The 72,089-nt window shown below is 32.0% G+C and overlaps 1 protein-coding gene and 1 pseudogene across 1 annotated transcript; both read right to left on the bottom strand.

Moving 5' to 3' along the window:
- Positions 1-14,204: 14,204 nt before the first annotated feature.
- On the bottom strand, positions 14,205-45,955 carry LOC139526834 (uncharacterized). Its single transcript, XM_071321983.1, has 6 exons — positions 45,895-45,955; positions 42,714-43,025; positions 24,332-24,447; positions 22,790-22,979; positions 15,673-15,777; positions 14,205-15,232 (listed from the first exon to the last, which is right to left on the bottom strand). The coding sequence occupies exons 1-6, from the start codon at positions 45,935-45,937 to the stop codon at positions 15,138-15,140; spliced, it is 861 nt and encodes a 286-aa protein (XP_071178084.1). The 5' UTR covers positions 45,938-45,955; the 3' UTR covers positions 14,205-15,137.
- Positions 45,956-49,316: 3,361 nt separating this feature from the next.
- On the bottom strand, positions 49,317-51,456 carry LOC139526833 (uncharacterized; annotated as a pseudogene).
- Positions 51,457-72,089: the final 20,633 nt, after the last annotated feature.

The following is a 72,089-nucleotide window of genomic DNA, read 5'->3' as shown; positions in this document are numbered from 1 at the left end:
CAACAAATGAAAAAACTTTGTTGATGACGTTAGTATTTATGATATTTTCAATTTGAAATATAAAAACTCTTATTCATTTGTCATCAAATATATAGCTATTCAAACATGTAACAAAAACGCTTCTCAAAATGTCATATTGTATTCTTAAAATTACTACGTTTTTCCTTGATTTTAAGAAAAATCTAAAAGACCTCTTTTTTTATATTTTTTTGCAGTTAAAGATTGATACGGCGGAGTTTAAGTGCACTTTTTTTTTTTAGGATTTACTACGTTATTTTATTTTTGATCTAATATTGCGTAGACCTACATCAGAATGCGCAAGGCTTTGTCATATTACTATAAACGAAATGTCAACTTAAAAAAATGGACTAAAATTGAGGCCTACCGCTCAATGTAATTAATGTATACTTGATGCAACTGGCTTAATAATTTCAAATTGAAACACCCCACATTATTCTGAGATATCAAGAGAAAGAATCATTTTAATTCGGCGAGATCAAGAAGTTTTTTTTAATTTTTCAATATGAAGATATTACAAACGCCATAGCATATACGGTGATTATTAAAAGTCAAACTTCACCAGTATTCCTCACAGACATTCCTTATAACATGTACAAATGTATAATGTGTAAAGGACAAACGTCTTTGAAGACTCATGGGTGGCTGTTATCTGCTCTTTGGTTTGGTTGTTGTCTCTTTGACATATTCCCCATTTCCATTCTCTATTTTTTTTTTAATTCATCGTATTATGAAAACGAACATTTGTAGTGTACTATAGGTTAGGCTCTCAAACATGAACTAAAACTACCGGTTAACCGGTTAATCGGTCGAACGACTATCCGAGTAACCGGTTAGGCAAAAGTGTACCGTATTTGACACTCATATTGAGCCCATTATAAATATATTAGAAAAGTAGTGTGTTTTTTTTATCTCGTTCCGTTTCGGTTTGAGCCATAGATACTGAGATACAAGAAGATGTCATATGTGACAATGAGACATTTCTGCATCCGAGTCACAATTTATAAAAGAAGAACCATTATATGTCAAAATACAGTCTTCAACATGGAGTCGTGGCTCACATCGAACAGCAAGTTATAAAGGGCCCTAGTGTAAAACCTTTCAAACGGGAAAACCAACGGTTTAATCTATATCAAGATGTACGTAATCAGTGATGAAGTGTCATGGAAATAGATAAATAAAACCAAGGATAAAGATCCCTACATTTTATAAGAAATTGAATGGAATACATTCTACGTTATACAACTTTAATAATTGTGTTGAAATGAATATTTTTCTGCAACAATATCTTACCTGCTAGTTTTAAATCACCTGCACGATCTGTTCGTGAAATGTCCTAAATATTCAACTATTTCGGTATATATTTCACAGCTGGATGGCTTTAGGCGCGATAAAACCCCGTTCGCATATCTTACATTGTCTTACTAGTATTATTTATTTCTAAACATATACATTTTCTTCAAAAATAAAAAAAAATAAAAATCGTCTGTTTATTTATCATTCTACATCAGAAATTTATGGCATATACAGTGAAAATGATATTTTAGGATCCGCACTTTACATACACTGTTCAAGCAGGTCAAATTTTGATGTGAGGCATTCATACAATAAAACTTTGAAGATGCACCTTTTGTCATCAATTTTCATTAACAGCTGGATACTACTAGGTATCCTCAGTTTACAAAAAACAAAAATAACGAAAATTGGACAAAGTTTATTAAAAAAATTACAGTTAGAATTTCTCAACGTAACCCCGAGCACCAGTTGCAACGCATGTTAATGTACATGTTTAAACGTACATTCAACCTTCCCTCGACGAAATAGCATTTATTTATTAATAAACTTAGATCAAGGAAATTAGTTAGAAAACAAAATCTTTCATTACTTTTGAAAAATATTGCAAAACATAAAAAGTTTGAGAAACTCTTATTCATTTGTGCACAAATATTGCCTTACAATTCATTATTTATTTGTGACACTATAATATTAGTGAGAGATATTAGCAAGCAAAATCGAGGGAATTGTGCAAATGATGATACAAGCATGAAAATTACCACAAAGCATCATTATTATATACTATTTAAGAATTAACTGCTGGCCATTAAAAAATTTCACGATGGCCACGGCCTTTATCTAAAATGGCTGTTTTCTTTAGTTCGAAAATACTGATTTTTCTGGAAAACTCTTCTTTGAATTTCTTTTTAGTAAAAACCAATTACCAGGTTTGGTGGATACATTCCTTACAGCACATATTTATTAAAAATGAATATTTGACATATCCAGTATTTGCGCATGCGCTAAAATGTAACAAAATTCTTTCAAAAACATTTGAACTATATATATATTTAGTGTTTTTGGATTTCTAATAATATTATGAATTTGTTTTTATATCATTTTTCAAATGTATGTTCAAATGTATCTAGAACTAGGCAGGCCCATCAGACAACCGCATGTAGTTTGCTTAAATTGTTAATTTCAGATTATGAAAACTAAACTTAGAATATATAATTATGTCATGACTCTGTGGCGTTCAGTGATTTAAAAGACTGGTGTAAGGAAATAGAGTCATCTCGACCACAGTTTAATTCCTGGCGTTCAATTATAAATTAGGAACTTGTGGTTTTGGTAGTATGCTCATTTCATGAATGAGATTTCGTACTTTTCAAACAGTACATATAAAGTATGATAGCATATTGTTTTAGGTCTTGATCGTGTGAATTATGCACGATCGTTACCGACCCGTCTCCGAGATATGACTTCCCTTCTCGAACATCACCCACAGGTGGCGATGGAATTTGAAAATGATAATTTCACTGTACGTAAGACCAGCAAATTTCTTTCTTATTACACAATTGATCAGGCACAAAAACAGAATAATACAATTGTGATGGGCGATGTTGGTGTCATAGGATTAACCAAAGATCACTTCTAGACAAATGGATGGTAGCTGGACCAGGAGTCAGTAAACTAGAATATGAATTTGAAAGATCTAGTGGTTTTGGTCATTCTACAACAGACGAACGACATAATGAAGACTCTACGAAAACACAAAAAGATTTCTTTAAACAGCTTTGAAGGATTTGTAAAGTGATGAACGAGTCTGGAAATTCAATTCTAGAAGAGTCGTCAGATTTGTAAAAAAAAATTATTTCATTTAGGAAATTGTTGATTCGGAAACAGGTAAGATATGTAAATAAACTCCAAGATATTGGTCCAAACAATACGAAGATCTTTTGAAGTAAATGCAAAACGTCTTTGTCAAAAACAAAGCTAGAGAACCTTTAAGTTGATTGCGATATCTTTTCTAGACTTTTCATTTCTTGTCACAGTAGACAGTTTTACTTGGAATATTTCTTTATCCATAAAAACTAAACTGCTCCTCCGTCTTTATCTCATGATGTCACTTGAAATAGTGGCATTAAATAGCTGCAAATGGGTTTACTTGAAACATTCTGCGATTTGCTGATCCAAGTTCGGACGCATTTATCTTTGGTGGGGTAGCAATGGTTAATTCCAGGTCACAAAGTTTGGCAAAAATTTTTGATGATTATACTAATGATGTCAAACAGCCTTTACGTTATATAAAATCTTGCATCGATAAATATTATTCAAAAGTAGACATTGTATTTGATGTTTACTAAAGGTTCTTGTGGCAGATGGAAAGGTGTTGGTTCTGGTAGAACACCAAAGGTTTGTAGTAGTTTTCTCTGTGAAGATGACAACGAAACGAAATTATTCAAGTTTCTTGCTGACAAAATTGCTTCTTGAGAGACTAATACAAATGTATATGTTACACATGGTGAAAATATTCTTTGCAATTTCAATAAAGATACTTCCTATCTATCCCCTTGTAATCATGAAGAAGCAGATACACGAATGTTTGTCCATGTTCGGCATGATTATGAAAAGTGTTGTAAAATGTAATTTTAGGTAGTACTGACACAGATGTAATAGTATCAATAATTTGCAGCAATCGGAAAATTAGGTAGAACAAATTGTGGATAGATTATGGAAGGAATAACGATTTTTGATGTCTTCCTGTACGTGACATATTAAAAGCGTTTGGTCCTTGTGTGGCTGCTCTTACTTTCGTCCATGCATTCAGTGGATGTGGCACTTTGTCGAATTGTCGTGAGAAAGGAAGAGGTCAGCTTGGCTAACAATGGAAGTTTTTCCAGATGTAAAGGACGTTTTTTTTTGGCTTAAGTATGAAGCGAGACACGATGTGAATTGTTTGCCAGGAGGCAGCGGCATTGTGATGCAATTCCGCCTACAAGAGGTTATTTTCCAGAGCAAATCAAAAGAGAAGTATATCAAGGAGGAGTTGTTTTGGCTCAGCTTGATTCATGTATTCGACAGGTACATGTACCAAGTCATAAACATTAGGATTGGATGAAAGAAAGACTCAATGACATTTTGAAACCAAAATGGACTTCTTTGACTGCCGTTGCATCCTCGTATTATGAAATTTTGAAATGCGGCGACGAAAATCCAGCTGTGTTGGTAACTGTAGATGCTACCCGTTCTGGCCTTCCTTGTACGGGTTGTTGTATAGGCAACTACAGTCCATGTAACGTAAAAGTAAACATTTTTTTCGTTCGGGAATCGTACGTACAGCGTTCGTTAATCGTTCGCATAGAGATCGGTCATCGTCCGTATAGCGTCCGTACAACGTTCGGTCAGCGTTCGTTCATCGTATGGTAAATGTCACCGTTGAGGGTTTTGTATAACATATGCTTCATGGTATCGTTAATAGTTTTATTTGTCGTATTGTTTATGGTATCGTTTAGCGTTTAGCGTTTCGTTTATCGTATGGTATGTAATATCGTTTAGCGTTTCATCAATCGTATGGTATATCGTTTTGTTAAGCGTCTGATATACAAGTATGTTAGGGTTTTATTTCAGAAAGTTATTTCAATTATTATAGTTTTGAGTTAAAATGATTTAATAGAAAAAGATGTGAGATAAAAAAAACAATTATTAGTTTGGATTGGAATAAATCTCTAACTAATATCATTATGGAATATATATAAAACGAAGAGGAAACGTTTCCTCCCATCACATTTTGACATGAACAACAAGAGACCAAATACCGCGATATAAGTCTATATGTCTCTCTCTCCTCCGCCAAATATTTCTTTGATCCAAATATTTCTTAGACACAATAAATTATATATAATGTTATATAAATGAGGCTGTATATGAAGTAAACGTTTTATATCTAAATGTATTAGAAAAAAAGACAACACATCCATGGTATTTGTTCTCCTCAATGTCAGAGTCTGATATATACCGAAAACTGCCAGGGATATATAAAAATTCGTTGAAGATATCTATGGAACCAGCGTCGCTTGTGATTCCTGCTGTCGGTGTTAAAACTGTTTTTTTTTTACTGTTAAAAGTGCTTAAGTCCATGTATGAGTAAAATACAGTATTAAAAAATAACTCTACCTTTTTTATATTTCTTTATCATAGAGGTAAGCTTCTTGCCAAGTTTCAATTATTCTGTCGCAAATCATTTACCTTAAATAACCAATCAATTGTATTCTAAAAGAAGTTGATTTGTTCTTTGTACGAATACATGACATATTTGTCACTGGGCGTTATGTTTGCAATCGATGATCAAATACAAATCTACAGTATTTACATGAAAGAGACTAAATAATATATGTTTTTATTATTATTTTACACATATTTGAAGGATCGAAATAATCATTTCTACAAATGGATGTTATTTAAAGACTTGAAATTTTACAATTATCACATGCATCTATGAAATTTTTCATCGACGCACCAAACTTTTCCCTTTCATCGTGCATAGCTCATTTTCCGATTCGCTAAAGGTTTCTAACGATCTTCTTACTTGTTCGTTACATTCTAAACTTGAAATCCTACACAAATTACAAAAATTTTATTCTCCGGCTAGATTGCGTAAAAGATGAATACTGTTTCGTTTGTGTACACACAATGTTTTGAAGGTCGATATCCAGTTTCGCTAAAAAAAGAATTAATTTGCGCCACAACTTAATTACGCCAATTCTTTTTTTGCATCACTTTATTGTAAAAACTGCAGCATTCATTTGCGCCAATAAAACAATAATTTAATTGCGCAAATATTATAGACTTGTTTTCAAATGTTTGTTCTTAGTGCACCGAGGAGGTCCTTTCCGGTTTTTTAAAGGTACAAGAAGAAATACCGCAAAGCGCCTCCTTAGTGCATGCACTTAGAACAAAATAGTGCATTAAGGACCTGATGGAATGATAACATTGACACAAAAACATGGCATACAGAAGGAGACTTTCTTAAAGTACATCATTTCAAATTTTAGTAATTTTAGTAATTATAAAGTTATTTAACAGTTGCAGTCAGTATTCTAATGTTACATCATTCGTTCAGCGTCCGTACAACGTTCGGTCAGCGTTTCGTAAATGCATTCGTACATCGTTCGGGAAACGTACGTACATCTGTAACCGGAGGGGTTTTTACGTTGTGTATTTTCTGTGTCAACTTTAACATATTTTACCCCAGACCGTGTAAAGAGTAGGTATAGGAATCCTGAGTCTCTGATCCTTCATGTTTGGCTTTGCAAAACTTAACACTAGCAAGTTTTCATAGTTTATTAGCAAACTACATAATTCAACAAATATCAACAATTTGTAAAGATAAAAACATGAAACATGAATATAAAAAGCAAGTTAAAATTCACATAAAAGTGACATAGCTTAATCTGTCATTTTAACCTTTGTCTAGATGCATTATAATTCTAGACACAATAGCGACATTGTGTCCAGATGCTGTGAAATGCATTACACCTTTCGTGTAGACAACTCCTTTCGTGTACACAGTGAGCAAGGTCTGTGCAAGACCAGTTAGTCAGCAAAGTCTGTGCTGGACCTTACGTGTAGACAGTGACTGAGGTCTGTGCAAGACCAGTTAGACAGCGAGGTGTGCAACACCAGTAAGCTCTTACTAAAAAGCTAAAATAAGCAGTCGTTTAATCAATCAAATGGCTTATGAAAACAAGCCCAGTACAATTATTTAAATCATCAGTTATTTAACAAATACTATTCAAATATAAACACTCTATAACTAAATTATGAGTTGCAAATTCAACAAAATATGAGAATAAATTCAATGAATTATAGCACCATAATGTAACTAAATATATAAACATGTTAAACAACAATTTTTATCAATAATTCATATTACCAATAGTAATTAAATGTTAATTTTACAACAGTCCATTTTAAAGGGAAATAATACTATTCTAAAACATAGGGTCGCCGTTACATTCCTCCCTCCTTAAAAAAACTGAAGCCATGAAGTTTAAAAACAAGGCTGGTATGAATCTCCATTATATACAAAACAGTATATTCATCCATATATATTGCACACGGAACACATTCCAATTCCTTTATCAATTGAACACTAGAAATGCTGGCCATATCATCTCCAATATCAGTTATAACACTCGTATATATTATCTCATATCATCACCATCACTGAAAACAAGTGCTGAAAAATTTAATAACAAAAATAAACAAATAGTTAAACTGAATCGTCACCCATTAAACTGTTGTGTCAAATGCTATGGAAATAATGTAACTGTCTGAAATGTACTAGATATTCTGTATGTGTTTAAGAGATATTTACTATAGAATAAAACAATCATGCAACAACCAGCACTTTATTATAAAAGGCCAAAAGCGATTACGTGAATCAGAGGCTCACATTAGCGATTAAAACACGTCAATCGGACAGAAACAATTATGTTGGCATCCAAGCTTATATCCACATAAACATGATAATTTTAAGCAAGTTAGCATAAAATAAAATGATGTAGGCGACAGCCCTTACCATGGGTCTAAAGGATACAACAATGAGGTACTTTACAATGCTGTTCCTGTCGATTCATACACATTCATCTTGAGCTATGTGTAATTACTGAATGTGTTAAGTAAGACAAATATGATCTAAATATACCATTCTATCTAAACAATCTAAGTTTAGCTTTCTTTAAACCATTTGAATTTTTTCATCTATGCAATTAATTGCTTATACATTCTATAACTATCAATACATACTTTATCTCTGTGCCAATCTAAAATCAGTCTTTGTAAAGTTAAACTGAAATGATTACTCATCATTATTACATACATATACATGGCAATATCTTTTAAAATCAAAATTAACATCAAGCAAGCATAATGACATTTATTTCACAATATTAAAATTTGACAATTTTTCTTAACATATTTAACTGTATCAATAGCATTGCCGCCTAATGAGAAGATCAGATGTTTCACCTCAGGATCCCACCGCTGCCACCAAAATGTAACCGGAGGGGTTTTTACGTTGTGTATTTTCTGTGTCAACTTTAACATATTTTACCCCAGACCGTGTAAAGAGTAGGTATAGGAATCCTGAGTCTCTGATCCTTCATGTTTAGCTTTGCAAAACTTAACACTAGCAAGTTTTCATAGTTTATTAGCAAACTACATAATTCAACAAATATCAACAATTTGTAAAGATAAAAACATGAAACATGAATATAAAAAGCAAGTTAAAATTCACATAAAAGTGACATAGCTTAATCTGTCATTTTAACCTTTGTCTAGATGCATTATAATTCTAGACACAATAGCGACATTGTGTCCAGATGCTGTGAAATGCATTACACCTTTCGTGTAGACAACTCCTTTCGTGTACACAGTGAGCAAGGTCTGTGCAAGACCAGTTAGTCAGCAAAGTCTGTGCTGGACCTTACGTGTAGACAGTGACTGAGGTATGTGCAAGACCAGTTAGACAGCGAGGTGTGCAACACCAGTAAGCTCTTACTAAAAAGCTAAAATAAGCAGTCGTGTAATCAACCAAATGGCTTATGAAAACAAGCCCAGTACAATTATTTAAATCATCAGTTATTTAACAAATACTATTCAAATATAAACACTCTATAACTAAATTATAAGTTGCAAATTCAACAAAATATGAGAATAAATTCAATGAATTATAGCACCATAATGTAACTAAATATATAAACATGTTAAACAACAATTTTTATCAATAATTCATATTACCAATAGTAATTAAATGTTAATTTTACAACAGTCCATTTTAAAGGGACATAATACTATTCTAAAACATAGGGTCGCCGTTACATTCCTCCCTCCTTAAAAAAACTGAAGCCATGAAGTTTAAAAACAAGGCTGGTATGAATCTCCATTATATACAAACAGTATATTCATCCATATATATTGCACACGGAACACATTCCAATTCCTTTATCAATTGAACACTAGAAATGCTGGCCATATCATCTCCAATATCAGTTATAACACTCGTATATATTATCTCATATCATCACCATCACTGAAAACAAGTGCTGAAAAATTTAATAACAAAATTAAACAAATAGTTAAACTGAATCGTCACCCATTAAACTGTTGTGTCAAATGCTATGGAAATAATGTAACTGTCTGAAATGTACTAGATATTCTGTATGTGTTTAAGAGATATTTACTATAGAATAAAACAATCATGCAACAACCAGCACTTTATTATAAAAGGCCAAAAGCGATTACGTGAATCAGAGGCTCACATTAGCGATTAAAACACGTCAATCGGACAGAAACAATTATGTTGGCATCCAAGCTTATATCCACATAAACATGATAATTTTAAGCAAGTTAGCATAAAATAAAATGATGTAGGCGACAGCCCCTTTCATGGGTCTAAAGGATACAACAATGAGGTACTTTACAATGCTGTTCCTGTCGATTCATACACATTCATCTTGAGCTATGTGTAATTACTGAATGTGTTAAGTAAGACAAATATGATCTAAATATACCATTCTATCTAAACAATCTAAGTTTAGCTTTCTTTAAACCATTTGAATTTTTTCATCTATGCAATTAATTGCTTATACATTCTATAACTATCAATACATACTTTATCTCTGTGCCAATCTAAAATCAGTCTTTGTAAAGTTAAACTGAAATGATTACTCATCATTATTACATACATATACATGGCAATATCTTTTAAAATCAAAATTAACATCAAGCAAGCATAAGTACATTTATTTCACAATATTAAAATTTGACAATTTTTCTTAACATATTTAACTGTATCAATAGCATTGCCGCCTAATGAGAAGATCAGATGTTTCACCTCAGGATCCCACCGCTGCCACCAAAATGTAACCGGAGGGGTTTTTACGTTGTGTATTTTCTGTGTCAACTTTAACATATTTTACCCCAGACCGTGTAAAGAGTAGGTATAGGAATCCTGAGTCTCTGATCCTTCATATTTGGCTTTGCAAAACTTAACACTAGCAAGTTTTCATAGTTTATTAGCAAACTACATAATTCAACAAATATCAACAATTTGTAAAGATAAAAACATGAAACATGAATATAAAAAGCAAGTTAAAATTCACATAAAAGTGACATAGCTTAATCTGTCATTTTAACCTTTGTCTAGATGCATTATAATTCTAGACACAATAGCGACATTGTGTCCAGATGCTGTGAAATGCATTACACCTTTCGTGTAGACAACTCCTTTCGTGTACACAGTGAGCAAGGTCTGTGCAAGACCAGTTAGTCAGCAAAGTCTGTGCTGGACCTTACGTGTAGACAGTGACTGAGGTCTGTGCAAGACCAGTTAGACAGCGAGGTGTGCAACACCAGTAAGCTCTTACTAAAAAGCTAAAATAAGCAGTCGTGTAATCAACCAAATGGCTTATGAAAACAAGCCCAGTACAATTATTTAAATCATCAGTTATTTAACAAATACTATTCAAATATAAACACTCTATAACTAAATTATAAGTTGCAAATTCAACAAAATATGAGAATAAATTCAATGAATTATAGCACCATAATGTAACTAAATATATAAACATGTTAAACAACAATTTTTATCAATAATTCATATTACCAATAGTAATTAAATGTTAATTTTACAACAGTCCATTTTAAAGGGACATAATACTGTTCTAAAACATAGGGTCGCCGTTACACATCGTTCGGGCATCGTCCGTACATGGTTCGGGCATCGTTCGTATTGTTAACTTTTACGTTACACGGACTGTATCAGATAATTATAAGATAAGCAACCTGTCTTTCTAACTAAACTAGGCATTAAAACTTAACAAAGGGTGTTATCACTTGTTAAGTTGATGGAAATTATAAAAATATTTTCTACGTATTTGTCGCCATTTTTTAACCGGAAGTCACTATTTTTTTTCATTTATGTGTTGTTTTGCCGTACTTAGGAACTGTTTTTAACGTTCTATCATAACTTACATTGGATTATACCTATAACACATCTTTCAGGGATTTACATCCCTTGTGAAGTTGCTTGGAAGTATAAAAATTGAATTTTTTTACTTTTTTGTCGGCATTTTGAAACCGGAAGTCACCTTTAGTTTCATTAATGTGTTGTCTAGTCGTAATTAAGGAACTGTCATTTACTTTTTTTTATCAAATCTAACATTGGATTTTACATATAACACAGCTTTCAATTGCCAATTGCCAATTTGTAATGACGCCATTTCCGAAATTTGTGGTGGCCATTTTGAAAAAATGATTTTTTTTCTGGCCAGCAGCGGATTTTTTTTTAAGTATCATTTAGTCAACCTTTATACCAAATTTCATGCTTGTATCACGATTTGCACAATTATGTCCATAATATCTCCCACTATATTAGGCCTTTTTCGTACTTGTAACGTAGTATGTTCTTTGACCTGTTCTTTTTCTTTACTGTTAAAATATAGACTTAGAGATAAATCACCAACATGCAAATGCGATAGAAACTTGCTGTTTTAATATAATTTGTAGATTTAATGCCTAGAAATGAAGAATTTTGATTTAGAAAAAGAAATCTTGAAATGTACATATAAATTCCATCACTGCAACAAGCGTGCTACGATATTTCTCCTGTCAAGACAGTTAAATATAAATATTTGAAGCCCGAGGCTTGCCGAGCTTTTTAAATAATGAAAATTTAACGGTTGAGAGGGAAGAAATATTGAATACACGAGTTATAGTGCGAATTAGTTTCTCTGAGAATTTTTGTCCTTCCATTTCAAACTTATGCAGAAAGTTTAACGGTTGAGAGGGAAGAAATATTGTAATACACGAGTTATAGTGTGAATTTGTTTCTCTGATGATATTTGTCCTTCCATTTCAAACTTATGCAGAAAGTTCTGTTCTTTATAAGTGGCGACATCAGGCATTTTCGCTTTTTCAGGACATTACAATAGGAAGAAATCAAGAAATTCCGACCAACTATTTGCTGAGAACAAATCTTTCACTCGGGTGAAAATATGTATTCTCAATGCATATTTTGAACTTAAACCTGAATATCCTTTTGTTAAACTTTTTTATGGAAAGAAAGTTACATACTCTGATTGTTGAGAAAGAATGAAAAAATACAATAACAATTGCATTCGATACAATTAAGATTCATTGTATACTTTTTTTAAAAGGAGCCTCTGTCTGTTTTACCATTCGCCTTTACTGTACATTATCTACAAAAATGACAGGAAGTATTTCTTTTTTCCTTGTAAACATTTTTTTCTTATTATACACCTTCTTTGTTTTAAATAGATTTTAACTGATAATTGTACTTTTTCCATGTTTTAGTATGTAACAGTATGTATGCAAATGGAATATCTATAAATTATTTTTTTCGTGTATTTGTACTTTTAAAACTGTTCATTCATGTATTTTGTGGGACAATGCAACTATTTCTATTTTATCATTAGAAAAAAGATATGATTTTCGAGCGGCCAATGTGGGTTTTTAAATAACATGAATCAGATACGATCAGAACCAAAACCTTGGATAGTCAAATATTGAACATTTGGGAGCATAATTTGAGGGCATATAAATAACAGCAAACATCGTATGATGTAGTGCCTTAAGTTATGCACAAATGCATAAAAGAAATGGAAGAGCCAATTTGATTGAATCTATTGTATATCAAATTTCTTTTCAAACATTCTCTCAATACGTATTGAAAACTCTCAGTATGGTAGTAGCATGAAGATTGTGTGTTCCAGAAAAGAAATAAATATTGGAACCGCACGACCTTTAAAAATGAGCATGTATACAATTTTAAAGAACCCTGCATGACAATATATATTAAACAACTCAATAAAAGTTAACTAAATCCTCTTGAAGTATACGACTTTTAATATTTAAACATTTAATTTCTGATGAAAATTCCTAATTGGTTGTCGTTTGTTGCTGTGCTTTAAGTTCATTTGGTATAAATAAGGCCGTTAGTTTTCTAGTTCGAATTGTTTTACATTTGTCACCGCTTACCTACATGTCTAGTTATTTACATCTGTGTCATATTTTCTCTTATGGAGATTTACCTCATTGACAATTATACTATATCTTCTTAGTTTTATAAATATCAAATTCAAAAGAATCAATAACTTCAAAAAACCTGTTTAAACATAAGATTTTCAATATCTATTTTCATATATATGCTGACCAAAAGGACATTTGTGTGGATTGAATATTGCTGCAAATAATTTTTATGAAACCTTCTTACAATCTTTTCACCTTTTATTTCAGAATTTACGAACTTCAACACTTTCTCAGAATCATTACCATAAAATGTCATACCTCTTATTTTGTTTCCCCCAGAATGTTTTTTTTTTTTTGGGGGGGGGGGGGGGATTCTGAGTATATAAATGTGGCATTCCTTTATATTGGGACGACATGTATTTTTGTGGAATTCTCTCTCGGTGAATGTACTTATAGTTTTTACAGGTTTTTGTTTTTACAAAGTAATATTTTAAATCAGAAAGGAAGCTATGAATATCTAGTGAATTCATTTATATTTGACCAATATTTGTTTCTGTAACTTGCTATTCGATGTGCCATACCATTACTTTCAATTATTTTTTTTTATTGTTTGTTTATTAATAATTTGCTTGTATATATAGTGATCTGTTTTGCTTTATTTTGCTTGTATTTTGAATTCTTTAAAATTTACATAGTGTTTTATTGCTTTCATATCTATTCATATTTTAAAGAAAACCAGTAAGAAATAATGATGACTAGCCCGCAATAACATTCTTCCTGTTATTAATATCAGATAAATATCAATGCATTGTAATCACATGTCAAGGGAATATTTGAAAAATCAACAATTATAATATTCATATGATATTTATTTTCAACATTATAATTTCTATAACCAGTTTCAATTCATCTTGCAATATTGCAATTACTTCTTGTATTTTTTACATATCGCTTCAGGTCGAAGTAAATTAAAATTAAAAAGATCACTTTAATATAATAGATAACAACAAATTTTTCTATTTAATAACGAGCCTCCTCATGGGGGAGTGAGTCCAAGTAATCTAATACTCATAGATATTTGGCCAATATAATCAAACAATCATTAACTATTATTTTAAACAAGATAATCAAATAATCACAATTACAGTCCTAGAATATCGGAAAATTAAATAATCATGAAATATTTGGTTTGGTAATTGAATAATCACTATTAAAACGGCAAAGTAATCGCATAATTATAAAACCAACGAGGAGGCTCTAAAACCTACTACATGCATGTGGTATTACACATTCTTCCATATATACAATTGTTGGACACATGTAGCATTTTACAGTCGCATAAATTAAACGTGAATGAATTTTAATGACTGAAAAATGATACGATGATTTCTGCTGCCTAATGAACGACACATATATCATAACAAAATTATAAATAATATTATGAATATAATTTCTTTCATCAAGTAACAATAAGTATTGAATAAAATACCTAAAAACACTAAGATTCAATGCAAAATCTAAACTGTTATGCATTACAAAGAAGATGGTGCACGAAGGGCCCATATTGACCATTGAATTTTATAAAATTATAATGCAATTATTTCAATAGACTTTTGATAAAAAACGTATCAATCTATTTGATAATTTAAAAACTAGCAGACAATGATGTTTTTCAGCATGCAGTAATCATGTCATTACGACACCACTTATTTCCACTGAAACTCATAGTTGTAACTTTTTGAAATTCTCACCAACTTGCAGATGTGATAAACAGAATTATGCTTAAGAATCTAAAGTAAGGAATCCTTGAACATGGGTATGTCTTCCTCCTGTCTTGCTGTAGTTGCGCTTGAATGCTGTTCTCTTCCTTCTAAGTTGACATTACCTGTAACGACATATAAACGTGAGTTTAATGTTTGTAATTTAGGGAGTAACAATACAAGGCTACACACAATAATTGAAACTCCAAACTGTTGAAATCATATAATTTGTTTTTGTAATCTGTAATCAATCTATTACGCCTAAAAGATGATTGTGTCTTGAACCATGAATTGTTTTGGAATTTGGGGCCCTCAATGCTATTCCATTTCCTGTTTGTTTTAACACTTACATGTAACTCTGTTTTTTTATTCGGGCGTCACTGATGAATCGTTTGTAGACGAAACGCGCGTCTGACGTATACTAATAAAAACCCTGGTATATTTGATAAGTCTAATCAAAGTATAATTTCAAAACGTTGATAATTAATTCACATGTTGATTCTTAAAGCACAAAAATCATCTTCAAAATGTTATTTTCCTTTTTTTTTTAATAAAGAGTACTTACGTCTTAAACAGTTTGATCTTTGCAGATATACAACTAAGCCGAATACCAATATACATGTAAATACAGCAGCAGAAATTCCAATAGCTAAATTCCTTAGTTTCGCATCTGTAACAAAAAGAAAATACTATTTTTTCCATGTCCGGTAGTTTTCGAAAAGTTTTTAGTTTTAAATTTAGAAAATACTGATTCCCTTTACAAGTGTTTCTTTCCGATATTACATCATTGATACATCAAACTATATACATAGCATTTTGGGGTCACATGAACATGATATGTGTGCCATTCCGGAGCAATAGGGACTAGCAATGGTTATAGCTAACTTCCTTTTGTTCAATCTTTAGTTTTTATGTAGTGTTATGCCGACATTGTCATCTTTTCGTTTTTATGCGAAGACATTTCGAGTGTTATCGCTATTTTGAGTATTTTTCTTTGTATGCGTTTCGATTTTTATTTTCGTGATGATTTGTTAAAATCATGCTACTTTCTTGAAAAAGAAATTTATCAATAAAAAATAAGGGAATACGTGCCGTTGCCAATGTAAACATTAATTTCATAAGCAAAATGTCGATAAACGGATTATCAAAATAAATGTTTTTTTTCAAACTCGATAAGGTCTCTCTGCAAATCCCATCTCCTCGGTGTATATTCGGAACGCTTGCTTTCAGATTCAATCGCCGGTAACGCTTGCTTTCAGATTCAATCGCTGGTAACGCTTGCTTTCAGATTCCGGAAACGCGTACTTTCCGATATTCCAAAAGAAAATTCCAAATACAGTTGAAAGGTAGGTTGCCTCAATCTTAAAATAAACAATACAACACCGTTTATCATGAATGGAATTGTGGTTGACGGAACAAAACAGATAACCAGGTATCGATATTCATGATTTATTATCACATAAACTTGTAGATGAAATTAATTTCGTTTACAACAAAACTGTGTTCTCTTGTTAGTCAGAGAGCACTGTCAAACTTGTAAAAATAGAAAATATCTTATCTTTTCCAAACTTTCTCAACATAGTATTTTAAAAAAAATGTATATATATCATTTTCATACAAAGTGTAAGACAACAAATAATTTTATCAGGTGTATTCCCCGTTTTTTCTGTGTAACGCTTACTTTAAGATTTAGGAAACGCTTACTTTGAGATTTAGGAAACTCGTACTTTAAGATTTAAAGGGCACCAATTCAGAAAAATGTAGTTTGACGCAGCTTTCAATATGAATCTTTCCCTCACATATACACAAAGGTTACAAGGGACACACGATCATGATCTTTTATTTATAGCGCCATTTAAAATACAAAATATTTTACCAGTTGTTATTTTACACATTATAAGACCGTGGTGGATTCCGTGATATAAGAGTTCCCGGGATCAATGCATAAAAAGAGACATAAGGTGACCTTTTTTTTTTTAATTTGGCCCCCCCCCCCCCCCCCCTTCTTTTGTTTAAATCGCTTGAACTGCCTCTGTAATCACCGTGCATCAGTTATTTAAAATCACCCTAAAAACAACATTCTCAGTTTTTGTTTCACTGATTTTTTTTTATCTCTGATCAATCCCTAGGGGGTTGGGAAGTGAGAATAGGGGAGCATGCGTTGGGGTAGGGGCATGGATAGGGGCTGGAAACGTAGAAGTTTGGTTAGGCAAGAGAGAGTGTCAGTCACCCCCGAAAGCACAGAAAAAAATGCCTTTTATAATTTTGTTGACCAGACTACGGACGACCAATTCGTACTCTTGACAGTCAATCACTTTGGGAAAAGATCAAGTCCAAAAATAATTATTATGAAGTCTTAAAAGGCAAATTTTTTTCCCCTGCGCATGAAGGTTCCACAGGAAAAATTCAACTCGTCATTATTATTTGAACTAGCCTAGGAAGTAATTGACTCGTTCAAGTTGGCTCTGAAACTAAATAAACTTGCTTATTGACTTAACCATGTGCATGCAATATGCATTAAAACTTTTTTTTTAATGATGTTTGTTCTTCGCAATCACTGAAAACCTATGTTTGTAATTAAAAAAAAGATAGAGATCCTTTTCTGGGTTCCTTCGAAAACGGGCTTCTTTATCAGCAAATTATTTTATGACTAGACCCTATATTAACTATCAATATAACATATAATTAACATGACTTACTTGTATTGTCCAATTCAAGGAAATAATATCCATTTATAGCACTTAATTTACATGAAACTTAAGAATGGGTGTCATATCCACCTTTTAAATTTTAACATTTCCGATCCCAAATTCGATGAAAAAAAATGTGTTCTGGTCAAGCATGCAGCTGTCAAACAATATTATTCAGGATGTATGTCCATTCGTTTTTTATGTGTTTTGTCATTTGATTTTAGCATGTGATTAGGGACTTTCCATTTTAATTTTCCTCGGAGTTCTAAAAAAACTAAATGATTATTTACCCCCTCCATCCCACCCCTTTTTCAAGTGATCTCAGGGTTGTCGCAAATCGATGAGATTGTAGCTTGTACCTTTGAAAAAGTATCGATTATCTATACAAAGTGTACACACACACCCTCAATTAAAGATTGAAATTATGTATGAGTGTTTAAATTACGATTTCAAAGCACTATTAATAATCATAATCATAGAAATATGATATACAAATTTAATTATGATAAAGTATTCAATTATATTCAAATAATGATATTGATATCAATAAAATTATTGCATTCATACTATTATTAATCCAAATTGAAGTATTACAATAATTGTTATTATTAATATCATAAAGTAGACCTCTATGGAAGGGAATATCCGCCATAATTATACAATTCTTAATTTGTGAAATGCAATTTCTTAATTCGTAACATGTAATTTATTAATTTGTAGCATGTATTCTTTCTATAAAATTTCTAAATTTGTGAAATGTACGTAGTTACTTTGTTTGAATCACGGGTGAGATAGCGTCTGTAAAATTGTTACCGTTGACAGTCAATGAAAAACTCCGTTTCTAAAGAAAACAAATGAAGAAGTCTAGAATGAAATAGTTTCACAATATTACACACGAGGTCGCTGTGGAGCCATGCCAACTCGTACCTTCGCAAACTTGTACCCAATATTTACCAACTCTTATTTCTAGCAATTCGCACCCAATATTTTATGATTTATATCCATTAAGTTTGTTATGTTCTTTTCTATAATATAAAAAATACACATAACATTAAGTGCAACTGCATTTATTGGTAATCTGATGCAATTGGTTTTTAAATCAGAAATCATGTCTAAAGTTAACCAATTCAAGTCGTGTCTTAAACAATCAGCTCTATATTCTGGACACTGTATAAGACGAATCTAGAGTAAACATAGCGTACTAGCTCTTCGTCAACAAATTTTAACACGACCTTAAAAAGCACAAGGCAGTGAATGACAAGGCGTTCACCAAACGCATATGGTCCACCAACCTAATTCTTGTAAATAGCGGGTGGTGCAAGTGGCCTTTCTCAAAAGAAGTCGACCAGTAATAGAACGGCAAATAACGAATAAAAATTGAACGTTAATAGTCTAAAGTTTAATTTCTTATATATATCTGGGCTGTCCAAAACAAATGCTGTCTGCGGATTTTATTGACATCTTTCTTGGACATCATATATATCTGAGTATTTGATGAAACAATGTTAACTTACATAAATATTTAAACCTACTAGACGATTGTATTTATTTTAATTTATTTAATACTTAAATACGGGTCGTCAGTTTCCCTATCGAAGGTCTTCGGTTTTCTCCAGGCATTGCGGCTTTCTCCACTAGTAAAAACTTGCCAACTCGAACTATCTAAAAAGCGGCGCTTACAAGTGGCGTTAAAACACTAACAACCAATAAATCGATTTAAAAGATACGAAAGGCTTTCATATATAAACTAAATAGTAAAATCTCCTTGAACACATGTTTAAAACAAAGATCAGTGAAAAAGGCTTCATAGGATGTTTTGTCTAATCTTTTTGAAGCGAAAAAGCAATTACAAGCATTAAACATAGTCCAAACGTTATTATTAGATATTATAACAAATACGAGCCATGATTAAAATTCACAAAATATTCATTTCGCCCTTATTTTCACCCAATCTTAGTTTTTACAAAGTCAATAAGTAAAACTCAATGGCATCTGGTGTTCAAAGTGCAGTACTGATTCTGTAATCTGTGTTTTCATACACCCGTCTATATTTATTTTTCTTAACACAACCCAATTCTCATCTATTTTTGTATCTTCGAGCCTTTTGTCCACTAAGCAGGTGCCAATCAAAAGTAAAAACACAAAAATACTGAACTATGAGGAAAATTCAAAAAGGAAAGTACCAAATCAATTGGCAAAATCAAAAGTTCAAACACATCAAACGAATGGATAACAAACCATTTTTTAAAAGGGTGTTCCAACACTTTCAAGTCAAATAGAAAGGGGTGTACCAACCATATGTCCCTATATAAAAGCGTTAGTAGTCAAACTAGAGGCTCTTAAGAGCCTGTGGCGCTCACCTTGGTCTATGTGCATATTCAACAAAAACACAGATTGATTAATGACAAAATTGTGTTTTGGTGATTGTGATGTGTTTGTAGATCTTACTTTATTGAACATTTTTGCTACTTACAATTATCTTTATCTTTAATGAACTTGGCCCATTAGTTAAAGAGGAACATGTTTTGTTAAAAACTTACAAAAATTTACAAAATTTATGAAAATTGTATAAAATTGACTGTAAAAGGCTGGAACTCCTTAAGGGGTCAACTGACCATTTTTGTCCTGTTGATTTTTTTTGTAGATCTTACTTTGCTAAACATTATTGTTGTTTACAGTTTATCTATATCTACAATATTATTCAAGATAATAAGCAAAAACGGCAAAATTTCCTTAAAAATTACCAATTTAGGGACAGCAACCCAACAACCGGTTGTCCGATTCGTCTGAAAATTTTATGTCAGATAAATCTTAACTTGATAAACAATTTAACACTTGTCAGATTTGCTCTAAATGCTTCGGTTTCAGAGTTATAAGGAAAAATCTACATTTTATCCCTATGTTCTATTTTTAGCCATGGTGGCCATCTTGGTTGGTTGGCCGGATCACGCCACACATTTTTTAAACTAGATACCCCAATGATGAGTGTGGCTAAGTAATGCTAAATTTTGGCCCAGTAGTTTCAGAGGAGAAGATTTTTGTAAAAGATTACAAAAATTTACGAAAAATTGGCCAAAAATTACTATAAAGAGCATTAACTCCTTAAGGGGTCAACTGAACATTTTGGTCATGTTGACTTATTTGTAGATCTTACTTTGCTGATCATTATTGCTGTGTACAGTTTATCTCTATCTATAATGATATTCAAGATATTAACCAAAAACTACAAATTTTCCTTAAAATTGACAATTCAGGGACAGCAACCCAACAACCGATTGTCCAATTTGTCTGAAAATTTCAGGGTAGCTATATCTTGACTTGATAAACAAATTAAACCCTTGTGTGATTTGCTCTAAATGCTTCGGTTTCAGAGTTATAAGCAAAATCTACATTTTACTAGTATGTTCTATTTTTAGCCATTGCGGCCATCTTGGTTGGTTGGCCGGGTCACGCCACTCATTTTTAAACTAGATACCCCAATGATGTTTGTGGCCAAGTATTGTTAAATTTGGCCCAGTAGTTTCAGAGGAGAAGATTTTTGTAAAAGATTACAAAAATTTACGGAAAATTGGTAAAAAATTACTATAAAGGGCTGGAACTCCTTAAGGGGTCAACTGACCATTTTGATTATGTGACTTATTTGTAGATCTTACCTTGCTGATCATTATTGCTCTTTACAGTTTATCTCTATCTATAATAATATTCAAGATATTAACCAAAAACTGCAAGTTTTCCTTAAAATTGCCAATTCAGGGACAGCAACCCAACAACCGATTGTTTAATTAGTCTGAAAATATCAGGGTAGCTAAATTTTGACTTGATAAACAAATTAAACCCTTGTCAGATTTGCTCTAAATGTTTGGTTTCAGAGTTATAAGCAAAAATCTACATTTTACCCCTTTGTTCTATTTTTAGCCATGGCGGCCATCTTGGTTGGTTGGCCGGGTCACGTCACACATTTTTTAAACTAGATACCTAAATGATGATTGAGGCCAAGTATTGTTAAATTTGGCCCAGTACGTAGTTTCAGAGAAGATTTTTGTAAAAGTTACCGACGACGGACGCCGGACGCCAAGTGATGAGAAAAGCTCACTTGGCATTTTAAAAAGGGGGGGGGGGGGGTCAACCCCTGGAACCTCCCAATACTTTCCCGCCACTGACTTAAGATTACTGATTAGAATATGAGTTTTAATCAGTTATATCTCAGTTGAACATTCGTCTTTAGAAGAAAGTGATTATATGAAATTGTTTGAACAATAATTTGTTTCGTACACATGTTGATTAATTATAATAACACAATAGTCTAATCAGTGAAATGGTTAACTTTAGAGATTTCTGATTTCAAAATCAATTGCATCAGATTACAAATCGATGCAGTCGCATTTAATTGTATGCGTATGTTTGTATATTACAGAAAAGAATATTACAACTTTAATAAATATAAATTGTAAAATATCAGATGCGATTTGCTAGAAATAAGAGTTGGTAAATATTGGGTATCAGTTTGCGAAGGTACGAAATGACATGGCTCCACTGCGACCTCGTGTGTAACTATTTCATTCTAGACTTGTGAAACTTCTAGACTTGTCTTTCTTCCTGATTTGTAACATGTTGATTTGTAACTTGTAGTTTTTCTTTAGTAAAGGAACTTCTCATTGGCTGGCAGCAGTAACAATCATACAGACGCGATCTCACCAAACGTGACTCAAACAAATTAACAACATTTCACAAACTAAGAAATTTAGAAATTTATGTAACGAATGAAGAAAATACGTGAACAAATTAAGAAAATTTGTTAACACATTAAGAATTTACATTTCACAAATCAAGAAATGTAGAAATTCATGTAACGGATGGAAAAAAAATACATGTTACAAATTAAGAAATAACATTTATACAAATTAAGAAATAGCATGTTACCAATTAAGAAATTGCAATTCACAAATTAAGAATTGAATAATTATGGCGGATATTCCCTTCCATAGACCTCACCATTATCAATTGCACATTCATATTTGTTGACGTTGTTATTTGTTTGAAAGCTTTTATCTCCAACAATGCAGTACACAACCCAAGTTATACTGCAAACGTTATACAAAGGTATAATTTCATTATATCTAATTACGTCATATTTATTGTGTCCCTTTTTGTAATCGTTTGCTTTCAATATTGTAGTCTTATCCTGTAAAACAAAACATGTGAGGTTGATATTTGGAAGAAAGTTTACAGCGTGTACTTTTATTATTTCTACAAAATGGCAGAAAAGCAAAGAAAATTTCGTAAATTGAATACCAAAGTATTAATTAAGTCTGGAAAACTTTATTTATAAGCTTAAATTGACTTTCACTCATAAGGTTTTTGCATCGGAAATAAACACATTTTTTCCGAAATCAGTTGTTGGCATGATACGGGTTATGTTCTTCTCAAATATTATATATGATGATACATGTAATGTAATAAACCCCCAAGGATAGGGAATGTGCTTGATTTAAATATAATGAAAACAGAATCTTTCAATCAGTTAAATTGAGGTCTGGAGATGGCATGTCAGTAACTGCCAGTAGTCCTTTGTTAATTTATGTATGATTGTCATTTTTTGCTTAGTTTCTTTTGTGATCTGTTCAGACATCGGACTGGGACTTCTCTTTAACTGAGTTTTACTGTGCATATTGCTGTGTGTTTATTTATTCTACATTGACTATAGGTATAGGAGAGGGTTGAGATCTAAAAAAACATGTTTAATTCCGCTGAATGTTTGCGCCTGTACCAAATCACATTCTTGTATAATTTTTATTATTTTAGTCATTTATATGATTTGGAGTTTAGTATGACGTTAATTCTAACTGAATATCTTATGGCAAACTGAGGCCCACATAAAGGTGCGGAATTTTTTGTTGTGTTGATGATCGATCGGGGGCCTTCGGCTGTTATCTGCTATTTGGTCGGGCTGTTGTCTCCTAGACATATTCCCTATTTCCATTCTTAATTTTATTTGACGTAGTTTCTAGCGTACAAGTCAATCAAATTTCAGTCCTATTTATTTTACATTTATTGTTTTATCAAAGATTAAGGTACCAGTCTTGTATTACAACTCCAGTTTCCGGTGCATGTCAAAACATGGAGGGAAACAAAATAGTGCATTTTTTTCTGAACTCATTTTTTTCTGTCTGATTATAGGTTTATGCTGAAATGAAACATGTAGGTAGACTTTTAAAAAATCTTGCATCTTTTGGGGGATATCAATCCAGGAAATTTTTTTCTTCGTGGCATAACCCACTTTTTTCTCTCGATCAAATCACAATTTGACATTTGTACATACATGATATGAACATGAATTTTTTTCTATGTAGCATTTTTATTTTTTTTTATTTTCCAAGATCAGCTGTTTTGCATGTAAGCTTATCATGCCTATGGCGCAGTCAATTACAAGACTGCAACCTTAAGCTGTTAGTTTTATTGTTTGAATTGTTAATAGTTGTCTCATAGGCAAACATACTACATATTCTAATCTTTTATATGAAAGAGAATACTTACATTTAATTGCAAGGAACAATTTGGTAAATGATACATTATCATTAATGTTACATTTAGATATAATTCATTATCTTTAAAGTAGCTGTTGTCAATAATACTGTCGTTTAAATGCATAGCTAGAATAAAAAAGTAACAATAAAATTAAGAGCATACATGTTATTATAAGTACCGCTACTTAATATTAATTCGGGTTTTCACTAAATATTTGAATTTTTTTTTTCTTTCAAGATTTCATATCTTAGGTTTTTTTAAGGTTTTTACTGTTTCTCTAGAATGAATTACAGAATAAAGTTAGAGCAAAAACAAAAGCTTATAAAAGTTCAATCGATATAATAATTATGTTTAAAATAGATATAATATAAAGTGAAACATGCATGGCACTTATGAGATAGATAGCTAATGTCTCACCATTAATATACACAATAACATATTTACATATTTCATAAAAATATGAACAGATATTAAGAGAATTTTGAGAGTCAAAAAGTAAAAAATCACTAAACATTAAAGGACGTTACACAAATGACTGAATAAATAGTCAACGATCAATCTTACAGAGCGATGGAACATGTAATGATACTGTACACTACAAAATGTAATATATAACAAGTCAAAAACGAAACAACATCACAATAAAATAATTATAGAATGTACAAATATTAGATATTTGGGATAACAGATATCCTTCTTCGGTAATAGCACGATGTCAAATGAATCATGTCAATATATTCAAAATGAGACACTATCAAAATCTTGAAAATTGATACAATTTAAGCGAACATCACAGACGCTGGTTCAATTTTAAAAAGTTCCAAACACGGCGCAAAGACTACACAGATCTGCAAAAATAAAAAGTTATTTTCGATGTGAACTGACACAACTCTAAATTTCCAAAGGTTGAGATATTACAACTACTGCATGGATAGCAGTCCTCAAAGAAAGAAAACCCCAAAATGCCCTAACCGATCCAAGTTGGTATAATATTTTAAATTTAACTACAGTAGGGTAATTGCAACAGAAACTACACATTTAAGCCTCCAAAACAAATAGCAGTTTAATAATAATGATTAAATAAAATTTTATTTATTAACTTAAAGGTAAAATAATTGAACGTGGCTACGTACTTGTACATCCATCCAAAATGAATGGAACCCTGTAATTTAAACTGGTATGATTTAAAAATATATATATGTATGTGTGTGGATGTGATGTTAAGATTACTTAATTTAATAAATCGATTAGTGTTGAGGGGAGAAAAGAAAGAAATGAGAATTAAATAAGCACTAGATAAGACAAAAATTATGAAAATTATAAACAAAACGTTGTGTGTCACTAATATATTTCAGATTTTAATATAGCAATGTTCATATCATATGAAAATAACCTACTTCCAAAAAGTCATGTCAATATATATATCAACATTATCAACTACTTACTATATAGAATCAAGCCTAATCTGTCTAATATAATTGTATTGAGATAAAAAAAAAAAAAAAAAACCAACCCAAAATGTTGGTTATCCTCAACAGGGTGATTACAGTTTGCAAAAAACAGTGTTCTCAGAGAAAAACTTAATAAACAAGTGAGAAATTTGAGTTTGCTAGCATTATTTCTGAGTTGACAATGACTTTTTGTTTTGTAATTATTTTATTTTTGATGATGAAACATGTGAAATTACATACTACAGTATTTGATACACATTTTAAAAATAAAGTAATACTTGATAAATCAATTAAGTCATATGGATATAATAAGATATATATATAAATATTACAAACAGATTTTGTTAATTCATCAAATAAATTAAATAAAAGCTGCTTCTAACATATGCCATTTCTGATCCATTTTTACTTTTTGTACAGGGGTTAAGAAACATACAGAGTATTTTTCTATATAATTCCAATAATTTAAATATTCTACCCCACCATATTTTGTGAGGGATATGTTCTTACATCTACATTTGTATATATAATATTTGAATAACAACAAAATATTGTTAACTGTTTTACTGTTAACAAAATCCTCAGACACACCTAACATGACTTCTTTTGCACTGAAAGGCAGGAGAATGCCATAATTTTTAATCCAATCTATAACGGATAGCCAGAAGTTTTGTGATACATTACATTCCCAAAAAAATGTGAAAAATATTTTCTTTAAATTCTGAACAAAAAGTACAAAGTTCAGTTTCTTTTAATTTACATTTCAATCCAAAAATAATGTATAGAAAAATTTACAAGATTTTGTTTCCTTTTTAACTTTATCTATTAATTTATTTTCAATAATTTCCAGTTTTGAACTACATTCTATTATACTTTTCCATCTCTTTGGAATCGCACTTAAAAGAGGGACGAAAGATACCAAAAGGACAGTCAAACTCATAAATCTAAAACAAACTGACAACGCCATGGCTAAAAATAAAAAAGACAAACAGAAAAACAATAGTACACACGACACAACATAGAAAACTAAAGAATAAACAACACGAACCCCACCAAAAACTAGGGGTGATCTCAGGTGCTCCGGAAGGGTAAGCAGATCCTGCTCCACATGTGGCACCCGTCGTGTTGCTTAAGTGATTACAAATCCGGTAAATAGTCTAATTCGGTAGGTCATATTCATGAAAGGGAAGGGGATTGTAGTTACGACGTAAGGAACATATCCGATATCATTTGTGAAACGGTTATTCCATAACGGTCAACCAACTCGTGATGGCGTCCGTAAAATTTACGAAGGGATGATTTCAACTTCACCATTTGGAACTCTTGATTTAATAGCTTCCTTGTGAGCAGCAAACCTCTATCAAGAAAATCATGATAGGAAATGCAAGCACGGGAATATCGTATCAATTGGGAGATATATACCCCGTATGCAGGTGCTGCTGGAATGTTGCTACTTAGAAATGGAAAGTACTATAAAATTCTACAAAATTAGTATTGATATCATACTTTTTTTTAAATTCATCATATGAGAATAATGTATTATTATCTGACATCAGATCATTAATGACGAATATACTATTTTCAACATATTTGAACCTCAAAATCATCTTGCCATCCATTTTGATGTTCGGATTCAGCCATATGGACTGGGTCAAAATTTCAGTATTGTTTTCAGCTTGAAGCTTATTTTTTAACTTGGAAAAATTTACCAGGATATCATTCCAAAATGGATTAACTTTTTTTGCTAAATAAAGTAAACCTTCTTGACTTAAGTGTAAAATCTTGTCCCCCCCAAATTTTTGTATATAACTAAGTAGCAAGACTTTCCAAGGAGAGTAATTGTGGGGATCTAATAATTTATACAGCCAAGACATTTTTACACTATAGCAAATATAATAAATATTAGGCATCTTAAGACCACCATCACAGTGTGCGGACATTATCACTGCCCTTTTCACTTTATCAGGTTTTCCTTTCCATAAGAAGTTAAAAATATATTCTGAATCTCCTTCAAAATCCCTTCTGGGGGGTTAGGAAGGACAGTCAGAACTTGAACCAAAATGGGAAGTGCTAAAGTCTTAATAACTACAACCTTTCCAATATATGTTAGTTCTCTATAAGCCCATGTATTGAGTAATGACTTGATACTGTTTATCTTGGCTGTAAAATTACATAGAGTTTTATCCATTTTAGCAAGCTCAAACCATATACCCAGTAGTTTAAACCTCCCAGAATGGTTCCATACAAGATTTTTTTCTGGCAAAAGTTTTTCCATACTACCCTTTTTTGACCCAATCTATACGGCTTCGGTACGGTTTTGTCAACATTTCACCTAAGTCCAGCACATTCTGAAGATTTATCAAACAAGTATCAACACTGATTTAGGGTTTTTTGGTCACCATCCAGTACTACGGAAGAATCATCAGCGTATTGACTCAACAGAAATTCAGAGTCATTAATTGTTACACCCGCAACATCAGGGTCATTTTTAATAGCTGAACTTAGTAATTCTAGCACTAAAATAAATAGGTAAGGAGACAAAGGATCCCCTTGACGGACCCCCCTTTTTAATGAAAAAAAATTCTGAAATATAACCATTATTTAACACTGCACTAGAAGCATCACAGTAGCAAGCCTTAATCCAATTTATAAATGTATGGTCAAAGCCATAAAACTGCAAAGCCTCATATATAAAAGACCATTCGACTGTGTCGAAAGCTTTTTCAAAATTGACTAAAAGTAAAAGTCCAGGAATGTTGTCTTCTTCCATCTTTTCCATCAAATCATAAATAAATCTAGTGCATTCCCCAATATACCTACCTTTAAGAAAACCTTTTTGTGTTTGACTAATTATGTTTACTAAGTCCTTTTTAAATCTATTTGCTAGACTGGCTGTAGCTATCTTATAGTCTACACACAGCAGTGTGATAGGTCGCCAGTTCTTAAGATAAAACTTTGACTTACCCTCCTTTGGTATACAGGTAATGAGTCCCTGTCTTTGAGTGATAGAGAACTTTCCATACTCTAAAGCCTCATTTAAACATCTTACTAGTGGTAATTTAATATCATTCCAATTTTTTTTATAAAACTCAACAGTGAATCCATCTATACCCGGTGATTTAGAGTTCTTCATATGTTTAAGAGAAGACAGACATTCCTGTACTGATAAAGGTCCTTCACATGATGCCACCTCTTCCTCAATAGGTTTTGTAATAAAAGGATTGTCATGCTGAAGAAATGTGCTCCTGTGAGTCTCAAGTAACAATGGGTTAGAACTAGTATACAATTTTTTATAAAATTGTTTTTGTTCATTTCTAATAATACATAGATCCATTATCTCAGATTCGTCCTCCAGAATAAGTTTGGGAATAATTTTTTCTGTATAATGTTTTTTTTTTCCAAATTACAAAAATAGTTACTTCCCTTTTCCCCCTCTACTTGCCATCTTGCCTTTGCTCTTGTAATTATTCCTTTTACATTTTTTTCTCTTTTGAATTACTTTTAATTCTAGTTCCAACCCTTCCCTTTTTTGATGTACTGATGGCAAGTTATTCTCTACAAGTTTGTTTTTTTTATCTAATAATGATATCTTGTATAATGATTCTTTTTCCTAATTATTTTGTTCCTTCTTCCGGAAAGACGAAAATGAGATTGCAGATCCACGAACTTTCATCTTAATCATATCCTATAAAAGCTGATAGCTTATATTAAACTGTTTATCCTCTGTCTCAATATCAATAGATGGATCAGACTCATAGTCTTCAATGACAGTTTTGATATCCCCTTTAACTTTTTCAATAAACTCAGTTTCCTTCAAAAGACTGTTATTATATTTCCATGTACCCTTCCTTCTAATCTGGTTTGAAAATTTTAAAATAATAAGTACTGAAGAATGATCCGATCTATAACTTATTCCTATATCTGATGAAATTACAAATGCTTCTATATCAGAGGTAATCATGAAGTAGTCCAAACGACTTTGTTTGCGATTTGGACCCCTCCATGAGTACCTCTTTTCAAAAGGGTGTTGCAGGCGCCATATATCTAATAAGTCAAGGTCATGCATAACCTCATGTATCTTAGCTTTTGACTGGGGGTTATTTTCATTTCTTTAATATAATGTGTCCATCTCATAATCTTGAACAACATTCCAATCACCCACCACTACAATTGACGAGTTGCCAAAGTGGGATATTTTGTTTTTCTTGTTGTTGTAAAAAAAGGCTGGTTAATCATTATTCGGTCCATATATTGCTGCCAAAGTTATACGATAGTCCTGAATGGTGATATCTAATATAACAAAATTACCGGACAAGTCTATAGTTTCCCCATGGATTTCAAATTCAAAAGTATTTCTGAAAAGAACAGCTACCCCTCTACTTTTACTAGAAAAAATACTAAATTTCCCCACATATCCCCATTCATGCAGCCATTGTTTTTCTTTTTCAGATGTGCTATGGGTGTCTACTAATATAATTATATAATATAAGTCCTTATATTTTGTAAATATATCAAGTCTTTTGACTGTTTCTGATAAACCGTTTACACTACCAATAGTTATAGTCGACATAATATTATCAAGTGGTTAAACAAGAATAGCTTAAATAATAATAAATATAAATATCTATAAACCCAATATATCCAAGCAGTATGAACAAACTATACACATGTCCATCTATATGTAAAAGTGTTTCTCCAATGTTTCAATTTTTTACTTAGAGTTACCCCCCCCCCCCCCCCCCCCCCAAAAAAAAAAAAGTGTCGAGAGCATCATAGTATAAATTAATGAGCAAACATTTTTGTGCTAAAGTAAAACTGAAAGATATATCAAAAAATGTCTGTGAAACTTCATTTAGTACCTCGATTTGCACGTTTTAATTTTAAATTTGTGTATTGTTCGTTTTTACGAGAGAAGATGTATACCAAAGAATAGCATATAATAATAGTCAACATGCTAATTTATAATCACCATGCTAAATAAAAGAAAATAAAGTAACGAAAAAAAAAAAGAAACGAAAAAAAAAACCCACATTAACATCAGAGCATTTTTACTAATACAGGTACAAATGTACATGCATTCATACAATTGAAGAAAAAAAAGAAAAAAAAACCACATACAAATATACACATACACATGCACCTTTAAATCCTGTTACACGAACAGCCATCTATATATACAATTGAATTAAAATTGCTGACCCCATCTTAACTGTACATGTACATGCTTCTCTTATTTCAGTGTTACATGTACATGTATATTGTATTTATCCAGAGTGAAACTAGCACTTAAACATTTATTGTATGATAAAATGTATTGGCAAGGGTTTCATTTTATAAGTGTTTGTGTATTAATCTCACGCTTACGTGCAGGGATTACTCTGAAGTAGTACTAGGACAAATTTATAGTTATAATGTATAGGTCTAAGAGACATTTTTAACGGTTCATTATTCACACAAAGAACAGATAAGATTTTACTTCTATTTCCAGGAGGAGATGGTGTTCGGTGTAATTTTTCATATCAGTGAAGTGGCCCGGAAGTTTTTAAATCGAAGACCAGATTAAAAACCGATTACTTCTTACCAAAAATATTACAAATGTGTATTTCAAATGTGCAGTTTTTGTTAAATTCTCTACCGGAAGTTTTGAAACGGATAGAAAAATTAAAGGCGAATACGGGGTTACTGTAATGTCCTGACAATGTCCTGACAATGTCCTGACAGTGTCCTGACAGTGTCCTGACAGAAATGAAATACTTTTTTACTATTGGAAGGATTTACTTGAAATTTGGAATCAAGCAAGATGAGAACTTATATTTAATAAACATAATTTAAAAAAAATAAAAAAATATTTATAAGAGTTAGAAAATTTGACCTGACCAACTTGACTTTGAAACCACTAATGTCCTGACCGAAAAGAAACGGATAAAAAATGTTTTATTATTGACAGGATAGACTTTAAATTCGATACCAAGGAAAATTAAAACATTTAATACAAAAATATAAGAAGACAAAGGAAAATAAAATATTTCAAAAGTTAGAAAACTTGACCTGACCAACTACGTCCTCCCGTGACTAATGTCCTGACTGATGTAAAATGCTAATAGATCTAACTCTTTTGTTCTTTGAAGGATCGACATCAAAGTTAATGTCAAGGAAGATTCTAACATGGAATATAGAGATATAAGAAAAAATATTCAAAAACCTAATTTTAAGTGTTAAAAAACTTGATCTGACCAACGTCGACTCTGCCCCGACTATAATATCTTGATCGATGTAGAAAATGTTAATAACGTTTTTGTTATTGAAAGAATTGACTAATTAAAGTTTCTCATCAAGGAAAATTATATTATTCAAAATAAGAATTTAAGAAAAAAAATTGTTTTTTAATTTTTTATATGTTATAAAACTTGACCTGACCAACTTGATTGATCGTTATCATGATAATTTAATCAATTCTTTCAATAGCAAATACAAATTGTTTTCTTAGTTAATGAGGGATTAAACATGTCAAATAACATAAAAAAGGACAGGAAATGGTCATCTTTTGATTGCAAGATAATGTTGTACAAGCATTCTAAGTAGAATTATGTTAGAATCACATAGAAATATAAAAACTTATAATAAACATAATTTTATTATGTCACTGTCTTTTGGCTTTCTTCTACACATATATTATGAATTATGAAAAGTGCATCCAAGTTCTTTCTTGACTATATTTAAATTAAAAAAAAATGAACTATCAATATAATTTTCAAACATTAAGTCTATTCTGTCTTTAGAGAGAGAAAAAGCAGCCGATTATATAATATTTGTCTTTTTTTAATCGACCAGGACATTGCAGGACAAGGTAAACAGTGGTCAGGTCAAGTTTAAAATATTTTTATTTTACATTCTTATACTTAGTGTTGTTATCTTCCCTGATACCAAACTTGGCAATATCTCATTAAATAATAAAAAGGTTATTTGCATTTCTATAAAAGTCAGGACATTCATCATGACAAAGATCAAGTTGGTCAAGTCAAGTTTTCTCACATTTTAAAAATTAACAAACATGTTTTTCTCATAAATTCCATTCCTATATTTTATGCTATCATCTTCCTTGGTAAGGAACTTAAGTCATTTTTTTCAATAATAAAAAGATCAGGACATTAGTCACAGCAAAGACACACATTACAATGTCTCTGGTGACAGGAAAGACGTTGTTGGTCAGGTCAAGTTTTCTAACTTTTTTAATTATTAAAAAAAAAAAAATCTTTTATCTCTATATTTAGTATTATAATCTTCCTTGACATCAAATTTGAAATCAATCCTTCAAAGAATAAAAAAGTTATAAGCAGTTTACATCGGTCAGGACATTAGTCACAGGAAAGACGTAGTTGGTCAGGTCAAGTTTAATAACTCTTGAAAATATTTTTTTTCTTTTTTTTTCTTATATTTTTGTATCAAATGTTTTAATCTTCCTTGGTATCGAATTTGATGTCTATCTTGTCAATAATAAAACATTTTTTATCCGTTTCTTTTCGGTCAGGACATTAGTAATTTCAAAGTCAAGTTGGTCAGGTCAAGTTTTCTAACTCTTATAAATATTTTTTTTATTTTTTTTAAATTATGTTTATTAAATATAAGTTCTCATCTTGCTTGATTCCAAATTTCAAGTAAATCCTTCTAATAATAAAAAAGTATTTAGCATTTTCATTTCTTTCAGGACACTGTCAGGACATTGTCAGGACATTGTCAGGACATTGTCAGGACATTAGTGTAACCCACGAATACGGAAAAAGACCTTAAATTCCGTAAACTAAATAAATTAGGTATGCCACTCCCTGAATATACAGCTAGGTTACAATGCAAAGGTTCATACTTTCAACTTTGGTGTTGAAACAATATAAAAAAAGAACGACATTTCTACAAGATATCAACAAATGATAAACGACAATAAACAAATTTGAATAAATGTAATGTAAGAACCGGTCCGTTATACGAGCTATTCTTATGAGCTCAGTTTCTGCCTTATGTTGTCATAAATGTCAAAACGATGCCGGTCCCCCTTGCTGTCAGTGCCATATATATGACCGTTGAAATACCACGCACTGGTGACATCCTCATGCAGGTATAGTCTATTTAGTAGCCCTTGGTTCAATTTTGTAACATCGTCAGAGATGCGAACTTCTAACTTCTCATTGATAAGTTTTCTATTTCGCAAAATAGAGATTTTCGATTCCATGCGCATAAATTTAACAAGAATTGGTCTAGGTTTGCCGTGTTTTCCTGGTATCCTGTGGGCTGCTACAATCTCTGACGGTTCAATTTTTACACCCAGTTTACTTATCTCTTGAAAAAAGCTATGAGGCAATCTTTCCCCCTTTTTTTTCTGGAAAGTTGACAATGACTTATATGATGTTTCCTGATCCCGTAATTGAAAGGTTTAAATATTTCATTAGACCTATAAAACTCTAAATGTACACAAATTTGGGGATCTTTGTATACTTTTCCGAAGCCTTATCTTGGTAGGAATGAAAATATTAAGTTGAGAGATAGTTCTATCGAAAGGAGACTTAAAAGTATTATTTATATTACTCAAAGTATGAGAAGTTTGTCTTGGAAAATATATCTGGACTAACTCTCATAAGTATGCAGGTGTCCTCCACTTTAAATTTCATAAAACAGCATATATATTCCGTCTATTCTCATATTAAATCATAATTTAAGAATTACACCGTAGTCCAATTATGATTCTAGCTGTTTCTATTGGAATATTTCGAGAAATTCAGACTTGTACTGAGAGAAACTTCCCCAAACGACATCACCAAACTCCATTATAGGTTTATGATGAGTTAATTGAATACAATCATAATACATACGTGTAAGTGAATACCTGTTTAATAAATTTTTAACTTGTTGAAGCACAGATAAACGAGAGCACGTTTTTTAAATGAATATTATCAATATGTGTATTCATCGAAGGTGATGACTGGATAGTTATCCCAAGATATTAGACAATTTATATTTTACATCCTCTTCCCAATTTATCCCCAAAATACAGGTTAATGCTCCCTTTCCCTTTTAGTAAATACAATATATTTTGATTTCTTTGAGTTATATTGAAAAGCCCATTATCTAGCCCTATATTATATTCTATTCTATTCTACCATATAGTGACCGCCTTCAACAAACTGAAGATTAAGTCACAGGAGGAAACTTACAACAAGACATGATAGATTGAAAAATGTACAATTTTTAAAAAATACGAAATTTTTTAAAAATAAAATGTTTTATACATAATAAAGTCATGAAAGTTAGATGTAGTAATTAAGTTTATATTGATACTTTGAGATTGAAGATTTGAAAGAGTCTACTAAAGTGAAATTTACAATGTTACATGTATCCGGTAGTTTGTTCCAGTCGTTAATAGTTCTTGGAAAATATGATTCTTTTCTGTACTGTGTTTTGCAGGATGGAATTTGGAAGCTGTTTGAATTAGAATGTCTTGTTTGTCTTTTTTGTGGAATTAATTTATTATTTTTAGGAATTGCAACCTTTCGTGTTTAATTTTGTAAAGCATTACCAATCTGGAGTCTTTTCTTCTGTCAGAGAGACTGCGCCATTCAAGATGTTGTAACATGTAACCAACGCTTGAGGTGTTTCTGTATTTGTTGGTAACAAAACGCGCAGCCCTCCTTTGAACTTTTTCAATGTCTTGTTGTAAATATGGATCCCAAACAGAGCAGGCATACTCTAATGATGGTCTTACTAGGGACTTATATGCTTGTTCTTTAATGGATGTCGAACTTATGTTCATGTTCCTCCTTAGAAAGCCTAGAGTGCTATTAGCTTTCTTGCATATGTTGTTTATATGCACATCCCATTTAAGGTTGGAACTGATGGTGACCCCCATATATTTTGCTGTTGTTACATGTTCTAATGAATGATTGTGTAATGTGAAGTTAAATGTGATTGGTTGCCAAATAAACTATTGTGTCGTCTGCAAATAAACGTTCTGTAGATGTTAGACCAGTTGGCATGTCATTAATATAGTACAAGAAGGGACTTGGTCCAAGAACTGACCCCTGTTGAACCCCTGACTCAAATGCAACATACTCAGGTTTCCCCCTCTAGAACTACTGCCTGTTTGCGATTGCTAAGAAAATTTTGTATCCAGTAATTTAAATCCCCCTGTATCCCGTAATGATGAAGCTTATTAGTTAGAAAAGAATGTGAAACTTTATCGAATGCTTTAGAAAAATCCATGACCAAAATATCTGTTTGTTTAAAGTTTTCCATGTTAAGTTAGACATCGTCTATACATACAAGTAGTTGTGTTTCGCAGGATCGACCTCTGCGAAATCCATGATGTAGGGGATATAAAATGTTGTGATTGTCTGCATGTTTCATGATGTGTTCTAAAAGTTTGCAACAAATACATGTAAGTGATATAGGACGGTAGTTTTCAGGGTTATATTTTTGGCCTTTTTTTGTATACAGGAGAGACATGGGCAGTTTTCCATTCATCTGGAACAACACCTGTTTTAATTGACTTATCAAAGATAATGGTAAGTAAGGGTGCAATTTTATGAGAAAGTTCTTTTAAAAGTCTTGGTTTAATTTCATCTGGTCCTGCTGCTTTGTTTGGATTTAAATTATGTAAAAGTTTTTGTATACCTTCTTTTTTATTATTAATTTTGATATGGGTTGAAAAGGAGTATTCTGTGGCATGTTACACTGTTTGACAAATTCTGTATGAGAAATATTAGATGCTGGTGTGAATACAGACTGGAATTGTGCGTTAAGTGCCCCAGCTTTTTGTAGTGGATCAGTTAGGAGTTTGCCATCTTGTTTGATGTCAGTAATTCCACTATAATCAGTTTTTTTATGTTTAATTTACGTTTCATAGTGCCAAAATTTGTTTCATCTTGTGGTGGTAATATGATGCTTTCAATGTAATCCCAGTATGATTTACTTTATGAGCAAACTTGTCTGCACCTGGTGTTTAACCTATTTGTATTTTTAGCAAGTATTGCATTCCCAGATTTTTTTGATTTTTTATAAAGTATATCTCTTTTTCTAATGAGCCGTTTTGTTTCCATTGTGACCCATGAGTGACTGTCCTTTGTGTTTGCTGTTTTATGTGGGTTGTGATCTTTTACTGCTTTTGTTATTGTTGTTTTAAAACAGTTCCACATTTCATTTACACAAAGATGTTGCTGATTTTCAAAGAGATGTTTATATAAGGTGTTAATTTCTTGTTTAATTGTGCTCCAGTTTGCTTTTTTGTATTATGGAATTATTTAAGATAATGTCTATGCCATCAGTCAAAGAAACGGCTGCTTCAGAATGATTATCGTCTACTAAAACTTATTAAGAGGTGTCATCTGCAAAAAGTATAATATCATTAAAAATGTAATTGACTTTATCTTACCTCCTATACATTTCTAGAAATATGATTGGGTATAAACGTCAGCGTGGAGACCATGTATATTTCATATTAGGTTAGAAAGGAGGCGGGGCTTATTTCATACACGGTTAGAAGTGGTGTTAGGTCCCTTTTATATTCCATATAAGTTAGAAGGGAGGCTGGGCTTATTTCATACACGATTAGTTTTTGTGTTACGTCCCTTTATCAAAACAAAACGGTACTGAAAAAAATCCATAAGGTTTCAACAGACGACGAAATTGATGATTTTGATTGAAATAAATTCACAAAACACATTTATACCTAACAAGTTGTTATTGTTGGCATCTATTTTGTAGTATCAATGGAAGTAGTTTCTTAATGCTAACAGTATTGTAGCTTTGCTCATTCTGATAGGTCACTAGTAAACATTTCACACGTTTAGATAGTTGTAAGTTAAATTCGTTACATAGTGTGCTAGTGACGTAATACGGTATATATGGGGTCAGTAAATTCCATATATACCGTATTAGGTCACCAGCACACTATGTAACTAAATAATATTATTTATATATTTAAGAAATAGAAAATGGTCAGCTATACTTTTCAGATGGTGATGAAAAACTTTCTTAAACTACACTTTGTTGACGATCTGCATGAAAGATAATTTTCTTTCCAAAATAAGACATAGTCATTTTAGCCAGATTATTTGAGTTTAAATAAAAGTCCTTTATGTGAAATTTAACCAAAAGAGAGCTGAACGTGGTCTATCTTTTCTTTTGAAAATATAATTATTATATGCAATTTTACCATATCAATGACACTTGTTCAACTAAAAGAGACTTATCAAATATCTAGTTAATGGTTTAGAAATAAAGCTTGAAACTTGAAACATAGTATACATGTTCCTTATGATATAATCTTTCTAATTTTAAAGCCAACTTAGAGTTCTAACCCAATTTTTACGGTACTCTGAACACAGAAAATGGTATTGCGACTGGGGCTTCCGTGTACTATGGAAACATTTTTGTTACTTATATCATAGAAATAGAAAAGATAATGAAAATAGACAGAAAAAAGCCTCCTTTGCGGTATGCATTTCGTACAAGTTGACCGTAAAGTGACATAAAGTTGCCAAAATCCACATCATATGCTCTGTTAGATAGTCTTCATAGCAATCTCATCCAATATTTTTACTTTACATTCAAGCCTTATGACGACATCGGACACAGTCAACATTAACATTAACAGTCAAAAGTAATGTTATGACGTCGAACCATCAACCTGCTGTGATAATAACAGTTGGTTCTACATGTTACGGCTACGAAAACATATTCTGTACTATTAAAAGAGGGACGAAAGATACCAAAGGGACAGTTAAACACATAAATCGAAAATAAACTGACAACGCCTGGCTAAAAATGGAAGAAGACAAACACACACACAAAAGTACACATGACACAACATAGAAAACTAAAGAATAAACAACACGAACCCCACCCAAAAACTAAGGTGGTCTCAGATGCTCCAGAAGGGTAAGATCTTGGATAATTTAGGGTGTTTGGCAATAATTTGCCAATTGGTAAGGATCAAACGTGAAAGGTTAGTAAACATGGTAAAGGCTGGATTGATGTTAGAACAAACGGGACTATTTTGCTGCTCTTCTTTTGTTTGTACTGTAACAGGTCATTGCGGCCGTTACTGTTTGCGCGCAAACCCCTTATCTTTGTCCAATTTCTGATAACCTCGTTTTGTCAAAAATCCGCAAAGTTCCTGTAACCGTTTCGTGACAGCCTCCTCAGAGAAGCAAATCTGCTTTACTCTGAGAGCTTGACTGTAAGGGATACTTTTTGTACAGTGTTTTAAATAACGAATTGTATCCTCATCTATGTGACCGTCATCGTACAAGGTTTGTAACGCAGTGATAATTTTGGAACTTAATTCGATTATATATAAATAATATAAAAAAGCTTAAGGCATCATAACCATGATAACTTATTTTCAATTGATATAATCTAAAACGGGAATACTGTGTATGTTTATTTTTTGTAGAACTTTTGTTCCTATTTCAATACTGTTAAAAGTTATCTATTAAAATATATGCATTCCAAGAACATTTTTTTTGTATCCATCGTTTCCTTTAATTAAGGATTCAAGTTCCGTAGGCTCCACTAAAAACCCCATTAAAGTATGATCAGGATGCAACTACGATCTAAGAAATTCTAAAGCAATTTGTAATTCGTAGTAAGATCGTGATGGTAGTGGTAGGGTCTTAGTATGAACGTGCAAAGTCTTTGTGAGCGTGGAGGTATACGACCCACTTTGAACATGTTCAAAACATTTGTAGTGCACTCGTGGCCAAAACTCCTTGTTTTATAAACGTAGAAAAGTCGTAGTAAAGACGTAACAAAAACGTAGCAAGATAGGGATATGCACAGAAGCATCGTATTGGAAACGTAGTGCAAGTGAGGAAGTCAATGGAAAATATTTTGATGCGAATATCCCGATTTCACTACGTATGTATTACACTTCTACTGAGATATTGATACGATTATTCTACAACTATGAAGACTATGATACCCGCTTGTTGTCCTTAGTGCGACATAACTACGATTCTACTACGTCACGGCCACGATTATTGCACGACCTTATTCATTGTTATTCTCATTCTGTTGATATCCTCTTAAATGAGGATGTTTATAGGGACGAAGAGCGTAGTGACAACGTAATGCAATCGTGTTTAGTTCGTAGTAGGCTCGTTTAGAGGAAGTAATGCGATCAGAATGTTTTTGGTATTAGCGTATAGAGATCTTATAAGTCGTGTTAAGGTTTTATTAGACAAGAGCGTGACAAGATCGTAACTAGAACATGTCACTGTCGTTGCGAAATCTTAACAGCTTCTTATTAGGATCATAGCAAGGTCGTAGGGTGAATGCGAAAAACTATGACATATTGAATATCCACCCTGACCATGTCATGATCTCAATGCAACCGTTTTTTTTTTATAGAACGTAGCCGTATCTCGATTGTCTTGGTCTAAGGTGATATGGGCTTTACAAACACCAATATCATGTATTTCTTATATATACAATCTATTTACAAAAGTAAACGAAGATTTTTTTGTAAAATTTGCTCATCATTTTATTTAAAAGCTCACCTAAGCTTTGATATTTATAAATATGAGAGATCGCTTTCTCAGATTTTTTTTAGAATAAGTCCTCATTCATTTGCTATTAAAAACACAATCTGCCATCGAAAGAAGCATACATTTTTGTTAATGTCCTTTTTTTCTGTTGAACTAATAGGAGAAATAGCAGTAATATCGAAATAAAAAAATTCAGAAATCGCTTAAATTTTACAATCATTTAGTTTATGTAAAGCTTATTCGAAAACTACTATAAAAAAATAGGTCACCGATGAGTTCAAAGGGAGATAATTAGGAGCTTTTTCAATGATATCTACATTTCAAAAGTCACCTGGGGCCAACACGAATTGATTTCTTGGAATGATTTTTGTACCATATGATAAAGTAACAACTACTAAAGGTAATGAATAAAATTTGTAATGAAAAATTAATGTTTATTTTTTTTCTGAAAATCTTATACCCGCGAGCCTCCTGAAGATTTTTCATATAAATTGAGTAAAAGCGCAGCTTTGCCTCAAACACTTATTTGAATAAAATTTATTCTGTTGATATCAATACACTCACAACATGTATCTTATTAGGATGAAGACTACGCTGCTATTTTCTTCAGGAAACCATTAATAACTAGAGAGATATTGAGAAAATCTATAATTAAATATTCTAATGCAATTATTTTGTATCAATGGTTTTGATTGAAAGACAAGAAGCGTAAAAATCTCTTTCTCATTGTCTGTAACTAAGGAAGCCGATATTTTGAATTGCAGAATGTATTGACATGTTACGTGTACCATTATAAACACAACAGCTCACACGTTGCACATTACAATCATCTTTTTATCAAATGTTGTTAAATTCTGATGCCAAAGAAGCCAAAAAAAAAAACGCCTTGTGTTTTCTGTTTGACGCCGGAAGCATACACATGACATCACCTAGTGTAGGTACCAAAGAAGATAACGTCTTTTCGCTCATTAGTTCAGTTTAAAATTTTCTTTGTTGACAATTCCGCGAAATTAACTTATGAAATTGGTTAACATTAGAATAGAGATAACTGTTTTGTATTTGAAGCTTTGGTCTCCGCTACGCGTCGCCTGGTAAACTAAATTTGCGACAGTAAAACTACCTATAGACTTTCGCAAAGTTTCAAACACAAAAACGTTATCTATTTTAATTGTACATGTAAAGTGACGTCAGACGAAGTTATATTTCGATGTCGACGTCATAGGCATATATCTCAAAAGAGTATTCCTTCCTTAAAGTATAAACTTATGTTCAATTAAAAACAGATTATTGACAGAAGAATAAGTCGACTCTGAAATGTCAAGAAATTGAAGCTAATAGGAGTCATGGGACTCCTTCCCCTACTCCTTTGGAACACGTAAAGAGTGCATTCAAATAAATATCTCTTTGAATGAGTATTGTAAATATTCCATACTATAAGATTGATTCAACCTTGAAAGTGTTTTGTTTCCTTTAATCTCTATAATATTAAACACCAAAAATTGTCAGACTATTGTTTTATCATAGAGTACAATTATACCATTACCAAGTATATGATAATAAAACATATTGACAACAACAATAACAGTATTGTAATGATAAAAAATGAAAGCAGATTGATAATAAAAGAACTTTTGATAGACCAAAATTGTTGTCCTTATAACAAATACAATTGTGGTGTGAAGAGCAAATCTAGAATTGGTTCTGTTAAAGGACTTCGGAAAATTAAGAACGTGATATATAGTGTACAGACACTGGAATATTATTCTAGACTGTATTTTGTACTCTAGCTAAGAGATAACTGTATTGTATTTGAAGCTTTGCGGATGTTCATCGGTAGTTTTACTGTCGCAAATTTAGTTTAAGTTAGAAGACGTGCGTAAAGCTTCAAATACAATACAACTATCTATTTCTAATTCAAAAGAAATTAATAATACAATTTCAATCATTGTTTCAGTGTAAAATTTTCTGTAAAGAAAAATCCGCGAAAAGATGTCACTTCTTTTGTTCCTAAACTAGTTCACGTCATAAGTATTCTTCCGGCGTCAGAATGTATTACAATTTGATAAAAAGAACATTTTAAGGTGAAACATGTCAGTTTGTTTGCTAATCATTGTAGAAATTACATGTCAATAAATTTCGGCGTTTCAAAATGTCGGCTTCCTTAGTTACAGACAGGGAGCTAGAGTGAATTTTACGTTTATTGTCATCCAATCAGAACCATTGATACAAAATATTTGCATTACAAATTTAATTTAATTAGTTATGTCGCTGGTGTACCATCTCATTGACGTCTAATCTACACCGGTAATTGTTGGTATTTTAAAAATGTGAGAAAACAAGTAAATACGAATGGGTATGATTTTCGTTGACTTAAACAGTTAAAATATATAATTTAAATCCACTTACATATATTTGCAGTGTCGTTCAACTTCAATATGTCTGAATATTGTTCTTTTCCACATAAACATGTATATTCATAAAAAGCATCATCTACGGAAAAGTTTTTCACGGTCAAGTCAAAGCTTAGGTCTGAAGTGTGTATTTTCATCTCATATTTAGAATGATCTGTTGTATGCCCATTTAAACCGATCAACTTGTACCCCTGTCCTCCTGTCCATTGTCTTGCTTGGTTTTTACGGCATGTACCAGTTAAAACATAACACGTTATTTTAACATCTTTGCCCAGTACTATTGGAAAGGTTTTAATTTTCCAAATAACTGTAACATATAAAAAAATACAAATGAATAGCAATAAGAAATAATGGGTGGTTTCGGACAAGAAAAAAAAACACAAACGGCAACCCGATGTAGGATTTTAAGGTCGCTCAAAGGACATTAATATAGATAATAAATTGAAACCAAGCCGAATGTACCAAAGAACCAAGGGTGGTGCTATAAAACTATGCGTTAGTATTTCATCTTACAAGTCAAAGTTTTTATTCTAAAACCTACAATACCACAAAGCAATCTATAATACTGAAATAACGAGGTCCAATTTATCAGCCGTCATCGGGTAAAAACGACAAATCAAAGGATTCAACTTTAGATATAGCTAATATATGACAATGGTGAAGATTAAAATTAACACCACTCCGGACCCTTTTGTTTTCCACAAGTTTCAGGTCGAATCCGATACCGATACCAATAGTATATTCACCTTTTACCTATTATCTTATCTGTATGTTCAGTATCTGACTGGCGCACCCCCAAACGGTGTATTTATGATTTTGCTATATACAGGGGTCATTATCCCAGGGTTGACACTACTAAATTCAATCAGTGTCAAGTTGTTCCCTATTGGAGTTTTTTAATCAGTAAGACTTTCTAAGATAACAAATTGAATACGAATAATAAAAATCTGGACCATTTTTCAATATGTTAGCGTCATGACGTATTACAGAGAATAAAAAAATCAACCTTATTTATAACTAATATAGGACAATGCTGTTGATTAAAGAATACTCCATTCTAGGACCTTTTGTTTTCCAAATATTTAATATTATCAATAATTGATAAGTTCAAGGTCGACGGGTTCACACAGAAAGAGTTTGAAAGCAGAGAAAACAGTGCATTTTATAATCAGCATGACTTTATCAGATGACAATACCAATACTAAAATAAGGTTTACGAATATTTATATACTTTGATTTAGTCTCGGACCCTCGACATCACGGATGTGTTCTAGTCATATCTAAAAATTAAAAATTGCCTACCAGAAACCAATTATTAGAAAATAAGAAGCGAATCCGTATGATAAATGAATTTTTAAATGATTAGTTTTCTCATATCTAATTTTGTGGAAATTTCTGTATAAGATCAGTATGACACCTCTACGTACCTGCAATCTCTGATTAGACCTTACAAATGAAATGAAATAGTATAATCTGATCAAAGCGTCTGTTTGGTAGAAAATGAATAATTGTTAAATTGTAAATTTGATCTGTTGCGGTATCAACATATTTTATCCTACCCGGTTTTTTTTATAGAATCTGTCATCTCCAGTTTTAACTTGAAACATGCTTTTTCTCGGTTTTTTTTTATATATATTAGACCGTTAGTTTTCCCGATCGAATGGTTTTATACTAGTATTGTTTTGATGTTTGGTGTGAGCCAATGCTCAGTGGTGGAGACTACTTTGACCTATAGTGGTTTATTTTTTCAAATTGTGACTTGGATTGAGAGATGTTTACTTGGTACTAATATCACATATTCTTATATATATTCATTGTAGTTTCAGAGACTGTATGACAATATACGATATAGATTTTCTAGAGGGCCGTGTTTTTCGTTTGCCTTTTGTTTCAGTATGGGTTCGACCATTATTTGGTATTTTTTTCAGTTTTCAAATTCATTGAAAGACGCGTACGTTTATAGTTTTATTTTTCCTTTTTTTTGACCAGGTACGTTTCATCTGATACAACTATCCTGGGCCCTTACATGAGTTACCAAAAAGCCAAACAAAACCGTAGACTATTGTTTTTAATTGCCGTGCTGTTTAAATGGTGTTTGTTTGGAAGAAAATTGTCAGGGAAAATCGCAATTTAATTAATCCGTGATAATTTCCATCTGATATTCTACACCAAGAGTGCAACTATATTCTTCACATCTTCCGGAAAATTTAAAACATAATCACATTGTAATTTCTGAAATTGTCTTAATCAATTGACTAGTCCGACATTAAAACAGCCCACTTTCAAATTTACACACCATTCCCTAACTCCCATCCCATACGTAATCTTTTCCGTCTGATAATCATAAACCATTATATTAAAAGATGAATTGAGAAGTTCTTAATTTTCAATGAAAAAAAACCTGTGTATGATATTTTGTAAACACTTGAGGTACATTAGGTTTAAATATGACTGATTTAAATCGTTACTGATGAGATAGTACATGCATTCATTCAAAGAACAATTTGTTAACCTTAATTTCGAGTATATACATTTTTGTAACACGTTCACGTTTGACAGTGAATGCATACATAAATGTTTTATCAATCGAAACATTTAGGACTTATGTAATTACACCAACCATTATCTCATTTTCGACACATGCTACATGTACTTCCTTATTTGCCAATACTTTCTTATTTTTCAAATTTAAGTTTCAAGATATTAGTATGATATTTTGATGAAAAAAGTCCTTTGTAAAAGTCACTTGAAATGTCCATCAAATATTATTTATAAAAGTTTTACGGTAAGCATTGATGTTTTAAAGTTCCATGTTATGGCTTGCACAATGACCAGGCTTGGTAGATCATTTTGAGTCGATGTTACTGACGTTACCAAAGTGTATGCATCAGATGCAACCACGTTATCTCGAGATCCTTGCGCTGGTTAAGACTTATATGGGTGGTCAACCGTTCGAATTTGAACTATATATAATAGTTTACTCTGATAAACCGCTGCAGATAAAAAGATTAATCAAACAGAAATAAGAACAGGTACTTCGACCGATTACAGACAATAAGTGTATACTTTTTTGACAAGATAGATACACACATGACATAATTGTATTAAAATTTACAGCAATGAGGTGGTATTTACTTAGAAAAATTGAAAAAGGTTGCAGAATTATAATATTTTACCTGATTCCTGTGTTGGCAAGGGACATATCAAATACAATATCATTGTTGTACATGCACTCCATAACCTAGAAAAAAATATAGGGAGAACTGAAGTAATGTTATCTAGCATACATAGTAATTTTAATCTTACAAAGCTCTTTATGAAACTGGTTTTTATAGATAAAAGGAGTAAAAACAACTTCAATGTTCAGAAAAAGTAACGGGTTCTTATAAAATTCAAAGTTATAATAGTTACCGTACAATATTTGTTTATTTCATTGTGCAACAGTAGTGAACATTTGACGTCTCTTCATTTTACACATAATAAGATAATCCTATTAGTTAAAACAAAAGTGAATGTGAGGGTCCTGCAAAAAATAATAAAATATACATAAAGTATACATACAATATTATAATGATATTAACAGAATATACAATTGTATATAAATGTTAATGGAGAAACATTTTTATTTGCCTATTTCGTAAGAAAAAAATTGTAACATTTTGTTTTTCAGTTAAGAATACACTCATCTTGTATATCAAGATTGACATTGTTTACGCCAGACATGCGTTTCGTCTTAAACAAACTCTTCTGTGACGCCGGAATAAAAAGAGACAAAATAAATTACGAAGATAAAGAGCATTGACAAAATTGAGGACCAAAGATTCCTAAACATTTGCTGTTTTAATATATGATCAATTTTTTTCCGAATAACAATGAACTGAAACATGTCGCTAGAAACTCTCCAGTGTTTGTGAAAAAGCGAACGACACTGAGGTTCCTTATTTACAAGATTTTGTTTTTAAAAGTTTTTGTCCGTGACAATATTAAGATATCAACTAGCAACATAGTTATTTAAGGGGAGACAATTCTGTAAATAATTACATGTACAGTATTTTTGGATTTTACTTTTTTCCCAAGTTTGTCAACCGTAATTCTTCAAGTCATATACCTAAACCTCTTTCTACTATAAAGAGTATAAGAAACATCTACTCAACCCCAAAACATACGACGAAAACCTGAATAATTCTTAAACAAACAACAGAATATTTATATATCGTCTAATATATTTGTTTTGACGCCGGTCATCTACGAAAGTCAATAGTATTGTTAAAAACGACAATCAAAATGTGAAATTAACAATGAAGCGTATTAGAATCACTGAACATATAAATTGTGATAACACCAACTGGTTCAGTATACTTTGTCTATGCATGTGAGACGTGTCTTTTACTACGTCATATGGTCTATGTTGGAAATGGGTCTCTTTTGCAATCATACCACATCTTCTTACATTATATTATTAATTCGTATATTTTAACTGATTTGATTCGTTGATAGACACATGTTAAAACATATTTTCGAAGTTAGATATTAAATGGCGGAGAGCAAAAAGCATTTTGCACGGTTATTTGTAGAATATCTAAAAATCAATATACTTTGTAGCGTCATGTTCGGAATTTCGTGATATTGTTAAAAACATTTAGAAAGTGTAAATTTATGATAGATTATTAAAAAAAATAACTTCAAAAACATTAGATGTACAAAATAAAAACCCACCAAAGAACATAAATGAATTAACAACTACTAGTTGTTATTGTCTAGGAGACAATACGACATCTATAAAATCAAATGCACGAATAAATAACACTGACGATTTTGATACAATTATTATCAATGGAAATTGATAAAACAACAATTATAGCCTTTGAATAAAATATTGAGCCCTTGTATGAGGTCAATACAAGATTTATCGACCCAAAGAAGTATATCGACATCAGAATTCGTCCTCAGTCCATATACTTGTTCATGTCAATATTATACAATTATAGCCTTTGAATGAGGTCGATACGAGGTTATATCGACCCAAGAGAAGCATATCGACTGAGGACGAAGTCCGAGGTCGATATGCTTCTCTTGGTCGATATAAACTCGTATCGACCTCAAACAAAGGCTACAATTGTTATATTATTAATCAAGAACTATTGCATGAACAATATATTGTTTTGCATGGCTTCAAAACCATTATTACTGTAAAATTTTCAAATGTACATAAGTTCATGAAGTTATAACAGAATCACAACAATCAATATATAGATGTCCCCTTGTTTAATTGAAACAATATATAACAATTAACAGATAAAGTAACAAGAAATGTACAACAAAAACATTTTGTATATGAAGCTATACCTTTGCAGGGTTGTTCACATATGGGTGAACATTGTAATTTATATTAACGGTTACATTGCTACAGTTATTAAGAAATGGCATTTTCATATCTGGTTGTGGTAGGTTTAAAAATTTTGATTTGTCTTAAATGTCTCGGGTTTCATTATATTTGTATTTGAGGGATCATTACCAATTTCTGTAAGAATTTCATCCAATTGATTATTAGGCAAAATGTCTTTCATTACAGTTTCATTCTGTGAGTTTGATAAAAGCTCTAAGGCCAAAATAAATAAATAGTGTGTTTCCGGTTTCCCGACCCTACCTCCGTTTCTGACGCCGACCCTAAACATTTTATTGACAAAAATAAAAAAATAAAAAATCCGGATTTTTTGGTCTGTCCGGATCCGACTATTCGTTTAGAAAACTACAGATCTTCAAAAGGTTTGATAGCAATGACCAATATTGATAAGACAAGCGTTTCAAAAACCAAGATTTTAAATAAACAAGCATGACTTTTCGACAACCGTGCAGCGTATCTAAGCTGTCAAATATGCAAAATGTGATCACATGGTTGCAAAATATAATGACATTAATTCCGGATAATTACGATATGATGAATCTTTTTAAAGAACACCATGATGGACCTATAGACGGAAGAAAATACGAAGTTATGCATTTTGCTCAACTTCTTTGCACAGGTACAAGATGAGATATTTTTTTAAATATTTGTATATATAGTGAATAGTGTATTCAGTATATATATATATATACATATATTAACAAAATCTCTTTTTGTACCAGTGCTTCTTTGGACCAAAAGTCAGAATCATTTCAGATTGGACAGACTGTATCTTATTCGGTCGGTAATAATTGACGGCAAATAATTTAAGAGTTAAAAATGAGATCAATATACTGCTAAAATCAATCCAGCTTTTGTTGTAAAAAATGCTCTTACGAATGTTGTAAAAAAAATGTTCTCAGGACTCAACATAAACGGCTGTTAATGCTTTTGAGGATTTGACAGTTTGAGTTAATGACCACAAGGGGGCAGACAATGTGTAACAAGAAATAGAAAGCTTTCCCTAGTAGGCAGACATGGTGTATGATTCATGTTCATTTATAAATGAATCTGTCCCAGCACCATGTCTACTTTTATTCCTTTAAATTTTCTCTTAGTCCCACAACAGTTTATACTTAAACTCAAAATTTGCATCACTCAAACAGGAATATTTTTCACTCCTTCATTGGCTTCAACTGTAATTGTACTTTGAGACAAACAAAGAAAATCTATATTAGATATACATGATTTCTTTCCACATGTTTTGAGCTTAAAATTTCCGACATATGCCGTTTCTTTTTTTCACAAGTTTTTCCAGAGTAAGTTTTTAGAGATGTTTCTGACTTGTGTCCCGTAACTGTCATTATATGTCTGCTTGGAATATCCGCTTCGTCAAGAAGATGAACAGTTGTTGCTCTGCAGGAATGATTGGTATATATGTGAGAAAGATTTGCCATTTTGCTAATTTCATTCATGAATTGGCCAAGTCTATTATGACCTAGAGGTATATTGTCATAATACACTCCTTCTTTAGGGTATGATCTTGCTTGTTGAAATAATTTTACACATTTCGGATTCAACCTTCTGATATACTTCACAAAAGACTTTACTGGACATCTTTCGCCATCTGAAAAAGCATGTTAAACATTTTAAAATAAAAATACTCCAGATAAGAGTCTTCTGCAGTCAAATAATTTTTTTTCTTTATATGATCAGAGAGTTTATACAATAATTTCTTTATTGTTTTTGGTATGTTATCCCATGCATATATTCATTGATATTTGACATATACATTGTACAACGTATTTACCAACTATAAATATCACATTTTCCTATTAATGTTTGATTGTAATATGAACAAATGGCAAAATAATATTATAAAAATGTCTGCCACTGTGGTTCAAAACACTTGATAAAAAAAATATGGGTTATGTAGCTATATTGGCTGATATTTTTTTTACTCACCAACGGTTATAAATTATGAAATAAATGATTTATATTTGTATGAGTTTTAATCAGGTCAATAAATAGTGTGGTTCTGATAACTTAATAAAAAAAAAGGTAGGTCGGTCCATTTGTTTTATTTTTATTTTTAAATATACAATTGTTTTATATAGATTGCATCTTTAATATGCATAACATAACTTCTAAGTATATATTAAATTAATGCAAAAAACATTTAAAGGGTAGTTACATTGTAGGTAAATATATACATGTATATAATAGATAACAGTTACCTGTAATTTCATACATTCGTCCATCTGAGGATAATTCACTGTCTGACTGGTGGTTTTGTGTTTGCTCATCAATTACTTTGTAGACATACAATTTGTCATCAGCACCACGCTTAACTGCAAAATGCTTTCTTGTAAGATTGGACAGGTTTTCCCTCCCTCTACGACCAAAGTGCAGCATGATGTCAACAAATACCTAAAACACAGAAGAAATTTTAATTGAAATGGACAGTATGCACACAAATAGATAGATACTAAAAACATACACTATTTTCAATATTATTTGCAAATAATTAGCCATTTTCTCAATGAACACAAGATAAATATTTTATTGACATTGTATAATATTTGTATATAATTTTGTTATACATGTAATTGTCACACTGTGTAGATTGTTATAGATGAATGTGAAAATTTTCTTCTATAATATTAATATGCATGCGCAATATTAGGCATGTACATGAATAGGTCCATATATACGCATGGAACACCCAGTACGATTTTTTCGTATACAACCTCCTTTGTAGCGAAGTCATCCTTTAAAATTCACAATAGATTTATTTTTACACTGATAAGGTGTTATGCATGGAATTAAAAAAAATTGTCATACATTTACATGTATGTGGTATAAAAATTACCTTATACTGCAAAAGCTGTGCATCCTCCAGATTTTTACAAAAATATGAGTACATCTTCTCAATATCACTCTCTTCTATGGAAGGGTGGTGTTCAATTGCAGCTAACCCAAGGCGCTTTCAGAGTTCCTTTGTCATACCCTTGAAGGATTTACAGGATTTTTTTAATATATCTTCATTGCAAATGTCTATGTCCCTACATTTCTGTATATGTCTGTTTAAACCTTGTCTATAGGATTGCATAGTTGTCTTTTAATAATGTTTCCCCTCCTTATTTCTCATTTCCAAATAAAATGAGGCCAATGTATCGTCCAGTTGCTCCACAGTGTACTGTTCGAATTCTATTGGCTTACTTTTCTCGGTCAAATATTTCCTGAATAGTTTAACTGCTGTGGTATTTTGCTTTTTTGTGTTTTTTGTTTCTATATTTTCCATTATATCATCCTTTTCATCTTGTTCCAGGGACGCAAATCTACCTTCCGCCATCTGTTCCGCCATGATCGTCTGCAACTAATGCCACAGTCTAGACAGGAAGTCGTTTTGATTGGCAGAGAAGAACATGTGACGATAATTGGGGTTTTTTAAAATGTATTTTTAGTAACATGCTGTATGCTCTGTGCAATATGCTGTTTTTGACCTACGAAACGCTAAATATAGCAGAATTAGCGTGCAGCCTGAGTTAATACAAATGAACATGTGACCAAGTCTTAACGAATCACAAATTGCTAAAATAATACGATTAATAATATTATACAAATATAGCCTTTGTATGAGGTCGATACAAGGTTATATCGACATAAGAGAAGCATATTGACTGAGGACGAAGTCCGAGGTCGATATGCTTTGTCTAGGTCGATATAACATCGTATTGACCTCAACCAAAGGCTACAATTGTTATATTATTAATCAACAACTATTGCATGAACAATGTAAATTTGGGGATTTCTAGAATGTAATTTTAGTAACATGCTGTATGCCCTGTGCAATATGCTGATTTGACCTATGAAAAACTAAAAACAATAGTATTGTCGTGCAAACCGAGTAAATACAAATGTTCATGTGATCAAGTTTTAACGAATATTCGATTAATAATATATCCTTGTATTGGACTCATACAAAGGCTTTAATTGTATATTATATCATAACGAAGTGAACAATATACTTTTTTTTTACATTTATATATATTATTAATACGTCTTTAACAAGACAAATATTTACTGATATAATTACTTTGTCTTGTTTGTTATGTTTGAAAAAAATCATCAAAGACCCCAGGCATAATATTAACATTTTTTGTATACAGTCTCGTATTATTTTGCGGGGGGACATATACATACCGTTGTCTCATTGGTAAACATACCACATCTTCTTTTTTATGTTAATAAGTTAAGTGCTTGGCCGACTTATTTGTAGGAAGTTATCATTCGTTGTTGTATCGCATTGGACAAAATGTATCCAATTGAAACTTCAAATAAGTCTCAAATAAAGAACATACAGTTCTCAAAGAATTATACAATATATAATGCAGGAACTACGTAATTTATTTCGGAGAAAACAAAAATGATAAAAATGATAAAATCAGATACTAAGTTATGCATATTTGAGACGATTTTAAACATCTGCCGACATAACCCAGGGCTTGAATAACACATATCATCCTTATTGATAAAATATTAATAGGTTTTTCTACATGTATATGAATGGGTTTTTGAATAAATAAGCGTATTCACCTGCGGAAAAAGGATATTCACCGCACAGAACGTCGCTTGCTTTTACGTGTATAATTTTGGTAAAAAACGTTTGATGTATAATTGGTTTTGGTAAATATTTTACATTACATTCATTTCTCTCGGAATATGGAGTAAAACATTTAGTGTCTTCAATTTCGGTAAATATGTGGTTTAATTGACTTTTGACCTCAGTGAATATCAGTTTTTCAAAAGTCAATAAAACCACACATTTACCTCACCAACAGACAGTAATTGTATATTATTTATCTATTGCAATCGAAGTCTTCTTGAATTTCCAAATCAATAACCTAGCATAATGAGGTGGCCTTTTGATTCCTTCCCTAAATATAAACGATCTCTTGTTTTAAGGGGGTAGACCTGGTTATGGGAGAAAACTCTAACACATGTTTTGAAAGTCATTAGTGCGTTTTAACAGAGCAGTAAATTAAATAGTGATCAAGCATTCATGTTGTTTACATTTGGCTGGGAGAATGATGCAAACAGATCACTCACTCTTCCATATTTATTTAAAAATAAAAATAAAAACAATAAGGTAAACAAATTGTAACAAAACGACACTTTGAATAGCACTGCACACAATATAAGATTAGTTAATTGTTAGTAACAGAATATTTAATAAAAATTCTTGAAACAGATGTGCTTTTGTAGAGGATAAAATCAAATCGACAGAATATTAGAGAAGTGCAATTAAAACGAGGAAGACCCTAGGAAATATTATTTATTTTTCTTATCCCCCGGAGCTCGCTTTTTATTCACAATTCTGTGGAAAAGTGCAACAGAAAAAGTTATTACACCTGACAGATAAAATATGTGCATCACGGTGGACATTTGAACTCTCTTCTTCTGTTTTTCGTGGTCCTGTTAGCCATGTGAGCACGATTGAAAATAAGTATGAGAGATATCGTTAGAAAAAGCTGAATTGAAGAACGAAGTTGAAGTGACTCTTGGACTAAACATCCGAACGGCTTTTCAAAATACCGCTATGTAAATCGATTCCTTGGTTACAAAATACTTTCTTTATTTCGTCAAATGCGAGGTTTTGTAAACAGTCGTTTTATTTATATGACCATTTCAATCATTATTCCTTGTGTGTAAGAAAACTGAAAATGGAAATGGGGAATGTGTCAAAGAGACAACAACCCGACCATAGAAAAAACAACAGCAGAAGGTCACCAACAGGTCTTCAATGTAGCGAGAAACCTTCTAAGCTACTTTTGATGAAGACGGCTAGTATTAAAGAAATTATCTATATATGATAGCAGCGTATGTAATTAAATTTAAAAAAAATAAAGTTTAAGATCAATAGTTTTAAGTTACTCTTAACAAAATCATCAACATGAATATCTGATAAATAGTTAAACTTTTCGTGTCATTCAAATGCAGTTACCTCGTGTTTGTGTTTATATTTCTTCACTCATACCGATACATTTTCAGTTTGGGTTATTCCTCTTACTTCAAACATTTTACAGGCGATAAATATACAGATATCTTTAAACATTTAGAACATATTGACGCATAATTTAATTCTTCAAAGCTTACGATAAAATCTTGTTACATAAGCACAAGTCAATCGCTTAGTTCGTAGTACTAAATATACTATAAACTGATTTTAGGTTGCGTAAAATTTCAAAAACTCACCTTATAAGCATAATAAAAAAATCCTAGCTATGTATTCCCCAATCAATTGAAAATTCTATGTTCAACGTAGAATATGCGAGTTAAATATCTGACTGCAAATTTATATAATGTTATACCATATACAATAACAAATTAAAAGTAACAACTAGTTGTAAGATGATGTGGTATGAGTGCCAATAAGACAACTCGCTAGCCAAGTGACATATTGTAAAGAAAACCCACTATGGGTCAAATTACGTAAGGTTGAATGTTTGGTTAAAGAATGCAACATTACAGCTGACTTAGCTGTTTCTTATGCACGCCCTCTGAAACTGTTTTATTTTTAAACTGATTGACCTTATATGTATTGTCATGAACATTTGATCTATTTCACGTTTGAAAGAAGTTTCATGTTATTATATTACTCAATACATTGTAAGTAAATAATATTGTTGGTTTAATTTAAATGTAAGATTACATTCATAACATCTTTTCTTCTCTTATATAATTCAGTAATGGACTGTCACAAATATTAAATCCATGCATAACTGTAATAAATTATTTGAGAAAGTACAAATATTTAACTTCAGATAAGAGCGCAAAAAACATACTTTGTAAATAATAGTTAATCGAAAAGGTGATTTTTATTACTAGTATTTAAATTTAGATTGATAATCAAAATATTTGTTTAAAGCTTTAACTATGTATATGAAGATAAGAATGCAAAGCTTTTGTTTTTCATTCGTTTTGATAACTGCGCTTAAAGTATATGTTAAAAAACGTTGCTTTTGACATTTATACAAATAAAGGCAACAGTAGTATACCGCTGTTCAAAACTCATAAATCCATGGACAAAACACAAAATCGGGGCAACAAACCAAAACCGAGGGAAACGCATTACATATAAGAGGGGAACAACGACACAGCAATAAAATGTAACACACACAGAAACGGACCTGGAAAAACTATATACAGTAACAAATATCTCCAAATTCAATGTATCATGGTTTAACTTCTACATTTGTTAATATTTCACAGTTATGAAAAACATATAGTTTTTTCTATCAATTTATTTGAGAAATTTTATTTAATTTCATCCGAAAAGGAAGGTACTTATTATTCCAATTGTCAGTTACTTTACAATGTTTTATTAACCAACTTACTACAATATGTATAGAAATGCCCATGCTTTATAAAGGGAAAATTTCAACATCTGGTCATTATGAACGGAAAAATTGCTACAGCCAGTCATTACGAAATCTCAGTCATGCATTACGAAATATCAGTCATGCATTACGAAATCACACCCGTGCATTACGAAATCACAGTCATGCATTATGAACAGATGAAACGGGACATCGATTAAATCAAAATGTCGTTTATTTCTTTAAATAAGTGTGACATTTTTTTATTTTTTTTTAAACTTAATATCATAAAAACAAGTTTAAATGATGTTCATTCACATTGTTTTGTAACGACGTGAAACGGAAATATTTCACAGCCTTTTTCGAGTACGACTTTCGATTATTATCACTGTTTCATTCCTCAGATTGCAGACTAAAGTATAGTTAAACTGTCTGATTTATTCTTCCCAGCTACTTTTTATTTGCTAGATGAAATGAATTTTAACAGCATAAAATTAAGTACTTGGATGAGAAATCAGAAATTACATCTGACAGTCACAATGTTGACCAAAATTCCATGCGAAATTGAATGCGAAAAGACAAGTAGAAGTTCAGCTATGAAAAAAAATTCCTGTATCTTCTTCACGGTAAGTTTCCTACTCTTTGTTTAATCGAAGAATTAAAACAATTTAATAAAAATGTTATGAAACGGGCTTTTCTGTATTGGTCCTGTTGTAGTTTGTGGATAGCTGTATAATATTTTGGATCCGAGACTCGAAGACTGTTCTTGAATGAAGATGCCTTTATAGTTGGTTAATAAAAGTATCAATATATGGACTTTTTCATATTGTCCCTGTAACATGCCCTTGATATTAATAATGGCCCCGGACAGTTGTAATGGCCCTCGGCGTTGCCTCAGGGCCATTACAACCATCCTTGGCCATTATTAACACCTCGGGCATGTTACAGGGCCAATATGAAAAAGTCCATACATTAATACTATAATATTTTATGGCTGTAATCGATAACTCATGTAGGTCGCAGTTATTATAGGATGATGCATATTGATAATGTACGGAGCCCCTTAAGTGCAAAAGATGAAATTAAAAATATTTGTGTGCGCGACTTTAAATCTTGTGCGCACAACTTTAAATCTTGAGCGCACAACTTTTTAAAACTTGTGTGCACAACTTTTTAAAACTTGTGCGCACAACTTTTTTTTAACCTGTGCGCACAACTTTTGTAAACTTGTGCGCACAACTTTTGTAAACTTGTGCTCACAACTTTTTGAAACTTGTGCGCACAACTATTTTTACTTGTGCGCACAACTATTTTTTCTTGTTTGCACAACTTTTTTAATCTTGTGCGCACAACTTTAAAACTTACGCGCACAACTTTAAATCTTGTACGCACAACTTTTATTCTTGTGCGCACAACTTTTGTAAACTTGTGCCCACAACTTTAAAACTTGTGCGCACAACTTTAAATCTTGTGAGCACAATTTTAAACTTTGAAACTTGAGCGTACGACTTTTTTAAACGGTCCATAGAACTTTCAGTCATTTATGTCGATAATCTTGCTTGCATTCACAGGGTTGTAATCAAACAATGATGGACCTTATTTTCACATATTTCATGTTGGGAATAAATTATAAGGATATACTGCATTTTCTGGCATTGAAGCACGGACTGATTATTTCAATGAGAACATTAAAGAGAAGGCTCTATCCGTACAGACTTTTTCGACGAAAAGAATATTCGAGTATTCTAGACGTTGCATTATTTATCCAGAATCAGTTACGATTATCTGGCCAACTACAAGGCTATCGAATGATGCATCTTAAATGTGTACAGAATGGATTTGTTGTGCAGAAAGAAATTGTTCGCACATTAATAGGCGTAGTAGACCCAATTGACGTTCTAACTCGTTTGAGGAGAAAATTAAGAAGGCGACAATATACCGGCAAAGGGCCTAACTATTTGTGGCATGTAGATTCATATGACAAGCTAAAACCATATGGTTTCTGCATCAATGGCTGCATTGATGGTCACTCTAGATATATTATATGGTTAAACGTTGGAACAACTAGTAGTGATCCCCATGTTATAGCTGGTTATTAAATAGACGCAGTAACATCTTTACATGGAGCACCAACGTTAGCCAGGTCTGATATGGGAACATAAAATGCGTATATTTCAAACATGCAAACTTTCCTCCGTCGAAATGATGCAACACATAGAAATACTTTCTTGTATGGCACTAGTCAACATAACCAACGAATTGAAAGTTGGTGGAGCATATTAAGGAAAGTAAATTCACAGTTTTGGATTTCACTGTTTAAACAAATGACGATTGATGGACATTATGATGGAACATTTATCAGCAAAAATCTCCTTCAGTTTTGTTTCAGGTAGGTGAATTTAAATTACACATTTATCTAACGGCGTATTTTTTTCTCTGGTGTTTTCGTGGTTTAAAAAATGTGTTATGACATATCAATTATGGAAGAACTGTCAGGTATTTGCAAATTGCATCATTCTACTTTGGAAACGAATGACAGATAACTTCTGGAAAGTAAGCAGTAACCATGGTCAGGTAGTCCATGTTACGATAAATCCACACACAATTCTTTTTTTTTTTTTCATTCTATAGGCCTTACAATATAATGGTGTAATTTTCAGATTTATATAAATAATTGTATTAACCATGCATCACTATCACTCTGAGATCCAGTGGGCATACATATTGTATGGTTTGTCACTTTTTTTTATAAAAAGAAGATGTGGCATGATTGCCAATGAGACAACTGTACACAAGAGACCAAAATGACACAGACATTAACAACTATATGTCACCGTATGACCTTCAACAATGAGCAAAGCCGATACCACATAGTCAGCTATAAAAGGCCTTGTTTGTATGATATACTTAATTCTAGTGACTGTATAATGAATTGAATCATGATCCCATACGATTTATAAGAACTGTTGAGTTAGATTGCTGACAAATAGAAAATAAAAAAAATGTGTTTAAAATAATAATATAACATCTACACACGCTTAAAAAACACATGTGTCCATCTCTAGATTCGCCTCCCGTGACAAGGTAACACTACGACTATTGAAGTTATATTTTTATATAGCGCATGTGGTCGAGTGGTCAAGAGCGCTGAACATGAGGTTAACACTGGTTCTCCGTTAAAGCGCCCAACGTCAGAGTAAAAAAGGATAAAATATAAATTTCATCAAAACTTGTTTATAAAGAACATGGAACATCCTCATAGTGTATTCTACCCACCCTATAAATTTCAGCATGTAATATTTTACCGTTAATTTGTAATGATCGAGACAGTTTAGATGAAAGAAAATTAAAAAAAAAGATATATTTAACGTCATTTTATTTGCTTTGACGTCGTGATTTTCAATACCAAAATGCATAACAATTTTTTTTTTATTATTTCACGTAAACTTTTATTTCTTGTTTCTCGTTTTCCTTGTTAGTTTAAATTAAGCATAATATTCAGTCATGTCTGCATTATTATATAAGTCTGTTTTATCTCTTCAACACAAATTAAGGTGATAAATCTGCCTTTATGCTTTTTCCTTGTGAACTAGTATGCTATACAATCCAGTCAGGATGTCAGACCTGTACAAAGCAGGATCAATATTGATATCGTATTAACATGCTTTCAACCCGAATATGTATGTAATTCGCCAATGAATCCTCCTCCTTTTCATCATAATCTTATTTACCAATTTGTGTTACCATGACTTATCACTGATGTGGTCATACTTATACTGTAAACAAATATATAACTTTTAAACTGTTTCAATTTCAAAATGCACAAGAATGGCGTATAACGCTTGAATCCGTTGCTTTGTTCTGGTACTGTTTTGAAAATTTCTTTCAAAGCCGAATTTCAACTCTTGTATCTTTGATGCGTTCAATGTGTCGGAAATTTGAAAAAAATAAGGAGAGAGACGAGAAGTGTCTATTAGTTATTTGTGCAGACCAATGGGAGTATGTCCTTAAAATTGAACACTCTAATATAACAATAAGAAGATATGGTATGATTGCAAATGAGACAACTCCAGTATACATTTAACAAATCAAGATAGTCGGTATTATAGACTTAATTCGTTACATAGTGTGTTAGTGCCCTAATACGATATATACAGGGTCAGTAAATTCCATATGAGGTTTTATTTTGGCTCAAACTCCATTATGGAATTTACTGACCCCGTATATATCGTATTACATGTAGGTCACTACATCACTATGTAACTGACAATGTCTGACCAAAGTTTAAACGAATCACTTATTTCATTATGTTTACAGTTTTTATAATACTGCAATTTACAAATATAGGATATAAGATTTATTGATATAGGTTGTCTGAACGCACAGTGGCAAATATTTCATGTAGATTTATGACCGGGAGAAGAACATTTAAAAAATTAATAAGATCTTGCATGCGTTGTCGGTGATAAATAATTGAAAAGGTTCAATATAAATATACAAAAAAACAACGATGAGAGAGAAACGACAAAAAATAATCCAGCAAAATATGAAATATAAAATCATTTTCATGGATTATTTTTTCATCCTCTTTGTTTGTTTGCTGTAGTCTATTAATCACACTGACTTCAATTTTAAGACAACCATAAACGACCAAATAAACAGCTTCTCCGAGTAGATCCTCTTATGCTAGTAGAATTATGCATCCTATTCCGCTTGAATAGCAGATAGTTATTTAAAATAATTCAAGATATATGAGATGGTTTACAAATAAAAAAAAAAGACAACATCCCCTCCCCCCCACCCCACCCCTAAAAAAAAGAATAAAGAAAAAAGGTAATCAAGTTAAGAATAGAAAATAACATTATTTGGTTGAAAGGTAAAAAAAAAAATGAAAATTGAAAAAAGGTAAAATCTATAATACTAAAATTACGAGGTCCAATTTGCCAGCCGTCATCGGGTAAAAACGACAAATCAAAGAATTCAATTCTATATATAACTTATATAGGACAATGGTGTAGATTAAAAATTACACCTCAGACCCTTTTGTTTTCCTCATAATTAATATTGCCAATAATTAACAAGTTCCGGGTCTAATCCGATACCGATACCAATAGTATATTCACCTGTTATCTGTACGTTCCGCATTTCACAGGCGCACCACCAAACGGTGTATTTAGGATTTTGCTATATACACGGGTCATAATCAAAGGGCTGACACTACTAAATTCAATCATTGTCAAATTGTTCCCTATTCAGCAATCAGCAAGACTTTCTAAGATAACTAATATAGGACAATGCTGTTGATTAAAAGATTAAAAGATACCCCATTCCTGGACAGCCTGGAATACATTTCATACATTCATAAGCATCGGTGTTTTTCGCTAAACTCCCGATCTTGCATGAGTTAACGAATCATTTCGTCTCATATTGCAGGCAAATTTAACCTTTCATCCTCCTCCTGCATTGTGTCAACAATTATTTTTATAGTTTTACACACTTTGAAAAAATAGTTTGTGACAGATGTCAGACCACGATAAGCATAAGCAACAAAAAGATCTGCAATAGTTGGTGAAACAAAAGATATAAATTTCATTCGTCCGAAGCGTTTTTTTTTTAATTTATCTTCATCATAAACGTCAGCGACGAGTATTTGAAATATGAGGATGTCAAAGAAATGAGTTGATGAGCTATATTACGAAAAGGACTGTGACAAAAATAGTCGATTGAAACATTGATTGATTGAGGTGAAACCTTAGGTATCTTTATAATTCTAAAACATATTAATGGACAATTGATTGGAATTGTAAGGGTTTGCAAAATCAAAACATTGTCATGATTCTTGCGTCCTCAGTTTCATACTGATGCTTGAGGACGGTTGACATTGTCTTCGATTTTTTGGGGGTATAATATTTTTTTTAGTACCAAAAAATCTTAGATAAATTTTAATATTCTCCCGAAACAATTGATTGATAAGCACTGTTTCTTTCTATATTGTGTTGGACAGATACATTGTAAGTAATCAAGGATAAAATCTATTTTTGATGATCAAATTTTTATTCTCTCCGATTTCAGATATCTTTCATGTCGGTTAACTACCGGTACTATCTCTGAACGTTCAGCTCCACATTACTAGTACCTCAGATCACAAGGAAAATATGATCAAATATATCTCATGTCATCTTTACTTTTGTATATTATCTAAGCATTCCAACTTAGTTTGAAAAAAATGAAATACTTGGTGTTTTTTTTCCTCCAAGTTTAATTCTAATTGATACATGATATCATTTAAGCAGTACAGCGACAGAATAAAAAGGGGGTTACATGGAGTAGTGTCGTCATACGTGTGTTATTGATACAGGCAAGACAATATATCTTGTTAAAATCATATCGTACTATACAGAAGTTTTCAAATGCAGGAACTGAACATAAGAACTTTACAGAAAAGTTCATATATTTATCACTGACTAGAGCGAAAAATGGCTAAAGAATTACAGAGTTCAGAAATGTAGATTCCATCACCTAAAACAGACCGTAATATATATATATATATACAGTGTATCATTGTAACGGGTAGTTTTGTTTAATCTATTTTACTGTGTCTATTTTCGAAAAGAATGATGTACAAGGTTTTGTTAATAATGTATATATAATGCCCTTTAGGCCGACGTCGTAATTTCATTTTAATAATGAAAGAAAGTACACTACAGCTCAGGTGGATTTGGTTTGTCCACCCGTTCACAGTGGGAGTGGGCGCCGGGTGGTCAAACTTTCTAGCTTGACCCTCTGCCCACCCATAGGAGTGGGCATGCAATTTCTTTTGTTTAATCAAAAGACTGGCAAGTACAGTCAATTGAAAAAAGCAGATAATATGAAAAAGAAGATGTGGTATTATTGCCAATGAGACAACTGACCAAAATGACACAGACATTAACAACTATAGGTCACCGTACGGCCTTCAACAATAAGCACAGCTATAAAAGGCCCTGATGAAATATTTGTAATCACTATTTTTACAAAAATGAGGCTGCCCACGGTGGGCCGGTGGAAAAGCAAAATCCGACCGGGCTGTGGTGTAATTAAAAGCTTCCCTCCTTCAGTGTATGTAAAGTGCGGATCCTAAAATATCATTTTTACTGTATATGCCATAAATGTCTAATGTAGAATGATAAATAAACAGACGAACTTTTTTTAATTTTTGAAGAAAATGAAGAAAAATAGTTAAAATGTATATGTTCAGAAATACATAATACTAATAAAACAAAGTAAGAGATGCGAGCGGGATTTATCGCGCCTAAAGCCATCCAACTGTGAAATATATACCAAAATAGGTGAATTTTTAGGACATTTCACGAACAGATCGTGCAGGTGCTTTATAACTAACAGGTGAGATGTTGTTGCAGTAAAAAATATTCATTTTAATACAATTATTAAAGTTGTATAACGTAGAATATGTTTTGTCATTCAGTTTCTTCATATTTAACTAAATTCCACTATGATGATTTCGTAATGCTAGTCATGTTTACTGTCGAATAATGATACTATTCTTTCATTTTAACTGTGGAGCGAATCATTAGTATTGTATATGCGGTGCATTTTCACTGTATAATTATTATTTTTTTTTATCTATTACAGCTCATTTCTTTAAGCATGTAGAGCAAGACTTTAGTTGATTTGCTTGCTTTTTTTATTGGATAATCATTATGATAACACCCAATTTAATTCAAATATTAAAAATACAGGTTAAACTATGCCTATTCATATTGTTTAAAAATGTCAATCTTATTTACAAAGTTTGTATAAACAATTATACAAACAAAGCAAGCAAGCCAACCAAAGTTTTGCTTTACATGCATTAGGAAATTAGCTGTAAAGCCTTAATTTAGCCGACTTGCTCAAATAATAGATAAAGTAAGAGAAAGATTTGATAAAATTTAACTTACTGATAAAAGTTTGGTTTTAAAACACTCTACTAAATTCAATAGAAATAACATTTATTTCAAATGTATTCCATTTAGTTTCTTATAAAGCGTATAGAGATCTTTATCCTTATTTATCCATTTCCATGACACTTCACCACTAATTACGTACATCTTGATATAGATTGCACCTTTGTTTTCCCGTTTAAAAGGTTTTACACTGGAGCCCTTTATAACTTGCTGTTCGGTGTGAGTCAAGACTCCATGTTGAAGACCGTATTTTGACGTATAATGGTCTACTTTTATAAATTGTGACTCGGATGGAGAGTTGTCTCATTGTCACATACGACATCTATATGGCTCAAAAACGAAACGAGACGGGATAAAAAGGGATGAAAAAATCTACGCTACTTTTTAAATATATTTACTAGAACACACCCGCGAAATCGCGGGCATTCAGAGCGTAGTTTAAAGTATGTAAAGTGTTGTTGGAAGAATTTTGTGAAATATTGAATGACTGGAGAATTTCAGCAAAATTATCATAAATCATAGGTTATTGGGGACAGGAAAATGTTTTTTTAATCCCTCCTCCTTTATTTCCAAAATTCCCAATGTGTGGTTTTCTATCAATTTCAATATGAATATACATTTAGTATGTTATGAACATTTAAGTAAGGAGCTTGTACTTCAGTGGTTGTCGTTTGTTTATGCGTTACATATTTGTTTTTCGTTCATTTTTTGTACATAAATAAGGCCGCTAGTTTTCTCGTTTGAATTGTTGTACATTTTCATTTCGGTGCCTTTTAAAGCTGAGTATGCGGTATGGTCTTTGCTCGTTGTTGAAGGCCGTACGATGACCTATAGTTTTTAATTTCTGTGTCATTTTGGTCTCTTGTGGAAATTTGTCAACATGGCAATCATACCACATCTTCTTTTTTTTGTAATCAATGAATTTTGTAAAAGATTTAATGACTGGAGAATTTCAGAAAAGGTATCAACAGTGCACATGAATAATTTTAGCGCTTATCTGTATATTATGAACATTCACTATATAAATAAAGTGTATTTACTTTCAATTCTAAGTTTTCTAATCGATCCATGGTGGTCATTGATATAGTATACAGACCCTCTCTATTTAATAAACTCTGTGACCACCGTGGATAGAAAACTTGAAAATGATAGCAGATAGAATTCTGAAAATACACTTTATTCGTAGTATATGTATGTTCAAATTAATGTAGAAAAACTCAAACCGGAAGTATAATCTGACTTAAAATTTTGTCCAATGACGGGACAATATCCGGATGCCCTTTTTCTCGATTTTCTCCCAAAATAACTCAATCTGAATAATCATATGAATGGATGACAAATGCGACTATGCACTGTACCTATAGGACACAGAGGCGTGTTGGTTAATTTATTGTGGAAAGAAGAGAAGTGACACCCAAAATGAGGTCTTCTCGTTTAATAGTATAGATAATGGGCTTTATATGAGTCAAAATAGAGTAACATAGTGGGTCGCATTTGGGTATAAGCGTCACGCCGGATTGCCGATTTTTGCGTGACAGGTGAAAGTCAAATGATTGTGTAGAGAAAAACGGGAAATGAAGTCTAGCGGGACACGGATAATTACAAAAAATTAGAACTGCATAGTATAAGCGGGATACGGGAATCTGACAAAACAATAAGCGGAATACGGGAATCTGCCAAAACAGTAAGCGGGATCCGGGATCAGAACCCCCCACTGAGACCCCAGAAAAAGATATTTTTGTATATTCATCCTATTGTTACAGTCATGCCTTCAATAACAAAAGTATCCGATGCATGCATTTTTTCATATTTTTGGTCCCTTTTTCAATTTTGTGGGGTCCAAATTTATAGACAAAAGTCCTTTAATATAGATATTTGGAATTCGTTGACATGCTGAATCTGACTGGGGATTTTTTGCCTAGTTGCTGAAATAGCCCACATAGAGTTCCAAAGGGTCTAAAATCAACAAAAATGAATTGTAGCATGCATTTCGTGTACAATAACCCAAATGTGCATGGTTTTACCTCTGTGGTAGTATCCATTCGCGGATCTATAATTTTTCATAAGTAGGGGCCCACTGACTGCTTAAGAGGGCCCGCTGCTGTCCAGTGATTCACTATATGAGTTAAAATCAAGGAGAAACGTAATCTGAAGAATACAATATGACATTTTGAGAATTGCTTTTGTTACAAGTTTAAAAAGCTATATATTTGATGAAGAATGAATGAGGAGTTTGTATTTCAATTGGAAAATACATGTATCATAAATCCTAAAGTCATCAACTAAGTTTTTTTTTCATTTGTTGCAAGTGCATTTATCACATAATTCTACAATAAAAATTCCTCGCATCTTTGAAAATTCTACATTAATAATGACTGCACTAACAGTGATAATTCATCGCATCTATAGTTAAAATGGATCGCTTTCAATAATCGATATGCTATATTATGATGTTTTTATAACACTTATTTGAAGTTTAATGCTATGGTTGTATATTATAAAGACATATCACAATGAAAATATGTTAAAACTTAACTTAAAATCCTTTAACTTGATATTTTCAAAACGTAAACAAATACAGTTTTCCCATGATCCTTTATTCTACAATAGACATACCCGCATATAACAGTAAAAATGAACTAGCTGGATTCGCACTTTATATACACTGTCCTTGTTCAATACGAAAACACTCATAAGGAAGAGCAATTTGTATGGCTACTTGCAGTTGCATTATTGTTAAATCTTGTTGAATTCGATATCAAATTTATATTATTCATAGAAGTTTCATATCTTGAATATTTATAACGGGTTTCCATTATTTACTTGCTATACAAACGTCCGTTTTTTTTACTTCTGCTTCTAGATTTAAAAAATAAGCAACTCTGTTAAACTCAAACAATTGATTATTAAAATTGGTACATGGTGTCTTCGTACGTCTTTTGATAACAATATATTATTGATATTTAAGTGAAATATCCACCATCCGTTATAAATATCTAATATGTTTATTTGGCATGCCATACTGGATAAAAGGTGCGGACGTGATAGAAAGCACCCTTTACCAAAACGTCAACGGAGATTACATTCCACGGAGGTTACATTTCGACGATTTCGTCATTTATGAACCATACTATGAGTATCTGAAGATAAAAGTTGTTCTAAAATTAAATGTTGACACCGTTATCGATCTGTTGGATGTGGAGTTTATTTACAAAATTGGTGTTTATTAAGATTTGACCATTCCACCGAGATTACTAGTCCAAATAATTATGACATCTTGAAAGTCTATTATAATTTTTTTCTTTGACGCCTTACTTCGACGTAAGGCGTCAAAGAAAAAAAATTATAATAGCCTTTCAAGATGTCATAATTATTTTGACTAGGAGATTACATGCTTAACAAATCTCTGCAGTTTTCAACTTTGTTTAGTTTTTCAGACTGATGTAATTTGAAATAAATGACCATTGTTATAAATAAAACTATTTATGGTAACCTTATGATCAAATTTTACTTATATCACACTCTGTGTTGTACTAAATATTTTGTCCTGCTTGGTCTTTTATCCATCTACGGAAATTTCAGGTTTAGGAAGAAAACATTATGGATGGCCGGTACGATCACTATCGTTGTGAAAACCATACTAAACTTTATATAAATAAAAAATATAGATAATAAAGAAATCTAAAAATTCTAAGTATAACAAGCTACGGGTATATTACTCGAAGTCGTTAGGTTTGCTTTCTAACGGTGGGACAAAATAACGTCATAAAATGGGCGCTTTAACGGAGAACCAATGTTAAGCGATTGGTGCTGAATGTAGTGTATCAAAGGTGTGAGTTCGAATCCCGCTGAGGGACGGACAATAAAGTTGTCAGCAGAAAATTTAAGTCGAACACTGATTGGTGTTTTCAGACTTATATATATCCATGCATTTTGTTACATCTTGTGATCAATTTTATTTGACAATCGCCAATGGCAGTCAGCAGGGTTAAAGAACATCAGTTGTTCGACCTGTTAGTTAAATGGGTTTTGTTTAAATATACTTTTCACATTTTTTTGTCTTTTGGAAAATGTTGTTTGTGCTGTATTTGGACCCTTCTACAACGATATTTGTTTTACATGCACACGTATAAAAATTGCGGTTTTTATCCAACGCAATCATAGGTTTGAAACAAGTGTTTTCAATTTACACTTGTTTATAGATGTGTTATACCTTACATATGTGTTTTTCTTCTCTAATGACAGCAATCAACCTAATGTTCAGTTTTTATATTTGATTTAAAAAAAATTGATATAATTGGTTTTATTTTCTACAGTAATTATACAGAAAAACTATAATAAACAGTAACTTTCTTTCTAACACGGTAGTGATAAGGGCCTGTTTTGTCTTCTTTCTGTGGCTCATTGACAAAATATTCCAAAATGTTTATATGTTGCACTTTAATTTTACCTCAATTATTTGAAGTAACTTTTGTGTGTATGTTTGCTCTTGATTTCATGACATTTGTGCCTGAGCCATTGTTCTACAGTATGTCAGTTGTTTTGTGCATGAAAACCGCTCACTTAATATTAAAATAAAGACTAGATTAACCTCAAACTTATTGAGTGTTACTGTTGTAGTTTTTTTTCACAGAAAAATAAATTAATGTATTTTACAAATTCCTTGAATTTAATTAGTGAATCTGTAAAAAAGATCTTTTTAAAATTATTTCAGGGATTTTGTAAAATCACTAGTCAAAATCAGGGATTTTTTAAAATCACTTATTACAAATTCCCTGTAACATATATATATACAACTCGTCTAAACATCAACCTAACAATGTTAGAACTGTAAATTTGCTTTCGCAAATTTTTAATTCTTCTCTCCCCGGGATTCGAACCCATGCTACTGAGATATCGTGACACCAAATCGCCTGCACTGTAACCGGTGCGCTAGACCACACGACTACCTGGGCTTCACAATATCTTCATGCCTTATATATATATATATATATATATATAACAAAACTTGGGTTTATGATACTTGCATGTGTGCGTGTATGTGTTTGCACATTTAATATCTGAAAATCTCTGATTACAATGATTTGTTTTTTTACATATTATCAGTATTCGGTTATATATTCATATTGGAAGATGCGTATATATATTTCTGAACAATTTTGAATAGGTTTAAATTGTCTACAAAAATTTCATGAGTAATAAAACTACCGTAAAGCAGTAAAGTTGACTAATGCAAGATATTTTGCTTTTATTTTAACATGAGCTGGACCTTTGTATTTGAATTTAATCCTGAATTTTATATATAACATATATCATGCATTTTGAGGTTTTTAAATCCAAATATTTACATTTTGAGTGAGATGACAATCACATGGTATATAAAAGTATAAACATCAGGGCAAAATATATCTTTATGAATTGTATTTTTACAGGATGAACAGAAAGAAGTGGTACACTTGTGGAATGCTCACCAAATCCGTAAATCGAATAAAGAAAATGTCGTCACTGGAAGGCCTAAGCTATTATATCACATACCAAAGTTGATTGAATGCGAAGATTACATTTGTCCTGTCGATGCATTTGATTTACAGGTGTGTGCGGAAAAATGCGAATTTCAAGATAATAGCTGTGATGCAGATGTAAATCAACATGCAAATATCTTAATGGCAGAAAATATTGGCAAAAAGGACACGATGCTTTCACAGCTGCGAACTTGTATGTTTTACTAAGAAGTCTGTTTGAAGAGAATGGATTCTGAATTTGACTGGTCATTTTAAATCTGATTCTGTTAATAGTTTGTACGGTCTTTGATACAAAATAAATCTATTTCTTTTAACCTTTCTTCAGGTGCCGTTCATAGGGGCATTTCATTTGATATCTGAAAAGAGAGGGTTAGATAGGTACCGTATCTCCCCTGAAGAAAGTATTTTGGTAAATTTTGATTTCTTCAGTCGACATTTACCCCAAATTTACTTGTATCCAATAGAAATAGACCGTTCACACAGATGTGACAAAACAATTGAAACAGATATTTGTGACCCCTCGGATCAATATAAGTCACTTTGTAATCCCTAAATCTGACCCCAGTTATGAAACTATCCACTTTTTAAAATTTATCAAATAAAAGAGTTCGTCGTTGTATAAGTTAAGAGACTAAAGGCCCCTAAATTCCAATTTTAGATGAAATTTAGAATATTTGTGCGCGCGACTTTAAATCTTGTGCGCACAACTTTTAATCTTGTGCGCACAAGTTTAAATCTGGAGCCCACAACTTTTAAACTTGTGCGCACAACTTTTTAAAATCTTGTGCGCACAACTTTTAATCTTGTGCGCACAACTTTAAATCTTGAGCGCACAATTTTTTTAATCTTGTGCGCACAACTTTAAATCTTTTATGGTTCAAGTGCACTAGACTGAGTTTTATTTGCAGAAGCAATGTTTGGTTAGGTAAAACCGGATATAATGGATATCTTTTTAGTACCGGACTCCATGTGAGAATGAAGCTTCGTTATGTGCTTGGAAAACTTGCAGAGATCGACAAAATAAACCTTGCAGATTTTCTTGATAGTTTAAAAAGTAGAAAAACCTGACAATTTCAACCTATAATCAAAATGGAACTTCCACATAACGAACAAGTTCAGCAACAAAAGTACATTGTTCGGACTTGTGAACCTTGATCAATCCAACGAAATAACAACAGCTTTACAATACGTAACAACCGACTGTTAAGAACGTTTTGGGAAGCCTTATCTGTCTTGAAAACCTTTTTTCTGCTGATAAAGATACCATGCAGTACTTTAGAAAATGCATCAAAGAAATAGTCCACGCTAAATTAAAATTGTTTTTATGCTTTTGTACAGCGTCTGACTTAATGTTGAAAGACCTGGCAGATATTCCATTCAGTTTGTTTTACAAAATGGTCTGGGTCATGTGGGAAACTTTTATAAGTAACAAAGAGCTTTTTTATTTATGTTGATCATAATTGACTCTTTTTCTTCATAGACTTAGTAGTTAACTTGTACCAGAAACACGTACAAAATTTAGAACTGTTAAATTCATTATGTGAAGAAAATCATTAAAAAAAACTACCCTCAACTTTTATATCTTGCTCAAATATTTCCCAAATGTCTATACGGATGCAAATGTTTGATTCATTATAGTATTAATAATTGTTTGAGTAATAAGAAACAATGAATATGGTGTATACATTCATTACACAAAATTTCTACAACACATCACAAAGCCCAACGCAACGGAAAAGCAGTTTTATTGCTGTTCTTCATCTCACCAAGTCACAGCAATGCTTTCAACGGTCTCACCGTAATGCAAGTTCAAGACAGAATCTTTACTGTATGTCTATAATGATACGGGACTATGTTAGGGTTTTTGATTGCATGACTACATGACAACAAGGGTATTTTGAGACTATCATTTTATCATAATATGTTATTTCTAATGAATAGTTGGTTGCATTATTATATTGGTGTGATAATTTTATAACTGAAGGAAATGGTTTGATAAAATTGAGAAAGGAAATGGGGAATGGGTCAAAGCGACAACAACCCGACCATAGAGAAGACAACAGCCGAAAGCCACCAATGGGTCTTCAATGTAGCGAGAATTCCCGCACCCGTAGGTGTCCTTCAGCTGGCCCCTAAAAATGTGTATACTAGCACAGTGATAATGGACTTCATATTAAACTCCGAATTATACACAAGAAACTAAAATTAAAAATCATATAGACTAACAAAGGCCAGAGGCTCCTGACTTGGGACAGGCGCAAAATTGCGGCGGGGTTAAACATATCTATGAGATCTCAACCCTCCCCCTATACCTCTAGCCAAAGTAAACGCATAACAATACGCACATTAAAATTCAGTTCAAGAGAAGTCCGAGTCCGATGTCAAAAGATGTAACAAAAGAAAATAAATAAAATGACAATAATACATAAATAGCAACAGACTACTAGCAGTTAGGGAGCTACCATTTGATTTTTAGGGGTGGGTGGGGTGGGACTAGGATGAACAATTTTGTCCTGCATTTTTTTTTAGCTGTTATCTCTGTCCTGCACTCTGTTCGGTCCTGCTTTTTTTTTTTTAGTTTATCCTGACTTTTTTACCTTAATTGTCGTCCTGACTTTTTTTTTGGCAAGTGTCTCATCCTGACTTTTTTACCTTAATTGTCGTCCTGACTTTTTTTTTGGCAAGTGTCTCATCCTGCCTTTTTTTTTACTCTCAAAAAAAAACTCCTGTCCTGCCTATTTTTTTCAAATTTCATCCTAGCCTCCCCCCCCCCTAAAAATCAAATGGTAGCTCCCTTAACTGACATGCCAGCTCCAGACCTCACTAAAACTGATTGAAAGATTATGTCTTCATCATATGAATATCAGGCACAATCCCTCCCGTTAGGGAGACTACCAACGTACACCAATGAGTTATTATATTATTACAGGCGCACACCCCTAAACAGAGACTCAATAACTCTACATTTGTATAAAGTAATTTGGGCGATAAGGATCAATTTTGGGGGCACTTTATAGCTGATTATGCGGTATGGGTTTTGCTCATATTTGAAGGCCGTACGGTGACCTACAGTTGTTAATTTCTGTGTCATTTGTTCTCTTGTGGAGAGTTGTCTCATTGGCAATCATACCACATTTT

The sequence above is a fragment of the Mytilus edulis genome, chromosome 6, assembly GCF_963676685.1.
Source record: "Mytilus edulis chromosome 6, xbMytEdul2.2, whole genome shotgun sequence".
In the NCBI taxonomy this organism is placed as follows: domain Eukaryota; kingdom Metazoa; phylum Mollusca; class Bivalvia; order Mytilida; family Mytilidae; genus Mytilus; species Mytilus edulis.
This window is presented reverse-complemented; position numbering and strand designations above follow the sequence as displayed.

Excerpts from the sequence above, each read along its gene's own strand:
- LOC139526834 (XM_071321983.1), bottom strand. The coding sequence starts at position 45,937 with ATGATATTGTATTTGATATGTCCCTTGCCAACACAGGAATCAG. Across the intron at positions 24,448-42,713 it reads GAACGACACTGCAAATATAT|CTATGCATTTAAACGACAGT; the intron begins GTAAGTGGATTT and ends TTTTTATTCTAG. Across the intron at positions 22,980-24,331 it reads ATTGTTCCTTGCAATTAAAT|GATAAGACTACAATATTGAA; the intron begins GTAAGTATTCTC and ends TTTGTTTTACAG.